This window comes from Rhodnius prolixus, unplaced genomic scaffold (genome assembly GCF_049639745.1).
Source record: "Rhodnius prolixus isolate KJV_2025 unplaced genomic scaffold, Rpr scaffold_41, whole genome shotgun sequence".
Lineage (NCBI taxonomy): Eukaryota > Metazoa > Arthropoda > Insecta > Hemiptera > Reduviidae > Rhodnius > Rhodnius prolixus.
Window position 1 is genome coordinate 272397 of NW_027411630.1, and position 72089 is coordinate 344485.

Sequence of the window (72089 nt, forward strand, 5' to 3'; positions counted from 1 at the left end):
GAATTTGTAAAGTGTTCTGAAGACTGGTGGCGTCCCCCACTTTTCCAGCCTTAATTTTAATTGCGTCTCTTTCCAACCCCCTTCCCTTTGAATATTTTTCATGGTGCCGAAACCCGGGAAACAGTCTTCAAAACACTATTCAACTGTTTTTTCTTTTTTCTTTTTACCTTGTAAGTAATCTCGTCTTTTCTTAAAATAATTGTTTATACCTTAGTTTTATTTCAGTTTGAATATTGACAGTTTTGATTTGACAACTGTCGGGTTTTTCCTTTTTTTGTTATGTTCAGTTGTGTTTAGTCTATATAACATTGTTTGCTGCTTTATTGTATTATTAGTAAACGTAGTTAAGCTAGCACACGTTGCTTATTAGCTACCAAGTTACTTAGTCTATGTTAGTTATTTTGTCTATTTTTTGTACTGTTATTATTCTTGTCTATTGTATTGTAACTTGTGTATAATTTTCGTATTGTAAGTCCCTCCAGCCGTGGTTAATTATGGGTAATTCATTTACTTCCGGCAACGACACTCCTCCCCCCTCCCCTGCAAGCCCAACCACTCCGTCAACGGAGGATACTCCCTCAATGTCCATGCTGTCAGGGGGTGATGCAGATCTTAAAGCCATCAAGTGCCGATACCTCATTGACAGGCTTGATCGATGGACACAGAATGCAAAAACCTTGGACACAGATGTTCCCGAAATTGTAACTACGTGCCAGCGGCTTTCCTCCGGGTTTTTGACGTTGTCCCAGACTGTGGACGGGGAAGTGTGGGAATGGCTCCGAGCACTGGTTCCGGAGGAACGAGGTCCGCTTGCCAGAGCCTTGACAAAAAGCTTTGCCCAAGCTGAGCTAGTCCATTTGTCAAGGATTGCACCTATTCTAGATTCGTCTATCTCGTTTTGCGCGTCTGCCCCTCCTGGCCCAGTTTCTCAAGTCTTGGTCTCGGACGAGTCGGTGGTCGAACTCGCGAGGAGACAATTACAGGAATTGGTGATTCCAAAGATCACCCCATTCGAAGGGGATGTTCTCGCTTACCAGGAGTTCAAGCGCACCTTCCAGTTTGAGATCAATAAATTGTCCCTGCCTCCTCATAGGCGTCTCCAAGCTCTTAATTCCTGCCTGAAAGGCCCCCCTCTGTCTATTATTCAGAATTCCACGCCTACAGAGGAAGGTTACAGCTCTGCCTGGGAGACCTTGGATGCTCGCTATGAAGGCAAGTTGCGTACCGCCAGTGCGTTGTTCGAAACCTTCCTTCAGGTCCCGGAAGGGAACCCCACCATTGATGAATGTATCGCTTGGATTTCAAGGAGGCAAATGCTACTAGATCAACACGATATTCCCCAGCCGTTGGACTTCCTTTTGTGTCATGTAATTCTGTCGGCCTTGTCTGCTAACCTCCAAGAGGAGTTTAGGAAGAAGTATTTAAGATCCTTTGATGAACTGCCCCAAAGTGCACAAGTGCTGGAATTCTTGAAAAATCAAGAAGACAAGTTCGCCCCTAAAATAACATTAAGGAAATCCACCTCTCCGCCCCAAGACGTGACAGTTCCCTCTAGTCGTCTCCCTGAAGGCCCCTCCTCCCAACAATCTGAAACCCCTTCCCTTCCTAGAACATTCTTTAAGCCTAGGGCTGTCTCCACCTTGAAGCCCTCCAAGACCCACACACCCAAATCAGCTAAGTCTCTGCCCCCTTCACCCAAGAAATCCTCTTCTCCTATTCCTGCCCGACGGACACCCCCCTCCACATCGAGAGCTCCTTCCCCTCCAGTCCACTCCTTACGCTGTTACTTTTGTGACGAGTGGCATCTGATATCTAATTGTAACGAATACCTGCGACTGCCAGTGAGCAATAGATGGAGTTTCATCACTGAGAACCACTTATGTGTTAACTGTTTCTCCAAATCCCACTCAGTGGCTCAATGCCCTCGAAGTGCTGGGTGTTTGGAGTGCGCTGGTGCTCATCACACCACCCTTCATCCTCCTCCCCCCTCTTCCAGTCTAAGTCAAAGGACTTTACCCGATGTTGTCATTCCCCCGTTAATGTCTTTAAGCCCTAAGCTGACTAAGAAACTTCCTGACCCTTCTCCCAGAAGGGCAGTTCCCCACCTTCGAGATAACGTTTCTTCTCCTTCGACTTCGTCTGGTAGCAGCACCCTTTCTTCACTCCCAACTATCTACTTTGGTAGTGATCCACCAAAAGCTACTTTTTAGGGATTCGGCCCGCGCGATACCTTTCCCCAGTCCTGCCATGTTTTGTCGAGTTTTCGCCGAAACTGTCACTTGTGTCACAGACCTAATCCACAAAGCAATTCTATTTTGAAGTCTTTCCCCTCCGATTTGTCGGTATCCCCTACTGCCCTGGTTTACCTCCTTGGAGGAGATGGCCAGTGGTATCGCGCACGTGCCCTGTTGGATTCAGGCAGTGAGATCAACTTAATGACTAAAGCTTTTGCCAAGGAAAGCAAATTGACCTATAAACCCATGTCAGGCGGTGTTCGTGGCATAGGGGGCAATATTGCCACCCAAGTCGTGGGTCAGGTATCGACCAACTTAAGACAAGCCCCCCCTTTTGCCCAACTCAAAATCCCTTTCCGCGTAGTTACCAAGACTGTCCCAGATGCACCATCCTCCTATTTTCCTGTCAAGGATTGGCCGCATCTAATAGACAAACCTTTAGCCGACCCAACCTTTAATGAACCCAGGCCAGTAGATGTGGTCTTCTCCGCCTCAGTCTTTGATGCCATCGATCTCAGTAAGATTATTCGTTCCCAAAATGGTTCCCCTAACGCAAGATTGACCACTCTTGGTTGGATCATGTCTGGTCCCTTGAGAAGCTTCCCCACGAGAAGGGTTCGGTTTGACTCCTTCGTCAAGGACAGCAGGTCCAATTCTAAATTATATCGGACCTATTATAAAATTCTATTCAAGCATAAGTATGGCCAATTGGCGCCCCCTAAGGTATCCTCTAACCAGTCTATCCCAGAAGATGAGCCTTCGATTGGTAACCCTCCTAGTAACTCTGAGTCTGAGCCAATTGTCCCTCGTGACAACTCTGAAGAGTCAGACCAGCCCAGCTTACCCAGTTTGTCAGCATCCTCCCCGCAAATCCTATCCTCTTCCTCACAGGAAGCAAATCTTCAAGAGCCTCCTCGTCCGATTGTAGCTAGTCAATTCCCCTCACCGAAACCACAACGTTTAATTAGAACGCGGCGTCCACTGCAAATTATAATAACTACCCCTGACCCTGCAACTCCTCCTACTACCATACCTACTGCGGAAGACATTCCCTCTGAAGGTTCAGCTCTACCTGTCAATCTCTCTCTAGTCAATCCTGTGTTGGCAACTTCGTTTAAACCAACAGTACTTCGCCTCAGCTCTGGAAAAGCTTCACCACCTATTCCGCACCCCCCTGACTTAGTCTTGTCCCGTCTTATGGAAAAAATGTTCGCCCTGGAGGAAGTATCTGAAGTCTCTCCCCTTACGCCAGAGGAGTTGAAGGCCGAAGAGTGCTTCTCTAAGTCTCACTCTCGACTCCCTGATGGTCGGTTTTCAGTAGCACTGCCATTAAAAACCAGTCCGTGTTGCCTCGGTGAATCTAGAAAGATTGCTTTAAAGCGTCTCGTACAAACTGAATCCCGTCATGCCAAGTCCCCACATCTCCGTGCTCCCTATGTGGAGTTTATGGAGGACTACTTAGATTCGAATCATATGGAACTGGCCCCTCCTCTCAAGTCAGGTCAAATTGCCTATTATATTCCCCATCATGCGGTACACCGTCCAGACGATCCCCCGGAAAAGATTCGTGTAGTATTTAACGCTTCCCAGAAGTCCTCTTCAGGCATCTCCCTCAATGAGCTCTTGCTTCCCGGACCCCGTTTACAGCTCGATATCTGGAAGGTGGTTACCAGATTTAGAGTGGACAAATGGGTCTTTACGGCCGACATTCGCCAAATGTTTAGACAGATACAACACCCCCCGGAAGATAGGGATTTATTACGCATACTGTGGCGATTTGATACGAGCCAACCAGTGCAGGAGTACCGTTTGTGCACGGTGACTTATGGAACCACGTCAGCTCCTTACTTAGCATGTCGCGTACTCCAAGAATTAGCTATTACTTCCCAAAAGTCGTTTCCTCTAGCTTCTGAGATACTACGTGAACGCACCTATGTTGATGACGTTTCTGGGGGAGGTTGCACTCCCACTGAGGCACTCCAATCTCGAGATCAATTAATTAAACTATTGGGTCAAGCTCAAATTGAACTTCGAAAATGGGCATCAAATCATCCACAGTTACTGGATCAGATACCCCCTGAACACCTACTCCCAGCCATGTCTTCGGTCTGCCTAGAAAATGACGAAGAGTCTCAACTAAAAATTCTGGGACTTTGTTGGAACCCTTCTCAAGATTACTTTCATTTTCTGATTCGTTCTGTTCCTAGTGTTCAAACCAAAAGACAATTAGCCAGTCAGATCGCAAAAGTTTTTGACCCATTGGGATGGCTGATCCCTATAACCATTTTTGCTCGTGCAATATTTAGAATAGTCTGTCAAGCCTCCTTTGATTGGGACGATCCCCTGCCCTCATCAATTGTCCAGGAATGGGCTCAGTTCGCTGTTTCCTTGCCTGACCTGTCCAAAATTCACATACCCAGATTTTTGTCTCTACCCACTTCTAAAATGTATTTGGTGGGATTCGCTGACGCGTCCGAGCGAGCCTATGCGGCGGTGGTATATCTCGTGTCTCAGTCTGAGGACACGGTTATTAACCTGGTCATGTCCAAGGCCAGAATGGCCCCAATGAAACCGGTTACGCTTCCCCGTCTGGAGCTTTGTGCTGCCCACCTACTTGCTCTTACTATTGATAAGGTCAGATCACTCTTCCCTCAGATAACCACTCAAAACGTCCTAGCCTTTTCTGATTCTACCATTGCCCTGGCTTGGATCACAGCAACACCACCTCCGCATTGGAAGGTGTTCGTGGGCAATAGAGTAGCAGCCATCTTAGAAAAGGTACCCGCCTCGCAATGGTTCCACATCTCCTCCTCACAAAACCCCGCTGACTGTGCCTCACGTGGATTACGACCTCAAGAATTAGTGAGTCATCAGCTATGGTGGGAAGGTCCCTCTTGGCTGAAGTCAAACCACGAGTCATGGCCCCTTGGGCAAGTTGGTGCCGATTTGTCTGACCCTGTCGTGGGAGCAGAAATTCGCTCCCAGGCCTTTAATGTGTCAAATGCAATGTCCTGCCCTGAGGAATTAGAGACTAAATTTTCCAGTCTGTATACTCTGCAGAACGTAGTGGCCTGGTGCCTGCGATTCGCCCACAATACTAGAAATCCAGTACGTCGTATGTCAGGTCCATTGAATGTAAAGGAACGTATCGAAGCCCTGCGAGTCCTAATAGTCCGAGCCCAACAGCACTCGCTTTCCGAGGAAATTGAGGATGCTCAGTCCCCCAGACCTAGATTACGCCTCGTCAAAACCTTAGGCCTATTTCTGCACACTGATGGAGTGCTGCGAGTTGGAGGGAGACTCAGACTGGCCGACGTCCCCGAATCTCAAAAGCACCCTGCCTTGTTGCCTTCGCAACACCCCTTCACCGCCTTGGTCATACAAGATGCCCACATATCCAACCTCCACGTAGGCCCCACTGCCACTCATGCGTTTTTGAGAAGTCGATATTGGATTGTTAATGGTAAGAATGTTGTCCGCCGACAATTGGGTACCTGTAACAAGTGTTTCAGTGTCAAGCCAACACCCTTTAACCCCCTCATGGGTCAACTGCCAGAAGGAAGAGCCAGCGCTTCATCACCCTTCACCACCACTGGCATAGACTACGCAGGCCCCTTCAACGTGAAAATTGCTTCATTGCGTTCAGCCAAGGTCCTCCAGTCTTATCTCGCCATTTTCGTCTGTTTTTCCACCAAGGCCGTACACCTGGAACTAGTCACGGACCTCACAACACAAGCATTCTTAGCTGCCCTAAACCGTTTCGTTGCCAGGAGGGGTGTGCCGAGTCACATTTGGTCGGATAACGGCACTAACTTCGTCGGAGCCAAAAGAAGACTCAAGGAGGTATCTGCACTACTAAATGACGCCAAGTCTCAGGAGGCCATTCTGAGAGAATCCAATAAAAGAAGCATCGAGTGGCATTTCATCCCCCCTCGAGCACCACATTTTGGAGGTCTCTGGGAAGCTGCCGTTAAATCTACTAAAAGATTACTGAAGGTCACGTTAGGCACTCAAGAGCCCACCATGGAGTGTTTCCTCACAATCATTTGTCAAATTGAAGCCATATTAAATTCCAGACCTCTTACCGCTGTCTCGTCCTCGCCAGATGACCTGCAAGTCCTGACGCCAGGTCACTTTCTGATTATGCGGCCTATGACTGCACTACCTCCCGATGGCTCCTTAACTCCTCGCACTGCACTCAAATCGAAATGGGCAATGGCACAGCTCACTGTTGGACAGTTTTGGAAAAGATGGCACAAGGAGTACCTCCTCGAGCAGCAAGCCATGCTAAAATGGCATTCGCCTTCCTTCCCCGCGGCAGTGGGACAAATAGTCATGATCATGGACGACAACCTTCCTCCACTGCAGTGGTCCATGGGCCGAATAGTCAAGCTTCATCATGGCCGGGACAATGTGGCCAGGGTGGCCGAGGTCAAGACAACTTCAGGACTGATCAGCCGGCCTGTCCGGAAGCTTTGCCCCCTGCCAACTCAGTAAGTGGATCTCTGCGAGTCCACTGCGGGGGAGGATGTTTGGTTCCCCAAGAGTGGCGGCCCCCCAGACTTGTTTTTTCCCTGAGTCAGTTGGCGGAATTGGGTCAGCACAAGGAGAGAGGGGAGGCGCTGGTAGGATGTCAAGTCAAGCGTCACTGTGAGGAGTAATGTCGGCCATGTTAGCTTCAGCTTTTTCATGTTGTGATTATTAACTAAAAACTTTGGTTTGTGTTTACCAGGTTATAATAAAAAACTGTGTCTTAGTTTATGATTTAATGAGCTCAAACTTTTGGACCTTAAGGATAGAGACTCACATAAGTACAATAATCATTACATTAATTTCCCCACTGATATACGTATATTGTCTTGGACAAATAACTATTCTAATTAATTCCCCCGTTATATTGTGCTTTGTACAAACAATTAGTCTAAGTAATTCCCTGTTATATTGTGCCCTGTACATTAATTATTGCAATTAAGTCTTCCCTGTTATATTGTGCCCTGTACAACAATTATTGCAATTGAGCCTTCCCTGTTATATTGTGCCCTGTACAATAATTATTGCAATTGAGCCTTCCCTGTTATATTGTGCCCTGTACAATAATTATTGCGATTAAGTCCTCCCTGTTATCTTGTGCCCTGCACAGTAATTACTACGATTAAGCCTTCCCTGATATATTGTCGTGTACAATTAATCAGTCTTATTAACTTTCCCGTTGTATATTGCAATAATTATTACGATCACGTCTCCTCTGATATATATTGTGTTGTACCAATACTTATTCATTAAGAGTAGTGCGTACTCCGCACCAAAGTGTTACTAGAGCCATATTACTGGTGGCGTTCAGATTTATTATTATTTCACCTGTTGTAAATATATATATTTGTCTGTATCTCCTCGGAGACTTGTTAATTGTGAATAAAGTTTATGGTGAATTTGTAAAGTGTTCTGAAGACTGGTGGCGTCCCCCACTTTTCCAGCCTTAATTTTAATTGCGTCTCTTTCCAACCCCCTTCCCTTTGAATATTTTTCAACACTTATTATAACTTGGAAATATTTTTAATCACATTTTAATGTTATTTTTAAATTTAAGACTTGATTAGGGTTGTGATTTAACATGAGAATATTTTTATCATTAGGAGGATAATCTTGACACTTTTAGCACAATAAACACTTGAAATATGTTCGTAATATTTTTTTTTTTTTTTTTTTTTTTTTTTTTTTTTTTTAATAACAATAACGAGTGATTTTAGTGTAAGGTTATGGATTACCTAATGTAACCTCCCCCCCCATTAGAATGTGTTTTTGGTGCTTTTAATGTCACCTAAAATAGCATCTTAAAGGTTATAATAATATATAGAAGTTATGGATAACCTAATGTAACCTCGCCCATTATAATATGTGTGTTTTTGGCGCTTTTAATGTCACCTAAAATAGCATCTTAAAGGTTATAATAATACATAGAAGTTATGGATAACCTAATGTAACCTCCCCCATTATAATATGTGTGTTTGGTGCTTTTAATGTCACCCAATAGCATCCTAAAGTTTATAATAATACATAGAATTGGGAATATACATCTTACCATATATTAGGAATAATATGTACGACATGTTTAGGGTTGTGATTCAACACACACGCCTACAGAGGAAGGTTACAGCTCTGCCTGGGAGACCTTGGATGCTCGCTATGAAGGCAAGTTGCGTACCGCCAGTGCGTTGTTCGAAACCTTCCTTCAGGTCCCGGAAGGGAACCCCACCATTGATGAATGTATCGCTTGGATTTCAAGGAGGCAAATGCTACTAGATCAACACGATATTCCCCAGCCGTTGGACTTCCTTTTGTGTCATGTAATTCTGTCGGCCTTGTCTGCTAACCTCCAAGAGGAGTTTAGGAAGAAGTATTTAAGATCCTTTGATGAACTGCCCCAAAGTGCACAAGTGCTGGAATTCTTGAAAAATCAAGAAGACAAGTTCGCCCCTAAAATAACATTAAGGAAATCCACCTCTCCGCCACAAGACGTGACAGTTCCCTCTAGTCGTCTCCCTGAAGGCCCCTCCTCCCAACAATCTGAAACCCCTTCCCTTCCTAGAACATTCTTTAAGCCTAGGGCTGTCTCCACCTTGAAGCCCTCCAAGACCCACACACCCAAATCAGCTAAGTCTCTGCCCCCTTCACCCAAGAAATCCTCTTCTCCTATTCCTGCCCGACGGACACCCCCCTCCACATCGAGAGCTCCTTCCCCTCCAGTCCACTCCTTACGCTGTTACTTTTGTGACGAGTGGCATCTGATATCTAATTGTAACGAATACCTGCGACTGCCAGTGAGCAATAGATGGAGTTTCATCACTGAGAACCACTTATGTGTTAACTGTTTCTCCAAATCTCACTCAGTGGCTCAATGCCCTCGAAGTGCTGGGTGTTTGGAGTGCGCTGGTGCTCATCACACCACCCTTCATCCTCCTCCCCCCTCTTCCAGTCTAAGTCAAAGGACTTTACCCGATTTTGTCATTCCCCCGTTAATGTCTTTAAGCCCTAAGCTGACTAAGAAACTTCCTGACCCTTCTCCCAGAAGGGCAGTTCCCCACCTTCGAGATAACGTTTCTTCTCCTTCGACTTCGTCTGGTAGCAGCACCCTTTCTTCACTCCCAACTATCTACTTTGGTAGTGATCCACCAAAAGCTACTTTTTAGGGATTCGGCCCGCGCGATACCTTTCCCCAGTCCTGCCATGTTTTGTCGAGTGTTCGCCGAAACTGTCACTTGTGTCACAGACCTAATCCACAAAGCAATTCTATTTTGAAGTCTTTCCCCTCCGATTTGTCGGTATCCCCTACTGCCCTGGTTTACCTCCTTGGAGGAGATGGCCAGTGGTATCGCGCACGTGCCCTGTTGGATTCAGGCAGTGAGATCAACTTAATGACTAAAGCTTTTGCCAAGGAAAGCAAATTGACCTATAAACCCATGTCAGGCGGTGTTCGTGGCATAGGGGGCAATATTGCCACCCAAGTCGTGGGTCAGGTATCGACCAACTTAAGACAAGCCCCCCCTTTTGCCCAACTCAAAATCCCTTTCCGCGTAGTTACCAAGACTGTCCCAGATGCACCATCCTCCTATTTTCCTGTCAAGGATTGGCCGCATCTAATAGACAAACCTTTAGCCGACCCAACCTTTAATGAACCCAGGCCAGTAGATGTGGTCTTCTCCGCCTCAGTCTTTGATGCCATCGATCTCAGTAAGATTATTCGTTCCCAAAATGGTTCCCCTAACGCAAGATTGACCACTCTTGGTTGGATCATGTCTGGTCCCTTGAGAAGCTTCCCCACGAGAAGGGTTCGGTTTGACTCCTTCGTCAAGGACAGCAGGTCCAATTCTAAATTATATCGGACCTATTATAAAATTCTATTCAAGCATAAGTATGGCCAATTGGCGCCCCCTAAGGTATCCTCTAACCAGTCTATCCCAGAAGATGAGCCTTCGATTGGTAACCCTCCTAGTAACTCTGAGTCTGAGCCAATTGTCCCTCGTGACAACTCTGAAGAGTCAGACCAGCCCAGCTTACCCAGTTTGTCAGCATCCTCCCCGCAAATCCTATCCTCTTCCTCACAGGAAGCAAATCTTCAAGAGCCTCCTCGTCCGATTGTAGCTAGTCAATTCCCCTCACCGAAACCACAACGTTTAATTAGAACGCGGCGTCCACTGCAAATTATAATAACTACCCCTGACCCTGCAACTCCTCCTACTACCATACCTACTGCGGAAGACATTCCCTCTGAAGGTTCAGCTCTACCTGTCAATCTCTCTCTAGTCAATCCTGTGTTGGCAACTTCGTTTAAACCAACAGTACTTCGCCTCAGCTCTGGAAAAGCTTCACCACCTATTCCGCACCCCCCTGACTTAGTCTTGTCCCGTCTTATGGAAAAAATGTTCGCCCTGGAGGAAGTATCTGAAGTCTCTCCCCTTACGCCAGAGGAGTTGAAGGCCGAAGAGTGCTTCTCTAAGTCTCACTCTCGACTCCCTGATGGTCGGTTTTCAGTAGCACTGCCATTAAAAACCAGTCCGTGTTGCCTCGGTGAATCTAGAAAGATTGCTTTAAAGCGTCTCGTACAAACTGAATCCCGTCATGCCAAGTCCCCACATCTCCGTGCTCCCTATGTGGAGTTTATGGAGGACTACTTAGATTCGAATCATATGGAACTGGCCCCTCCTCTCAAGTCAGGTCAAATTGCCTATTATATTCCCCATCATGCGGTACACCGTCCAGACGATCCCCCGGAAAAGATTCGTGTAGTATTTAACGCTTCCCAGAAGTCCTCTTCAGGCATCTCCCTCAATGAGCTCTTGCTTCCCGGACCCCGTTTACAGCTCGATATCTGGAAGGTGGTTACCAGATTTAGAGTGGACAAATGGGTCTTTACGGCCGACATTCGCCAAATGTTTAGACAGATACAACACCCCCCGGAAGATAGGGATTTATTACGCATACTGTGGCGATTTGATACGAGCCAACCAGTGCAGGAGTACCGTTTGTGCACGGTGACTTATGGAACCACGTCAGCTCCTTACTTAGCATGTCGCGTACTCCAAGAATTAGCTATTACTTCCCAAAAGTCGTTTCCTCTAGCTTCTGAGATACTACGTGAACGCACCTATGTTGATGACGTTTCTGGGGGAGGTTGCACTCCCACTGAGGCACTCCAATCTCGAGATCAATTAATTAAACTATTGGGTCAAGCTCAAATTGAACTTCGAAAATGGGCATCAAATCATCCACAGTTACTGGATCAGATACCCCCTGAACACCTACTCCCAGCCATGTCTTCGGTCTGCCTAGAAAATGACGAAGAGTCTCAACTAAAAATTCTGGGACTTTGTTGGAACCCTTCTCAAGATTACTTTCATTTTCTGATTCGTTCTGTTCCTAGTGTTCAAACCAAAAGACAATTAGCCAGTCAGATCGCAAAAGTTTTTGACCCATTGGGATGGCTGATCCCTATAACCATTTTTGCTCGTGCAATATTTAGAATAGTCTGTCAAGCCTCCTTTGATTGGGACGATCCCCTGCCCTCATCAATTGTCCAGGAATGGGCTCAGTTCGCTGTTTCCTTGCCTGACCTGTCCAAAATTCACATACCCAGATTTTTGTCTCTACCCACTTCTAAAATGTATTTGGTGGGATTCGCTGACGCGTCCGAGCGAGCCTATGCGGCGGTGGTATATCTCGTGTCTCAGTCTGAGGACACGGTTATTAACCTGGTCATGTCCAAGGCCAGAATGGCCCCAATGAAACCGGTTACGCTTCCCCGTCTGGAGCTTTGTGCTGCCCACCTACTTGCTCTTACTATTGATAAGGTCAGATCACTCTTCCCTCAGATAACCACTCAAAACGTCCTAGCCTTTTCTGATTCTACCATTGCCCTGGCTTGGATCACAGCAACACCACCTCCGCATTGGAAGGTGTTCGTGGGCAATAGAGTAGCAGCCATCTTAGAAAAGGTACCCGCCTCGCAATGGTTCCACATCTCCTCCTCACAAAACCCCGCTGACTGTGCCTCACGTGGATTACGACCTCAAGAATTAGTGAGTCATCAGCTATGGTGGGAAGGTCCCTCTTGGCTGAAGTCAAACCACGAGTCATGGCCCCTTGGGCAAGTTGGTGCCGATTTGTCTGACCCTGTCGTGGGAGCAGAAATTCGCTCCCAGGCCTTTAATGTGTCAAATGCAATGTCCTGCCCTGAGGAATTAGAGACTAAATTTTCCAGTCTGTATACTCTGCAGAACGTAGTGGCCTGGTGCCTGCGATTCGCCCACAATACTAGAAATCCAGTACGTCGTATGTCAGGTCCATTGAATGTAAAGGAACGTATCGAAGCCCTGCGAGTCCTAATAGTCCGAGCCCAACAGCACTCGCTTTCCGAGGAAATTGAGGATGCTCAGTCCCCCAGACCTAGATTACGCCTCGTCAAAACCTTAGGCCTATTTCTGCACACTGATGGAGTGCTGCGAGTTGGAGGGAGACTCAGACTGGCCGACGTCCCCGAATCTCAAAAGCACCCTGCCTTGTTGCCTTCGCAACACCCCTTCACCGCCTTGGTCATACAAGATGCCCACATATCCAACCTCCACGTAGGCCCCACTGCCACTCATGCGTTTTTGAGAAGTCGATATTGGATTGTTAATGGTAAGAATGTTGTCCGCCGACAATTGGGTACCTGTAACAAGTGTTTCAGTGTCAAGCCAACACCCTTTAACCCCCTCATGGGTCAACTGCCAGAAGGAAGAGCCAGCGCTTCATCACCCTTCACCACCACTGGCATAGACTACGCAGGCCCCTTCAACGTGAAAATTGCTTCATTGCGTTCAGCCAAGGTCCTCCAGTCTTATCTCGCCATTTTCGTCTGTTTTTCCACCAAGGCCATACACCTGGAACTAGTCACGGACCTCACAACACAAGCATTCTTAGCTGCCCTAAACCGTTTCGTTGCCAGGAGGGGTGTGCCGAGTCACATTTGGTCGGATAACGGCACTAACTTCGTCGGAGCCAAAAGAAGACTCAAGGAGGTATCTGCACTACTAAATGACGCCAAGTCTCAGGAGGCCATTCTGAGAGAATCCAATAAAAGAAGCATCGAGTGGCATTTCATCCCCCCTCGAGCACCACATTTTGGAGGTCTCTGGGAAGCTGCCGTTAAATCTACTAAAAGATTACTGAAGGTCACGTTAGGCACTCAAGAGCCCACCATGGAGTGTTTCCTCACAATCATTTGTCAAATTGAAGCCATATTAAATTCCAGACCTCTTACCGCTGTCTCGTCCTCGCCAGATGACCTGCAAGTCCTGACGCCAGGTCACTTTCTGATTATGCGGCCTATGACTGCACTACCTCCCGATGGCTCCTTAACTCCTCGCACTGCACTCAAATCGAAATGGGCAATGGCACAGCTCACTGTTGGACAGTTTTGGAAAAGATGGCACAAGGAGTACCTCCTCGAGCAGCAAGCCATGCTAAAATGGCATTCGCCTTCCTTCCCCGCGGCAGTGGGACAAATAGTCATGATCATGGACGACAACCTTCCTCCACTGCAGTGGTCCATGGGCCGAATAGTCAAGCTTCATCATGGCCGGGACAATGTGGCCAGGGTGGCCGAGGTCAAGACAACTTCAGGACTGATCAGCCGGCCTGTCCGGAAGCTTTGCCCCCTGCCAACTCAGTAAGCGGATCTCTGCGAGTCCACTGCGGGGGAGGATGTTTGGTTCCCCAAGAGTGGCGGCCCCCCAGACTTGTTTTTTCCCTGAGTCAGTTGGCGGAATTGGGTCAGCACAAGGAGAGAGGGGAGGCGCTGGTAGGATGTCAAGTCAAGCGTCACTGTGAGGAGTAATGTCGGCCATGTTAGCTTCAGCTTTTTCATGTTGTGATTATTAACTAAAAACTTTGGTTTGTGTTTACCAGGTTATAATAAAAAACTGTGTCTTAGTTTATGATTTAATGAGCTCAAACTTTTGGACCTTAAGGATAGAGACTCACATAAGTACAATAATCATTACATTAATTTCCCCACTGATATACGTATATTGTCTTGGACAAATAACTATTCTAATTAATTCCCCCGTTATATTGTGCTTTGTACAAACAATTAGTCTAAGTAATTCCCTGTTATATTGTGCCCTGTACATTAATTATTGCAATTAAGTCTTCCCTGTTATATTGTGCCCTGTACAACAATTATTGCAATTGAGCCTTCCCTGTTATATTGTGCCCTGTACAATAATTATTGCAATTGAGCCTTCCCTGTTATATTGTGCCCTGTACAATAATTATTGCGATTAAGTCCTCCCTGTTATCTTGTGCCCTGCACAGTAATTACTACGATTAAGCCTTCCCTGATATATTGTCGTGTACAATTAATCAGTCTTATTAACTTTCCCGTTGTATATTGCAATAATTATTACGATCACGTCTCCTCTGATATATATTGTGTTGTACCAATACTTATTCATTAAGAGTAGTGCGTACTCCGCACCAAAGTGTTACTAGAGCCATATTACTGGTGGCGTTCAGATTTATTATTATTTCACCTGTTGTAAATATATATATTTGTCTGTATCTCCTCGGAGACTTGTTAATTGTGAATAAAGTTTATGGTGAATTTGTAAAGTGTTCTGAAGACTGGTGGCGTCCCCCACTTTTCCAGCCTTAATTTTAATTGCGTCTCTTTCCAACCCCCTTCCCTTTGAATATTTTTCAACACTTATTATAACTTGGAAATATTTTTAATCACATTTTAATGTTATTTTTAAATTTAAGACTTGATTAGGGTTGTGATTTAACATGAGAATATTTTTATCATTAGGAGGATAATCTTGACACTTTTAGCACAATAAACACTTGAAATATGTTCGTAATATTTTTTTTTTTTTTTTTTTTTTTTTTTTTTTTTAATAACAATAACGAGTGATTTTAGTGTAAGGTTATGGATTACCTAATGTAACCTCCCCCCCCATTAGAATGTGTTTTTGGTGCTTTTAATGTCACCTAAAATAGCATCTTAAAGGTTATAATAATATATAGAAGTTATGGATAACCTAATGTAACCTCGCCCATTATAATATGTGTGTTTTTGGCGCTTTTAATGTCACCTAAAATAGCATCTTAAAGGTTATAATAATACATAGAAGTTATGGATAACCTAATGTAACCTCCCCCATTATAATATGTGTGTTTGGTGCTTTTAATGTCACCCAATAGCATCCTAAAGTTTATAATAATACATAGAATTGGGAATATACATCTTACCGTATATTAGGAATAATATGTACGACATGTTTAGGGTTGTGATTCAACATGAGAATATTTAATCATTAGGAGGATAATCTTGACACTTTTAGCACAATAAACACTTAGAATATGTTCGTAAAAAAAATTTTTATTTATTTATTTATTTTATTTTATTTATCTTTAATATACTTACCAATAACGAGTGATTTTAGTGTAAGGTTATGGATAACCTAATGTAACCTCCTCCAGTATAATTTTATACGTTTTTGGTGCTTTTGAGGTCACCCAATAGCATCTTAAACATTATGGAATTTGATTAAAGGAGTTTGATTAAATTTTAACCAAAAAATACGACATCTTATCACTGGTTATTGGATAACAAAGATTGAAATATGTTACTCTTATTAAGACTTGGAAATATTTTTTATCACACACATTTTAATGTTATTATTTCTTAGAAAAAATATGCTCATTAGAGGATAAATATTAACTTTGTAAGGGAAAAAATGGAAGCATCCTGAGGGATTAAAAACATACTTGTAGAGATAAGAATATGTTCGTAATAATATTTTTATTTTATTTATTAATTTATTTTTAATATACTTACCAATGACGAGTGACTGTAGTGTAAGGTTATGGATAACCTAATGTAACCTCCACCAGTATAATTACATATATGTTTTTGGTGCTTTTAAGGTCACCCAATAGCATTTTAAACATTATGGAATGCGATTAAAGGAGTTTGATTAAATTTTAACCAAAAATACGACATGTTATCACTGTTTATTGGATAACAAAGATTAAAATATATTACACTTATTAAGACTTGGAAAGATTTTGAGGATAAATATTAACTTTGTATGGGAAAAAATGGAAGCATCCGGAGGGATTAAAAACATACTCGTAGAGATAACAATATGTTGGTAATAATATTTTTATTTTATTTATTAATTTTTTTTTAATATACTTACCAATAACGAGCGATTTTAGTGTAAGGTTATGGATAAACTAATGTAACCTCCTCCAGTATAATTATATATATGTTTTTGGTGCTTTTAAGGTCACCCAATAGCATCTTAAACATTATGGAATGCGATTAAAGGAGTTTGATTAAATTTTAACAAAAAAAATACGACTTCTTATCACTGGTTATTGATAACAAGGATTATAATATATTACAATTATTAAGACTTGGAAATATTTTTTATCACACACATTTTAATGTTATTATTACTTAGGAAAAATATGCTCATTAGAGGATAAATATTAGCTTTGTATGGGAAAAAATGGAAGCATCCTGAGGGATTAAAAACATACTTGTAGAGATAAGAATATGTTCGTAATAATATTTTTATTTTATTTATTAATTTTTTTTTAATATACTTACCAATAACGAGCGATTTTAGTGTAAGGTTATGGATAACCTAATGTAACCTCCTCCAGTATAATTATAAATATGTTTTTGGTGCTTTTAAGGTCACCCAATAGCATCTTAAACATTATGGAATGCGATTAAAGGAGTTTGATTAAATTTTAACAAAAAAAATACGACTTCTTATCACTGGTTATTGATAACAAGGATTATAATATATTACAATTATTAAGACTTGGAAATATTTTTTATCACACACATTTTAATGTTATTATTACTTAGGAAAAATATGCTCATTAGAGGATAAATATTAGCTTTGTATGGGAAAAAATGGAAGCATCCTGAGGGATTAAAAACATACTTGTAGAGATAAGAATATGTTCGTAATAATATTTTTATTTTATTTATTAATTTTTTTTTTTAATATACTTACCAATAACGAGCGATTTTAGTGTAAGGTTATGGATAACCTAATGTAACCTCCTAATGTAATCTAATGTAACCTAATGTAACCTCCTAATGTAACCTCCTCCAGTATAATTATATACGTTTTTGGTGCTTTTAAGGTCACCCAATAGCATCTTAAACATTATGGAATGCGATTAAAGAAGTTTGATTAAAGAATATGTCCGTAATAATATTTTTATTTTATTTATTAATGTTTTTTTTTAACATACTTACCAATAACGAGTGATTTTAGTGTAAGGTTATTGATAACCTAATGTAACCTCCTCCAGTGTAATTATATATATGTTTTTGGTGCTTTTAAGGTCACCCAATAGCATCTTAAACATTATGGAATGCGATTAAAGGAGTTTGATTAAATTTTAACAAAAAAAATACGACTTCTTATCACTGGTTATTGATAACAAGGATTATAATATATTACAATTATTAAGACTTGGAAATATTTTTTATCACACACATTTTAATGTTATTATTACTTAGGAAAAATATGCTCATTAGAGGATAAATATTAGCTTTGTATGGGAAAAAATGGAAGCATCCTGAGGGATTAAAAACATACTTGTAGAGATAAGAATATGTTCGTAATAATATTTTTATTTTATTTATTAATTTTTTTTTTTAATATACTTACCAATAACGAGCGATTTTAGTGTAAGGTTATGGATAACCTAATGTAACCTCCTAATGTAATCTAATGTAACCTAATGTAACCTCCTAATGTAACCTCCTCCAGTATAATTATATACGTTTTTGGTGCTTTTAAGGTCACCCAATAGCATCTTAAACATTATGGAATGCGATTAAAGAAGTTTGATTAAAGAATATGTCCGTAATAATATTTTTATTTTATTTATTAATGTTTTTTTTTAACATACTTACCAATAACGAGTGATTTTAGTGTAAGGTTATTGATAACCTAATGTAACCTCCTCCAGTGTAATTATATATATGTTTTTGGTGCTTTTAAGGTCACCCAATAGCATCTTAAACATTATGGAATGCGATTAAAGGAGTTTGATTAAATTTTAACAAAAAAAATACGACTTCTTATCACTGGTTATTGATAACAAGGATTATAATATATTACAATTATTAAGACTTGGAAATATTTTTTATCACACACATTTTAATGTTATTATTACTTAGGAAAAATATGCTCATTAGAGGATAAATATTAGCTTTGTATGGGAAAAAATGGAAGCATCCTGAGGGATTAAAAACATACTTGTAGAGATAAGAATATGTTCGTAATAATATTTTTATTTTATTTATTAATTTTTTTTTTTAATATACTTACCAATAACGAGCGATTTTAGTGTAAGGTTATGGATAACCTAATGTAACCTCCTAATGTAATCTAATGTAACCTAATGTAACCTCCTAATGTAACCTCCTCCAGTATAATTATATACGTTTTTGGTGCTTTTAAGGTCACCCAATAGCATCTTAAACATTATGGAATGCGATTAAAGAAGTTTGATTAAAGAATATGTCCGTAATAATATTTTTATTTTATTTATTAATGTTTTTTTTTAACATACTTACCAATAACGAGTGATTTTAGTGTAAGGTTATTGATAACCTAATGTAACCTCCTCCAGTGTAATTATATATATGTTTTTGGTGCTTTTAAGGTCACCCAATAGCATCTTAAACATTATGGAATGCGATTAAAGGAGTTTGATTAAATTTTAACAAAAAAAATATGACATCTTATCACTGGTTATTGATAACAAGGATTATAATATATTACAATTATTAAGACTTGGAAATATTTTTTATTACACACATTTTAATGTTATTATTACTTAGGAAAAATATGCTCATTAGAGGATAATTATTAGCTTTGTATGGGAAAAAATGGAAGCAACCTGAGGGATTAAAAACATACTTATAGAGATAAGAATATGTTCGTAATAATATTTTTATTTTATTTATTAATTTTTTTTTTAATATACTTACCAATAACAAGTGATTTTAGTGTAAGGTTATGGATAACCTAATGTAACCTCCTCCAGTATAATTATATATACGTTTTTGGTGCTTTTAAGGTCACCCAATAGCATCTTAAACATGATGGAATGCGAATAAAGGAGTTTGATTAAATTTTAACCAAAAATACGAAATCTTATCACTGGTTATTGTACAACAAAGATTAAAATATATTACACTTATTAAGAATTGGAAATATTTAGATGATAAATATTAACTTTGTATGGGTAAAAATGGAAGCATCCTGAGGGATTAAAAACATACTTGTAGAGATAAGAATATGTTGGTATAATATTTTTATTTTATTTATTAATTTACACATAAATTCACACACACACACAAAACTCGAAACTTAAGACTTCATATACTAAACTTAAAAATATGTGTGTTTGTGTGTGTGTGTGTGTGTGTGTGTGTGTGTGTGTGTGTGTGTGTGTGTGTGTGTATGGAGTATTAAGTATGCTAGATGGGAACATGCTGGGTTAAAAAAAAAAAAAACATGGATTACATAAAGTTTTACAAGTATGTTTTTAACCCCTCCGTATGTTTCCATTTTCCCATACTTAATATAGTAAGTAATAATAATATACTTATTTACTTAATACTCAATACACAAGACTTACAATCTTTATGCATTTTTATGTTTTTATGTATTTCTACATGTATGTTTTTAACCCCTTAGGATGTTTTTATTTTCCCATACTTAATATAGTAAATAATAATAATATACTTATTTACTTAATACTGAATACACAAAACTTACTATCTTTATGTATTTTTATGTTTATACGTATTTCTACAAGTATGTTTTTAATCCCTCAGGATGCTTCCATTTTTTCCCATACAAAGCTAATATTTATCCTCTAATGAGCATATTTTTCCTAAGTAATAATAACATTAAAATGTGTGTGATAAAAAATATTCCCGTCTTAATAATTGTAATATATTATAATCCTTGTTATCAATAACAAGTGATAAGATGTCGTATTTTTTTGGTTAAAATTTAATCAAACTCCTTTAATCGCATTCCATAATGTTTAAGATGCTATTGGGTGACCTTAAAAACACCAAAAACATATATATAATTATACTGGAGGAGGTTACATTAGGTTATCCATAACCTTACACTAAAATCACTCGTTATTGGTAAGTGTTATCAATAACCAGTGATAAGATGTCGTATTTTTTGGTTAAAATTTAATCAAACTCCTTTAATCGAATTCCATAATGTTTAAGATGCTATTGGGTGACCTTAAAAGTACCAAAAACATATATAATTATAATGGAGGAAGTTACATTAGGTTATCCATAACCTTACACTAAAATCACTCATTATTGGTAAGTATATTAAAAAAAAAAAATTAATAAATAAAATAAAAATATTATTACGAACATATTCTTTAATCAATCTCCTTTAATCGCATTCTATAATGTTTAAGATGCTACTGGGTGACCTTAAAAGCACCAAAAACGTATATATTTATACTGGAGTAGGTTACATTAGGTTATCCATAACCTTACACTAAAATCGCTCGTTATTGGTAAGTATATTAAAAAAAAAAAATTAATAAATAAAATAAAAATATTATTACAAACATATTCTTATCTCTACAAGTATGTTTTTAATCTTTCAGGATGCTTCCATTTTTTCCCATACAAAGTTAATATTTTTCCTCTAAATATTTCCAAGTCTTAATAAGTGTATATATATTAATCTTTGTTATCCAATAACCAGTGATAAGATGTCGTATTTTTGGTTAAAATTTAATCAATCTCCTTTGATCGCATTCTATAATGTTTAAGATGCTACTGGGTGACCTTAAAAGCACCAAAAACGTATATATTTATACTGGAGTAGGTTACATTAGGTTATCCATAACCTTACACTAAAATCGCTCGTTATTGGTAAGTATATTAAAAATAAAATTAATAAATAAAATAAAAATATTATTACAAACATATTCTTATCTCTACAAGTATGTTTTTAATCCCTCAGGATGCTTCCATTTTTTCCCAAACAAAGTTAATATTTTTCCTCTAAATATTTCCAAGTCTTAATAAGTGTAATATATATTAATCTTTGTTATCCAAAAACCAGTGATAAGATGTCGTATTTTTGGTTAAAATTTAATCAAACTCCTTTAATCGCATTCCATAATGTATAAGATGCTATTGGGTGACCTTAAAAGCACCAAAAACATATATATACGAGTGTCGTTTGAAAAGTCCGTGCAAAGTCAGAGAGATAGCACCACTGGCGCGTATCGAGGTTATGTTTAGTTAGTAGCATCTCTTGGAAGAACACACACCAAGTTTTAGCCAGATCGGTCTATTTCTTTGTGTTTGGCATTCGTTTGAATCGAGGAAGTCGAGTGATTTTCAAGAATGGACGAAAAAGAATTTCGTGTGTTGATTAAACACTACTTTATGAAAGGCAAAACGCCTGAGGAGACTAAAGAGAAGCTTGATAAACATTATGGTGACTCTGCACCTTCGATTAGGACAGTTTATAAGTGGTTTCAAAATTTTCGGAGTGGCCATATGGGCACAAGTGACTCTGAACGTTCTGGACGCCCTGTTGAGGTTACTACTCCAGAAATCATTGATAAAATCCATGATATGGTGATGGACGACAGAAGAGTGAAGGTGCGTGAGATTGCTAGTGCTGTGGGCATCTCGAATGAACGGGTACATAATGTTTTGCATCAACATTTGGACATGACAAAGCTATCCGCAAGATGGGTGCCGCGATTGCTCACGCTTGACCAAAAAGGAAATCGTGTAAGGACGGTTTGCAGCTGTTCCAGAAGAATCCGCAGGACTTTAAGCGTCATTTCGTCACTGTGGATGAAACATGGATACATCACTACACTCCTGAGACCACAGAACAATCTAAACAATGGGTTACCAAGGGGGAATCTGCGCCAAAAAAAGGCGAAGACCGTTCCTTCGGCCGGAAAGATTATGGCGACTGTCTTTTGGGATTCGCAAGGAATAATCCTCATCGACTATCTGGAAAAGGGAAAACTATTACAGGTGCATATTATTCATCGTTATTGGACCGTTTGAAAACCGAGCTGCATGAAAAACGCCCACGATTGGCCAACAAAAAAGTCCTTTTCCATCACGACAACGCACCAGCTCACACCTCAGCAGTTGAGGTCGCAAAATTAATAGAAATAGGGTTCCAACTCGTTTCACATCCCCCCTATTCTCCAGACTTGGCTCCCTCGGACTACTATTTGTTCCCCAATATGAAGGAAATGGCTGGGGAGAAAAAGATTTTATTCAAACGAGGAGGTGATTGCAGAAACGAATGGCTATTTTTCAGACGGACAAATTTTATTATTCGGAAGGGATCAACAAACTAGAGCAGCGTTGGACGAAGTGTATAAGCCTAAAAGGAGACTATGTTGAAAAATAAAAAAGGTTTACCCCAAAAATTAAGTAGTTTTTATTTTTGCACGGACTTGTCAAACGACCCTCGTATATTAAAAAAAAATAAAATAAAATAAATAAATAAAAATATTATTACGAACATATTATTATCTCTACAAGTATGTTTTTTAACCACTCAGGATGCTTTCATTTTTTCCCATACAAAGTTAATATTTTTCCTCTAATGAGCATATTTTCTAAGTAATAATAATAACATTAAAATGGGTGTGTTAAAAAATATTTCCAAGTCTTAATAAGTGTAACATATTATAATCTTTGTTATCCAATAACCAGTGATAAGATGTCGTATTTTTTGGTTAAAATTTAATCAAACTCCTTTAATCAAATTCCATAATTTTTAAGATGCTATTGGGTGACCTTAAAACACCAAAAACGTATATAATTATACTGGAGGTGGTTACATTAGGTTATCCATAACCTTACACTAAAATCACTCGTTATTGGTAAGTACGAGGGTCGTTTGAAAAGTCCGTGCAAAGTCAGAGAGATAGCACCACTGGCGCGTATCGAGGTTATGTTTAGTTAGTAGCATCTCTTGGAAGAACGCACACCATGTTTTAGCCAGATCGGTCTATTTCTTTGTGTTTGGCATTCGTTTGAATCGAGGAAGTCGAGTGATTTTCAAAAAATGGACGAAAAAGAATTTCGTGTGTTGATTAAACACTACTTTATGAAAGGCAAAACGCCTGAGGAGACTAAAGAGAAGCTTGATAAACATTATGGTGACTCTGCACCTTCGATTAGGACAGTTTATAAGTGGTTTCAAAATTTTCGGAGTGGCCATATGGGCACAAGTGACGCTGAAGATATTGTTAGATCGTTGCACCTTGTACGATGTCGATACAATATATCATCAGTCATTGAATCTTTGTGATTATCCCACAACATTTGTGCTCGGGCCGGGAAACATGTAGCCAGTACTATAGCAAATAGTAGACGAATTTGTGTTCCTGTGCAGTTTAATGCTGCTTCAGCAAGCATGCTGTCCCAATGATTGTCGTCTTCTAGCAAGCCTAGAGCAAGGCATGCATCTTTATGCGTAGGATACTGTTGTCCATCTACCTTCCGTATATCTTGAAATGACAATGGTCCGGTGACATTAACCAACAATAGTCGCAGATAAAAGCACTCAGTCTGCCTTGGATTGACGGTATATACACGACCCAAACTATTTGATTTGAATAAACCGGGGCACGCATCAACAGGTATCCCTTGCTTGCGGGGTATCCATTTTTTCGATTGAGCCCATGTAAAATACCGCGGAACTTCAGAATAGAGCAGTGTTTGTGCGAAGGCACCAAAAGCATCCGCACGATTGCACAATTCAAAAAATTCGGTGAGCGTAGTTTTCGGTGGATTTATAGCATGATCAAGCGCTGTGTCGTTCGTGAAATATACGCGCTGGCCGTTTTCAAGATGGACAGCTAAATGGATAACTGCTGGATCCCGTTCATGAATTGGGAAACCGAAAATACGCCAGACAGCTTCATTGGAACTGATATACCGGCCAATTTGGTAATTCGTGATTTCATCATTTTGATTCAACGGAGGAGAATGAACATTATTATTTTCAATCCGAAATACAGCCATATCACTTCCTTTATTCACATACTTGCAAATATATTTGATACTCTTCACCGAACTGCATGACTCAACATTTATATGAGCATTAAAGGTTTTGCTCAGCAGAGGAGAATATGGTACCACCCAACGATTGTCAATGTCGATGTCTCCGTTGTTGGTAGTTTTAATGAAAGATTGTCCGCCATTTTCGGTACTTCTTCGACGATATATTGGATATCCGTCAACATGTGTGACCGTATCGTTAGTGAAATCTTTAGGAAAACGCTTTGTACATTTTCCATCTACCATGCAAGGTGATGAACGATTCAGACGTCCGCATGGACCATGAATCATGTTTGTTGTAACAATATCAAACAGTAATTGATCAGTAGACGGATCTGGAATCTCTGCAGAAATCAAACTATCGATGTCTTCAGCACGTATTTTGTCGACGAACCAAATTAAAATGTGTGCATGAGGTAATCCACGCTTTTGCCACTCAACTGAATACATCCAACAACGTGTGGGGCCAAATACATGCAATTTGGTAATGAAGCTGATTAAAGACTTTAATTTTTGTTTAAACACACGTGCTGTAATGTCATGACGATGTATTGCGTTTTGTCCTGGCAATAGCAATGATATAATTTCCTGCCATTTTGGATTACATGTAAAAGTAATGAAAAGACACGGTCGTCCATATTCACGCACGAATGTCATAGCATCCTGAATGTATTCTTGCATGTGACGTGGACTACCTACGTACGATGATGGTAAGATAACAGAGTTACCGATTTCGGCAGTGTCAGCGTTGTTCGCAATAGCATCTCGCAAGAGAATATATTCTTCCGCACGCAGCTTCTGTTGATTATATCGCAAGTATCGTAGCCGTTCACTCTCTATCTTCGCATACATGTCGACCATAAATTGTTGGCAAAGCTCACGACATCGTAAAATGATGTTATCTCGACCACGTCTAATCATCAAACGATATGAATAAAAATCCTTCGAGCTAACGTTCTTATTTGTTTCAGCTCCTGTAATAATATATATTTAAATTAATTGAAAATTTATTCTTTAATAATAAAATAGGTGTGTTCTTAATAATGAAAGAATTACCTGTTACGGGATCTCGTTGTTTAATGTTTACGCAATATCCATCTTGTCCCTTCCAGAAAATTAGTGGATATTGGAGAGCGTCATATGAACGATGGGTATCACTGATGAACTGAAGATCATTATTTCTTCTTCGAATCACGATTTGTCGCGTAGCTGTACGGTCGCCAACCATGATTCCAGCAACGTCGTCAACAACAGGTGCGTTGAATCTACGTACATGCTCTCCAGCTGGTGTTCTATCAGGATTGATGACAATAGCGTGATTGTCACTTTGTAGCTTGGGCATGTGTGATTTGAAGAATTTTAATAATTCATTGTGCTCATTTAACAGAGCGTCCAGCTCGCTGACGATACGCCTGGCAAAAGGTGAATTAAGATTATGGTAGTCGCAACGTGCATCCACGCGATTAGCGAGTGCACGTTCGGAATCCTCGCCACCCATAAAGTATATTTGTAAAAATTTATGAGGTTCGTTTGGCATTGGCAGCAATGAGCCCACTTTGTGATAAACTTGGCCTTTGATTTTGAACGTGGAATTAAATTGTTGACCGTTTGCAGCAGTATTGTTAACTATTTCTGTTGCTCCAAATGATGTCATTTGGAAACATGAATTGAATGTGCGAATTGACTTCAGGAACAGGCTAGAATCTGGATCTGTACCGATAAGTAAACCGTGCAATGGTTCAGGTGGTGTTTCAATTTCGGTTAGTTGTATTTTTCCTGATGAGCAACACATCCCAACTGGCTCATTTTTAAATTTAAGTGCATGGCAACGCGGGCATTCCTTTTCCAAAGTACCAATAACCACTTTAGAATGATTATAATATTCAACATCCGGCTCGTACTGGAACGCTAGTCGAAGAAATAAATTTGACGTAAATGCTCGATGAACTTGTTGGCGTTGTTGGTCAATTCCTCTACGTCCATCGACTATGAATCTGCGAGTTTCTCTTCGTTCTAGTTGTCTTTGTTGATTTCGTTCATCTCGTGCCTCTTGTGATCGTAATTCACGTAACTGCGACATTCTCCTACTCGCATCGGCATTGACTTTTTGAATTTGTTCGCTTGATCTTTGTACTCTTTCATCTAGCCGGGCTCTAGAATTGATCGTTCGACGACTCAAATTAGCCCCTTTGCGTTTTTTTGGCATTGCTGACTGTACATAGAACATATAAATAAATGAAGTTAAAATACTTAAATGGCGGGGATAACTGATCGATTGTTAGGTGATCAGTAGTCGAACGGTGAGGGCGGGAGATCAAATTGAATTTAGGGTTGTATGTATTTTTGTATGATGTGTCATAAAATAATAAAAACAAAAAATTTTGCCTAAAAAATAAAAAAAAAATTTAGGGGTGGACTACCCTTAACATTTAGGGGGATGAAAAATAGATGTTGGCCGATTCTCCACCCTGGCCGACAATCACGCTAAGGATCACAAAAATCGATCGAGCCGTTTCGGAGGAGTTCAAGTTCGAACACCGTGACACGAGAATTTTATATATTATATTATAACCTTTAAGATGCTATTTTAGGTGACATTAAAAGCGCCAAAAACACATTCTAATGGGGATGGGTGAGGTTACATTTGGTAATCCATAACCTTACACTAAAATCACTCGTTATTGGTATTAAAAAAAAAAAAAAAAATATTACGAACATATTCCAAGTGTTTATTGTGCTAAAAGTGTCAAGATTATCCTCCTAATGATAAAAATATTCTCATGTTAAATCACAACCCTAATCAAGTCTTAAATTTAAAAATAACATTAAAATGTGATAAAAAATATTTCCAAGTCTTAATAAGTGTAATATATTTTAATCCTTGTTATCCATAACCTGTGATAAGATGTCGTATTTTGTGTTAAAATTTTTTTTTTTAATCAAATTCCTTTAATCGAGAAATATTCTTGTAGGAGGGTTGGAGGGGGAGGGGGAGGTTACATTAGGTTATCCATAACCTTACACTAAAATCACTCGTTATTGGTATTAAAAAAAATATATATAGGGTGAAGGGACCAGTAATTGACTGCTTAAGAAAAAATTCGAATTTAAGATAGAATAACTTCCGTTATTTTGGCTCCAGGTGTAGGTTGTAAAATTGTACCGCTCCAGTAGGATGTATTTTATTTTATTAATATTTTAAAAGCAGTAAATTCGATCTTTATGTCAACCAAAAATGATTTTATTTGTAAGTATGTCAATGACCCAGTAATTGACATACCGAATTTTCGGAGGAACCAGTGTTTGACATGGGGTGGGACCAGTAATTGACATACAAATATATTCATGAAACGACATAAGGTATGCATTCAAAATCACTTTTAAATCTAAATAAATCACTTAAATCACCTAAATCACTTTTTCAATTGGATTTATAACAAAAATCAGTCTTATTCATAATTAATTACAATCAGTTTTTAAATAGGCAAACCTAAATAATCTAATATTTTTTCAACGTTACTCTTTTTTATGCAGTTTTTGACGATCAACCCTTACACAACTGTCCTACCGGACAGTTTTAATTAAGTCCAATCCAAGACAGTTGTGTGTGAGCTTTCGTACAGTGAAGTAGTGTACAAAGTTCGTGTCTATTGCAACTACAATTTTGTATATATTTCTATATAACTACAGGGAGTACATTTATTTTTTATTATTTTCTATTTTCTAATTGAATTTTTCCTTTTTTTGTACATATTCTGCTTTCAGTTTTTCTTATTTTTCTCAATTTTTCTGTACATATTTTGTGCATCATTTTTTGTTCATTTAACGAGTATAATTTTATTTAAGTGGGCTTTGATTATTGGACCATTATGGGGGATTCCCAAGGGGATATGCGAAATGTTCCACCTGATAAGAATGATTTAGGACAATGTAGTACACAGGAAGAAAATATGAGCACTGAAGTTATGGAATTTACTCACTCAGGTGACCAAAATACGACAGATATAAACATGGAAGTAATAGGAAAATCAGATGTTACAGATGAAATCAAGGAAAAAGTATATCCTCAGTTTCAATATGAAACCATTGATAAAGGTCCGTATGTGGTTTTCATTGAGGGTACCGGAAATGGGAACGGTATAGGCCGGCTCCATCCCATGGCCCTGGGCAAACTGATATATAACAGTCATCCAGAAATTAAAAAATTTATCAGCAGTGTTAAAAAAATAGGGCGAAATAGGATAAAAGTAGAATTAATAAATAGAGAAAGTGCTAATTGTTTAATAGGTTCACAGCTATTAAAAGAAAAAAATTTGGTAACTTATGCCCCTACTTTCATATTACAAAGACAAGGTATTATTCGGGGAGTTTTCCATGAATTGTCGGATGAAGATATAGCTAAGGATGTTCAGTCGTCGTCTTATGAACCTGTCATGGTGATTAAAGCGAGACGTTTTTCTCGAAAAGTTGTTGAAGCGGGCCAAACTAAATTTGTTCCTACTCAGACTGTTTTGCTCACTTTTAGAGGCCAGACCTTGCCTGATTACGTCACTTTGCACTATGTCAGATGCCCGGTAGAGCCTTATATTCAAAAAATTAACCAATGTTTTAAATGTCTTCGCTATGGACATAAAAGTGAGAAATGTAACAGCTCAGTAAGATGTAGTAAGTGCGGGCAACAACATCTTAGTAAAGACTGCAGTGCCGACACTCCGGTAAAATGTGTACATTGCAATGGCGAACACTCAGCTCTGTCAAAAAGTAAATGTCCTGAATTCAGCAAACAACAATCAATTAGGTCGTTAATGACCGAAGAAAATCTGTCTTTCACTGAAGCTAGAGAAAAACTAAATAGCAATAGTTTTAGAGGAGCTTTAGTTAATCAGGTGCCAACGATTAATCATAAATCAGTTTTTCCTCTACTTCATACTACTAACAGGGTTCCTCCCAAAAGGTTACGCCCTAACTCTCCTCCTGACAAAGATAATACATCTGAAAAATATAAAAAAATCCTAGCCAGCTATAGTCCAGACTGGTATAAAAGTCAGCCCATCACTAAAAACCCCTACCCCCCGAATTACGAAAATATCCGAGGTAAACCCTCTCAAAAATTAACAGTCGATGTAAATAAGTTTTGTGAAGCTCTATTTGAAATTGTTACCAGCCTAAAAAATGTTGACTCTAGTAATAAAAATGATATATTAAAAGAGATAAAAGTAAGAGTAGAACATTTCGGTTTATTTGAATGAATTTCAATAAACCTCTGAAACTCTTACAATGGAATGCTAGATCGGCTGTCAGTAATAAAGGCAGCTTAGAAATATGTCTAGCCCAGAATAATATTAATATTGCTATTCTCTCAGAAACTTGGTTTCTCCCAAATAAATATATTCATTTTAAAGGTTATAATGTGATTCGAAAAGACAGAAGCGACGGTAAGGCAGGTGTGGCTATTCTTATTAGCAACAACATACCGTACAAAGTTCTCAATATCATTGAAATAGATAAAGTTATGTCTGTATGCATTACGATTCCCTTTGAAAACAAACAAATTTCTATTACCTCTATTTATAATAATCCTAAAAATAACATTTCTTCTCGTAACTGGGAGAAACTATTTAATAAAATACCAAAACCTTGTATAATTGCTGGCGATTTCAACTGTCACCACCAGTTCTTCGGGTGTTCTCAGACGAATTCCAAAGGTTCTTCCCTAGTAGATGCTATCGATAGGTGTGGGCTTATTTTATTAAATGACGGTTCACCTACTGTTGTTAATTCCACTAATCAAGTTAATTTATCAGCCATCGATTTAACTTTTGTGTGCCCAGAACTGTCTACTATATTCGATTGGAATATTACGAATGATACTCTTGGCTCAAATCACCTTCCGATAATTATAGAATCTAATGTTTCTTATAAAAATCAGGTTCAAGTTTTTTCTGGCCGGAAATGGAACATAAATAAAGCTAATTGGGAGAAATATGGTGAACTCATGAGTATCTATACAACCGAACAATTAGCCTCATCTTCTTCCCTTGATTACGATCTGTTTATAGAAAATATAAATAAGGCTAGTGATATTTCTATACCTAAAATTAAAACTATCAAAAATTCAAATTTCAACAAACATTGGTGGAATGACAAATGCAAAATAGCTGTTGAAAATAGGAATGCCGCTTATTTATTATATAAAAGAAATTCCAATTATTACAATTTCCTCTCTTATCAAAGAGCCGCAGCAATGGCAAAAAAGATAATTAAAGAAAGTAAAAGAGTTTGTTGGCGTCAGTATTGTGAGGGTATTAATAAAAATACAAATATAAAGGAGATGTGGCGCGCATTTAAATGTTTAAAAAATAGAAAGATTGCAAATAGACCCCCTATAAGCAATACCGAATGGACCGAAGATTTTATAAACAAGTTATGTCCTCCTTACGTATCTGATGAACCTCTTTCCATTGACCAGTCGAATAATACTCACTTTCTTTTGGAGCCCTTCACAATTACAGAACTTAACTCCGCAATAAAAACTAACAAGAATACAGCCCCCGGCTTAGACAATATTCATTACCCCATGATTGCTCACCTCCCTTGTGTTTCTAAAAACCTACTTCTTTCAATGATAAACAAATTCTGGTTAGACGGACAGTTTCCAGTCACATGGAGAAATTACTTAATAATCCCAATCTTAAAACCATCTAAACCAGTTAATGATTATAATTCATATCGCCCCATTTCGCTATCTTCTTGCTTGTTAAAAACTATGGAAAGAATGGTTAAAGCACGATTTGAATGGTATTTAGAAAGTAACTCCCTATTACCCGAATCACAGTTCGGCTTTAGAAAGGGAAGAACAATCTCGGATTGCCACTCTTTGTTACTATCCGATATAGACATTTCATTCACCACTAACAAATCAGTAGTAGCAGCCTTCTTGGACATTTCTGGAGCCTACGACAATGTGCATCTTGGTATATTAACACGTAAATTACTTGCCATGGGATTTCCTCAAAAATTTGTGTATAACATATTAAATATAATAAATAGGAGAAGTATATTTGTTAAAATTGTTGATCAACTTGTTGGACCTAGAGTTGCCCAGGTTGGTTTGCCTCAGGGGAGCATTTTGAGCTGCTTGCTGTACGCTGTGTATGCATCGGACCTTACTAGTATCTGCCATTCCGAGGTTAAACTTATTCAATATGCAGATGATATTTGTGTTTATAGCGCAAATCAGAACACTACTACTTGCGTAGAAAACTTAGATCTCGCTATGAAAAAATTCTTCGACTGGACTCTAAATAATGGCCTTAACCTTACTGTAACTAAATGTGTCGTTTGTCCATTTAGTAGAAAACGATCGATACCTATGGGGGACGAAGTTAGACTAGGAGACACTCTATTCCCCTGCAAAATGAAAGTGCGATTTTTGGGATTGTTACTAGACAGAAAACTGAAATGGACCGCACACATTAATGAACTAGTCGGTAAAACAGAAAAATATGTAAATATACTTCGGATGATTTGTTTTAATAACTGGGGAACCGATCCATCGACCTGCCTTTTATTCTATAGATCTACGGTAAGAGCTATTTTTGACTTCGGTTGTATATTTTATAGTAGGGCCTGTAAAACCAAACTTCAGTGCTTAGACAGAATTCAATACAAATGCATAAGATTATGCATGGGATACCTCAATAGTACTCCTGTCAACGTCATGTTATCGGAAGCAAATGAACCACCTCTGCATTTGAGAAGAAGGATGCTAACAGACCGTTATATCTTAAGAACCATGTCTTTCTCTCCAACTGTTTCAAGTAGAATCAATTCCTTATCAGTAACGGTTTTAACCTTTGCCTACTGGAAAAACAAAGTTACCCCACTAATTGTAGATAGTTTTCTGGAACTAACTGAGTTCCAGTCTGCAATAATTCGTTCTGATAAGATACCAGTATTTCTCTGTGATTATAATTTCTTGACGAAGAATGTATCCGTTGCATACATGCCTGACTATAAAGAAAGAATTCATCTTCAGACTATTAATACATTTCGTGAGGACGTTTCGCACTTTTTACCAAATACTCAGATTATATACACTGATGGCTCCAAAGTGGGGAACAATGTAGGAGCTGCTTTCTACGATCCCTCAAATAATGTCAAAAAAATGTTTAAGTTACCACATTTCGCCTCCATTTTTTCTGCCGAGACAATAGCCTTCATTGAAGCGCTGAAATATATAGAAAAGCTAAACACTAAGAAAGTGGCTATCATGTCTGACTGTAGAAGTCTATTAGATTCTCTGTCCAACATCCATTACAAGTCACACACTTCACATTTTACAATAGAAATAATTAAGTTAATTCACAACATTAAAGTTCAAAATAAACTACTCAAACTAGTCTGGATTAGAGGGCATGCCCACATCACCGGAAATGAGGTAGCCGATAGCCTGGCCAAACGGGCTGGTACTCTGGGAGACATTGTAAATTATAAACTCCCCTTTACGGATATTAGACCAATCGTTAGGATTAGGATGTTAGATAAATGGCAGAGAGAATATGATTTGATTGATAAAGGAGTTTTCTATAAGAAAAGTAATCCCCTAGTAGGTGTTAAACCTTGGTTTCTTGACCTCAATTTAAATAGAAGAAGCATCAGGATAATTAATAGAATCAGATCCAATCATGGACTCTGTGGTGCATACTTAAATAGAATAGGAAGAGCTAATACTAATGTATGTACAGAATGCGGTACACTTGACGATTTGGAGCACATTCTGATGGAATGTAAAAAATATAGTAGCTATAGAGTCAAACTGTTCAGCTCTCTTCAAAAAAAGATAAAAAGTCCATTTAATTATATTAACATTATACAGGAAGTTAGATCCACAAGCGAAGAATTAACAGAATTTATTAATGAGGGATGTATTAAAGTGTAAGCTTAAATGATTTAATAGTGGAAATGAAATGATAGTTAAATTCAAATATTGAACATACTGTTCTTGAATCGTTGGCTAATGGCCACAGGCATAGGCCCAAAAAAAAAAAAAAAAAAAAAAAAAAGACAGGTAATTTGAAAAACAGCCCTTTCTTTCAATAGTACCAAGGAGATATAGCTAACATACTTGTTAGATCGTACACAATGTCTGTCGGCTCGCTTTTATCTCTTTCTCTCAACCCTTCCGCTCTCTTATCCTTTCAAGTTTCCGCTAAATATTTTGTTACTTAAACCTTTTTTTTTGGGAACTTTTTTGGTTCTCACTTTACCAAACTCTACTTCCGTTTAGATTATGTGGTCACATCCTTGTTTTATTCAATCCGCCTATAACGCTGCTACCGATCGCAACTACGCGACTTTGTGTTCGAGTTGTTGGTGCTTTCTAGTGAACCAAATTTCTCCTACGCTTCCCTTCTTTTGGAGCGCTTCGCTAATATTTTCCACAATCTGTGCTGCCAGTGTCATTTGCTTCGAAACCAAACTATCTGAATGTAATTCATTCTTACTTTCTGCATCTATTCAGTATTTTATTGTTTATTATTACTGAGTTACCTCTTGGGCACATGTATATTATACATTGTGTGCACGTTCATCGCGTCCCGCCACAGGTTGTAAGCATTCGCACTTATAACAGTAATAAATAAATGAAACGTCAATGAAAAAAAAACTAGATTAAAAAATATATATCTGTTATTGACTCTTTAACTTGGAAAGGATAGGTATTAAAATACACATACCTACAAATAAACCACTGATATTCACATAACTAGGTAACCAATTAACAAAAATATGTGTTACTAAAATAGGCACACCATAAAAGAAAAAATGAATGAAAAAACAAAATATTTTTTCGGAATACATAGGAAATGAACATCATAATATATCTTATGTAATTGATAATTAGCCACTTGAAATCACAAGCCATTTGAAAACCTCACAAATCAACGGTTTTATTAAATTGGTAACGTTCTCCATAAAGTAGTACAGGGCGATCCAACCTTCACGTCTTTGGGGATAAACAATGGTATTCATACCGATTTCATTTTTTTTTAATACAGTTTAGCCTATTTAGCCTATGGGATGCTATATATTCGTCTTCGGTCAACATGTCTGTCAATTGGTAAATACAATAGATCTTACAATCTTTTTTATGTTATTATTGTGTAACATCACAAAGTCACCAACTCTCCACGTGCTCGTATGTTTGATTTCGCACCTGGTACTTCTCTTGAGGGAGCTTCATTTTTCCTCTGGCCGTTTCCTTTGATGGAATTCTATGGTTTAGCCATTTCCTCGCTTTCTTCTTTGTCATGTGGCTAGAACCCAAAACTGAGGGAGAATGAGAGATTTTCCAACTCCGATAAGTGGGCGTCGTTTTTATTAGTCACGTAGGCCTCGTGAAGCTGTTCGGCGATCACGATTATTCCAGTTTGTTGTTCATACATTGTTGTTCTCTACAGAATAATCATTCTGCATGCCCTCTTGAAATAAGGCGTACATTTGCTAATTCATTAATTTAAACATATTTTGTTGGAAGTTTTACTATTTATTTTATGTTGCCGATTTTTATCAATGATTTTATTTTACAATGATTGAATTTTTAATTATAATAAAATTTATCAACCTATCTTACCATTTTCCCAGGAAGTCAATCACTGGTCTCAAACAAAAAAGCTGTAGGACTAGTAATTGACATGTATGTCAATTACTGGGCAGATTGCCGTTTCAAGGACCAGTGATTGACAGCCCCATTTTAATCCTCAATGCTTCTTATAATTAAAAAAAAAACTACATAAATGAAATCTACAAGTAATACTAATTATAACAGAACATTGATAACCACACGAATATATGAACTAATAAACGAAAAATAAGAAAAAAGGAAAATTATTTTCTTATCAATCCTCCTTAGCAACGGCTTGTTTTTTCCTTGATTTTGAACTTTTAACACAAATAACCTTCCACTGATACCAAGGAACCTTCCAATAATTAATATTTTTCTGGAACTGCTGCCCAAAGGCTTCTCAATAACGAAATTGAAAGAATCACCACTGAAAACGGTTCATATCCCTTATAATACCAGTTTATTTCTGGTATGTCAATTACTGGTCCCTTCACCCTATATTATTACGAACATATTCTTAGTGTTTATTGTGCTAAAAGTGTCAAGATTATCCTCCTAATGATAAAAATATTCTCATGTTAAATATTGCCGATCATAATTCGTTGTCTAATATGTGGTCCATGTAATTGTGGTAAATTAAATTTAAAAATAAGCACCAAAAACACACAATATTCTAATGGGGGTGAGGTTACATTAGGTTAATAATAATAATAATAAAGTGCCTTTATTCAAAATTTTACAGAATTACATATTTGTTTATTTAATTCGTAATATAGACAAATACTCATGGTTGAAGAACCGTCTGAGGGTTGTCCCTACTTATTTTCTACATGATGAAAGCACTATGAATGAACTGTTAAATAAATACAACAAAACAAAGAAAAACAGAAACAATAAAAGAAAAAAACAAAATAAAAAATAATCTCACCACAGACAGAAGTAAAAAATAGAATACAGAAAACAAAATATTCTTAAATACAGTATACGACGTTATATAATAAATAATAATCAAAATTAAGGCCACTTAATATTTCATTTATTTACGGAATAGGGATACAGACACATTTAGGTGATACAGGTACACATTAATAATAGATAAAACAGTTTAATAATTGAATTCCTTCACCAGTTCGTATCTATATGCGCATGCCGCTTTACAATAGTTTACCAAGCTTTTCCAACATTTGCCATTTAAATAGTCCATAAACTCCAGCTCATTTAAACAATCTTTCTTAAAATATATGGACCTAAACTCTCTTAAAATTGGGCATACCGCTATAAAGTGAAACACGTTTTCTTCTCTGTTTTGTAAATTACACAGAGAACATAACTTGATTTCCTTGTGGAATACGTATTTATTGAGGTATAGCGACTCTCCCCTAACTTTAATTATCCACCCAATGGAGCGAGCATCCAAGTTATTGCAATGTACTAAATTGGGTTGTGGGTCCAACGTTTTATAAAGTATGTGATGCTGACTTTTTATGGCTAAAAGCTTGTATTTATTAAGTAGGCCATTCTTAATATTTTCCATTACTGAATTGACACTTATGTTAAATTTGATGAACTCAGTGAACGAGATGTTATAGGTATCACAGAGTTTTACCCAATCCTTATACAGAAACAATTTTCTCGCAATGATCTCGTTCATCAGTATATTTGGGTATCGATGCGCCGGTAGGGTAAGACATCTTTTTACATATTTTATGTGCAATTTTACTGTATACAGGAATGTGGGCAGTACATCAGTCTCGAGATATAGCACAAAGTCAGGTATATTACGCGGTAGGCTAAACGTTTTTTTGACAAAGAACTTAAGAAGAATCTCCACTTGATTATACCATGTACAACCCCATATCTGGGCTCCATAGCAAATGATAGCTCTACTGACAGCATTATATACCTGTAACTTGGAGGAGAAGGGTATGCTTCTATTTAATATTAAGTTATTAAAGGAATTCAGGGCATATTTGGCTACCACAGTTCTCTCCCTGAAATGCTTATCCAAGGATAGCCCTGAGGAGAGGGTGACTCCCAAATACTTATACCAGTTCACAACTTCAATCTTTTCATTGTTATACCACCATTTGTCGTATTTGCCAAGTTTGCCACCATTTCTGAAAACAACGATTTTTGACTTATTTAAATTAATTTTCAAGTTCCACTTTAAACAATAGTTTTGAAGCGAGTTAATCATCTGTTGTAGGGCGACTCCGTCTGTAGCTAACAACACCACATCGTCCGTGTATGCCAATATTTTAAACAGACTATTATTAATTTGCACGCCCCCATTAACATAGTTTACTAAATCATTTATAAAAAAAAGAGAACAAGAGGGGGCTCAGCAAACACCCTTGCTTCACACCCATGGTTGTCTCGAAACTCTCGGTCAGACCATTATGACACCAGACTCTAGCATGTGTACCTGAATACAAATCTCTCAGTACATTGGTGACTGCTTGATACACCTATCTCTGACAACTTGTAGAACAGCGCATGGCGGTCAATATAATCAAAGGCTGCGGATAGGTCGATGAAGAAGGCAAACACTTTACCCCTCTTCCTACTCAGCCTAATCTTAACTATACTCATTAAATTCATAATATTATCAATGGTTGAGTAGCTCTTCCTAAATCCCGCCTGATATTCTCCAATTATACCATTTTCATCCGCCCAGCTGGTCAGCCTTGACAAAAGAAGCCCAGTAAACAGTTTTCCTATTGTATTTCCGAAAGAAATACCACGATAATTGCCCACTTCCTTAATACTTCCCTTCTTATGTAAAGGAAACACATTGGCGCTTTTAAATGTTTCAGGCAATTTCTCTTTTTCAAAAATTTTATTAAAGACTGAGAGGATTTTTTCTAAATAAAACTCAGGACTATTTTTAAAATACTCGTATGGTATTTGGTCTATACCGGGTGCCTTATTATTTTTAGCATTTTTGAGCACTTGCACTAACTCTTTCATACAGAAAGGCGCACCCAAAGCATGGTTTATTATATATGGTTCTGCATAACTAATTCTAATAGCATTCAAGGGAGGATTTAACATATTTTTAAAATGCTGAAACCATTCAAATGGCAATATACTTTTATCAAAATGAAAAGTTTTAAATTTAAATGAACGAACTAAACCCCAAAATTCCTTTGTGTCTTTGACACATTTAAATTTATTTATAGTGCCATCTAAAAACTCCTTTTTTTTTAAATTACATATTTTTTTATAATCTTGTTTACAGACTTTAAATATAGAAGCTTAATTGTAGAGGAATCTGTTTTTCTGAAAATATTTAATAAACCATACAGCCTAGAACGCATTACTGCACAATCTCTGTCAAACCATTCCTGTTTTCTGTTATAACTGTTATGTGTGTAGTTTAATAGCTCTTGTTTCTTAGCAAAATTTATAATTAAATTAATCAATTGTTTTAAATTATTATGGGGGTTATCGGGTATAAATGATACGTCTCCCAAAGTCCTTTGTAATTCTTCATGGTAGACGGCACGAATTTGGACTTTCCATTTCAGTTTAGGTAGCAGAGGGGTGACATCCGCAGAGACGGCACTAACTGCGCCACATTTAAGGACAATCGGCATATGGTCAGAGAAAGGTATTGATGCCACTTGAAAGTCTAGCACATAATCAAGTAAATCTGCTGATACTACACAAAGGTCTATAACAGATGAACCCTGGGAACTAATATATGTAAATTCACCTAAACTGTCTCCCTTAGTTCGGCCATTCAACAATAATAAATTAAAATCTTCCAGGAATGAAAGCAACATTTTACCATTTGCATTAATAACAACATCTTTAGAAAGTCGTGAATGAGCAAGTGAACTAGGCAACAAATCTTTGGGAATCACTTGTGAGTCGCCAACTCTACAATTAAAGTCCCCTATGAGAATAAATCTAGAATCAGGAGTACTATCAATAACCGTGTACAATTTCTCGAAATCACAACTCCAGTTATTGAAGTTTAAATACACAGGCACTATGTAGTAATTATTATTAACATCAAAAATTACTTCAACTACAGGAGTATGAATGAGAGTGCAAAATCTAACATTATTATTTTTTATCAACAACTTATTAATACCCATTATTAACCCTTCACTAGCTCGACCAAATTTTGATTTTTTAACAGCTGGGACCCACATTAGTGAGTAATCTTTAATACGTTCTTCAAATATTAAAAAATATTTCTCTTCATACACAAAAGTTTCAAACAGAAAGAAAACCTCATATTTACGCAGATAAACAAAAAAAATCTGTATTATATAATTTAATCTTTAAACCGCATACATTATAAGCAACAACACTAAAATAATTAACTGGATTCGTACCTGCGTTTTCCCTACTTCCTACTTGACTTTGTTGAAGAGCCGGAGTCACTGCGGGCACGAAAAAGCTCTTTAAGAGTGTTTGTAGAAACTGACTGGGCAGGCATGACAATTTCTTGCTGATTCTTCTTAATCCGCTTCCTTTTGTTCGATTTAGTCAGAGCATCAGAAACCCCTACTTCACTAGTATCACCTTCATCCTCTTCATCTCCTTCCTCACCCTTATCTACTACTGTTTCTGAGTTATCCTTCTTCACTAAATCTGAATAGTGATAGAATTGACCATCTATTACAAGCCCATTTCTTCTCATCCTACAATTCTTTCCCACTGCCTTTAGCTGTGTATAAACTTGAGACAATTCTTTCCGCTGCGACTGAGTCTCCTTATCTTGGTCTTCCGCTACGAAAATTCTACTTCCCTTAAGCTTGCTAACATTTTGAAACATCTCCCTTTTCTTCCAATTCGATACAAATGAAACAACTATAGGCCTAGGCTTATTGCCCACTTTTCCTATTCTACGAACATAGTTTAAATCAGCTTTACTAGTATGGACAGTCAAAACCTTATTGCATAGGTCTAAGACAGCATTTTCCAATAAATCAACATTTTATCCAACTGTCTCATCAATACCAAACAATACAACATTATTCTGCCTCCGGGTAGATTCAATTACTTTTTGTTGTTTTGCGATAATAACTTTAAGCTCCAAATTTTCCTTTTTTAAGGCTTTATACTTTTTTTCTTGCTCTTCGAACCTTACAGATACATTTAAATTAGCAATTTCCTTTTTTATTATTTCTTCTAGGTCGCCCTTAATATCTGCTTTAAAACTAGCAAAAAGATTAACCAGCTCGCTCTTATCCATATCTCCTCCCTCCTTTTCCTTCTTTTTTTTTATTATTATTAGTATTTACCAACCTCAAACAACTTTTATTTAATAAAAAAAGGCAATGCGAACTGCAACAAGCGTACACAAGTAATACCACAGTCAGTGGATCATCTATTATGCTGACCTTGAACGTTCTCCCACTATAGTATTACAAATAGACAAACTTACTAATTCTTATGTAGTAGTTAATCCATGTATTGTTATCACCGGTGACGTGGCATCCCCACCTGTACACACGGCAGAACTTGTTAGTCTTGTGTACGTTTTTATAACAATTAATTTCAATTAATTAATTGAAAACGGCTCGATAAAAAAACGTAAAAATTTTCACAATTACAGATGAAACTGTAGATTCAAAACACACAAATTTTCAGCGCAAAATTCTATAGAGAACCGGGTAAATTAGAAACTTTTATCACACACGATGTGTACTCTGTGACAGTCCTGAGACATTAGGTTATCCATAACCTTACACTAAAATCACTCGTTATTGGTATTAAAAAAAAATATATATATATTACTACGAACATATTCTTAGTGTTTATTGTGCTAAAAGTGTCAAGATTATCTTCCTAATGATAAAAATATTCTCATGTTAAATCACAAACCTAATCAGGTCTTAAATCGTACATATTTTTCTTTTTTTAAAAAAAGTTAATATTTATCCTCTAATGAACACACATTCTAAGTAATATATAAAAATAACATTAAAATTGTGATAAAAAAAATGTCTTAATAGGTGTAATATATTCTTATCCTTGTTATCACAATAACCACCGGATAAGATTTGTGTTAAAATGACGTAATGTGCGCGCGCAACCTCGGCCATAAGGAGTGCATAGGAGTGGGGCGACGCACGGACGCGCACAGCGCAATGCGAGTGTGGACGGGGGTGAGGAAGCGGGGTATCCCCCCTGCATTCCCTCGCCCTGTCACCCATAAGGCCGCGGCTCCAAAATTCAGGGCTCAATGCCCGAAACCCTACTACTAGTGCCTTCTGATCTCACACCTACTAAGGGGATGTATTGCAATCATGCCGTAATTGCAGTTTAAATTTTAGGGTGAAGAACTTTCATCGTAGATAGCTTTTCTTTCCCCTCTTTGGAAGAATTGCGATCAGAGCTGTTCTTCTCTTAAATCCCTCAGAGGAAGCAATGTAATCACAATTTATCTCACCGCTCTTACCGGAAGGTATTGTAATCACAATTTTCTTTCTATTATTATACCCCTTCATGGGATGTGTAATCATACATCATTTCATCCCATAACATTTCTCTCAATATCCATCTTCTTACCACCAACCACTTGTTACCACTCCCCCATAACTTGTAACATGTTTTTATTTTCATTCTACACCTTCCAACTAGTTGTTCACTAATCCTCCATAACTATTCTCAGTCTGCATTTTCTTCCTGCCAACTTGGCAACATTCCCCCCTAACTTTTCTCTAGTCTTTATCTTCTACTCACTGATTTGATAATGCTACAACTACCTTCCACTAACTTGGTATGAAGTATTAAAGTACAATGTATAAAACTATTGCCTATCCCAAATGTTGACAAAACCTGTAAACCAGAATAGCAACTTTACAGAATAGACTTTTAGTGGTTTGGAATATTTTGGAAAATGATATGGAGATAGTCAAGGAGGGGAGTTTGCCTCACCTAAGTTAAGCCACTCTAAAATTATCATTATTAACTCTGTAAATCTTAGCCCAAATTCGATAAAATTGGCGAGGGAACAGGGGTTAAATTACATTGAAGTGCCATCCTGATCTTACTCCACTAAGGGAAATTATTGAAATCGTTTCAAATTATCGATGGGTGATCTGATTTTCATGAATTAACAATTAAACACAAAAGAATGTTTAAAATTTAAAAAATAAACATACAACGACTTTATTTTTACAACAGGTTTGTTCAAAAATCTTTATTATTTATTATATATATTATACCAGTGTTTAAAAAAGCACAGAGACACACCGTATTATTTATTTTGCATTGTAACCTTCTGTGTCTCTAAACGTTGTTACCTGCTATCCAGATAAACTAGCGCGCCCCACTGTGAAAACTTCTAAAATTTTAAAAAGAACAACGATATGTCTATACTGATAATATATTTACAACTAATTCCTAACTTAATAAAATATATTTGACTATACTTTATTCTTTTGTCTGAAGTTGTGAAAAAAAAAATGTTTTACTTAATAAAGGTTATACCGGACAGTTTTAATAGTAGTGTGATTCCCCTCTCCTTTATGGTTTGTATACACTGTAAAATAGAAGTAAAGATATAACCTAATCTAAATCAAACGTCTTTTAACAGTTGTTGAAATAAGTGTTAGCAATTTTTGCGATTTTATTATTTATTAAGCAACTTTGTTGAAGACTTCATATTTATACATTCTTCTTAATTTTGTAGATATTTTGCTATTACTTAGTTTCATATAATTTACTTCAAAAAGTAGCTGAATATTCAAAGTTCGTTAGAGCTTGTTTTAGTAAGATTGAGTGCACCTTAATTGCTGATGTCTCGACAAAAACTAAGCCTAGTTCTGATTAATTGTTAAATTTCAGTTTCTATTTCGACAAGTTATTATTATTATATTGCTTAGATTGTTTTCGTTGCTTGATCAAAAGAATAAAGTAATTACTTGTTAGATGTAGTTTTTTGATACAAATCCTCTTATTTTATTTATTTTTCTGTCTTTTTCGGAATGGATGTTCCCTTTATTGATCAACTTGCAATATTTTTTGTCTGCTTCTGGTGTGGAAAATATTCCAATCGTGTCAAATTTTGACACAAAATAGTACAAGTCGATAATAAACTTTCAACCGAAAGTGTCAACCACTTTATAAAATAGTTTTTCACTTTCACGATTACTAGAGCCCAGTTTACACCTATTTCAATAAATAGGTTTTATTCGAAACATTTTTCGAAGTGCTTTCTTTATCAAATAGGATTACATGAGTCCTAAATTTCCATGTTTGAAGAAACTTCCACAGTCTTTTCTCAATTCTCTGTCATTGAAATTCATTCTTGTTTCAAGTTCAGGTTTTATATTTTCAATATTTTAATTTTCCTTTTGGGTTTTTATTTATTTTTGTAAGTTGCAATCTGCAACTTAATATTCCATAACACATATTCAGCTTGAATAACAAAAATTTTTTTCTTCCATTTCTGTTTGTAGTCAAGTATTGTTCTGGAGGTTCATATTTTTTTATTTTATTTTATTTTTTTTACTAAAATACTCCCAATTGGAGAAATTACTTTTTGAAGTTCTATTGCAACAAACCAAAATCACTTTCTTCTGCAAAGCTAAAAAATAATTTTAGAATCTAAGAAAAATATACGTTAAGTATTTACTTTCTGTATTAATTATTTACTTATATTTATATATTTAAAAAAATGCCTTCTGTATACCGAAAAAGAAAGCAAATAATTAAAAATTTAGTAACGGGTATTAGACAGACAATTGACAGCACTGCTGAGCTCGAGAACAACACTATTGTGACTACCGCTGCATCTAAGCAACAACGGTACTACGTTAAAAATCGCGAGGGAATAAAAGATAAACAGAGACAATATAATTTAAGACAAAAAGAAAAAATCCAAGAGAAACAGGAAGCGTACAATTTAGAACATAAAGAAAAAATCCAAGAGAAACAGAAAGAGTACAATATAGAAAATAAAGAACACATAAATGAGAAACAGAAAGAGTACAATATAGAACATAAAGAAAAAATCCAAGAGAAACAAAAAGAGTACAATATAGAACATAAAGAACACATAAAAGAGAAACAGAAAGAATACGATTTATTTCATAGAGAGGACAAAAAGAAAAAACAGAGAGAGTACGATTTATCTCATAAAGAGGAAATAAAGAAAAAACAGAGAATATGATACAGCTCATTCAGAACAAAAACGAAAGAAGCAAAGTGTATATAATGCTGCCCATAAATTTGGCATAGCAAGGAAGCTGAAACAAAAAGACAGAATAAACAGTGAAAAGAAAGCTGAAACCTAAAGAACGTACAATGAAAAGAAAAGAAACAAAGTCAGCAGTAGACAAAAACGTTATGATGGAAGAAATCGAGCTGTTATCAACTTAAAAAGAAACATTCGGTACTTTTTGACTCGGCAAAACGTAAATAAGCCCTCGGTGTCATTCGCAAATTTATTGAAAAAACGGATACAGACACGAAAAAAGCTAAATAGGTTTCAAGGTGAATGCGCGTTAATAAACAGATTGTGTGCAAATTTAAAGCTAAATAGTAAATTTAATAAACATTATATTGTCAAAAATAAAACTAAACGCACTGTGTTTTATTACCTGATAAAACATTCTAATCATTTAGTCGGAATCGCTCGATCATACTTAAGATTTCTAAACAATAAATTAAAAGCAGTTGTTGATGAGGCCGTTAATAAGTTCGAAATCAATAAAATTAAAACCCTAACTCCTAAAAATATCATGAAAGTATTCGGAGGTAAACAGAAACACACTGCCCATTCTGAACCTTATTTCTTCGAAAGCTCTTACAGCGCTATTCCTCTCGGTCATACATTACTTGTTAAAAGCCAGCACGTTTTCGTGATCGCACACAATTTAAAAAAGTACATTACTAAAGGTAATAATATTGTAGAATGGCCTTGCGGTATCACATGTAAATTTTCTAAACAAAGTATGAGCACTACTTTAAATAAATTAGTTGAATTTGTCCACGGCGATATAAATACTGTGTCAATCAAAAAGCTCGCAAACAAATGTCGGTACGGACATCACGAAAAAAAAGGTCACACCATACACTGCGCCTCACACAACAGCATTTTTAAATGCAGTACACTTCTACCACTTCTATCGGAATTATCGGTCCACTACACCGCGTTTAGGAACATAAAAAGACAGATTTACATCATTCGTAATCTATTTTTCAAAATTAATCGTGTAACATCGTGTAGAAAATAGAGCAAATAATGTCGAATCTATTTTACGGTCCGTTAATGATTTAAAAAAGTTTCTCGGAACACTTAAAATCGATATAAACAAATTTAAGAAATATGTACCTTCTACTAGTTGCGACACCAATGAAATAAATATTCTGCATAAATATAAAAAAAACTTATCTTCCTTAAAACGTACAGCCCTTTCCTTTCTGGAGACTTTTTGCGCGTGTTGCAATATGTTAACTTATGACGAGGATTTAAAAGATTTCATAAATTTTCAGAAAAACAATAACAAATCGTAGCAATCTATAATTCTTTATATTAATAAAAATTATGATAATATTCACCGTGACGGTCTTAAAATTTGTACATACTGTGCACGAAAATTGAATCAAAATTGTATTTCCGGACGCGCCGCGTATAACTGTTTAGAAGTAGATCCTGTGCCTACAGAAGTTGGTAAGTTGAATATTTTCGAAACAATGCTGACCCAATTAGTTAAATCGTTCCAATGTGTTATTCGTCTCCAGCCGAAAAAAGGGAAAATTGCGGTCAGCGAAAAACTTAAAGGGTTAAAGGGTCGCGTCACTTATTTACCCCTCCCTTTGCAGAAAAACGTGGACTTACTTCCGAACGAACTGCCCCAAAATCATGAAGTGGTTGTACTGGTTAATGGCGTACCTACACAAAACCGAGTCATATGACAAGATTTAGTGAGTGCGAATAAAATTTACAAAGCGATTGCCGCTTTAAAAGAAATTAACCCGTTGTACGCGGATGTAAATCTAAATGTAAAATTGTTACCGAATATCAACGAAAATATTGGTAATAAATGTACTTTTAAGGATATATCCGGGGCTTCCATAAAAAAAAGTAGATAGTACTACTTTTTACAAAATCGGATTTTATACTTTCCACTCCCTTCATCCGATAAATATGAATTCAGTGGAATCGAGTGAAATTGAATCGTATCAAATGCAGCAAATGAAGGGAGAGTACGTGTCGGTTTTTGATAAAAATTTAGATTACCTAACATTTCCTCATCTATTTCCTAAAGGCAGGTTCGGAAAATTTGTTGTAAATAGAAATATTCCTCTGTCGGACGCTGAGTATCGTAAAACGCGAATATTGAATAAAGACGGGCGGTTTCGGCGGGATCCTTGTTATTTATTTCACTTGTTAAACGATAGTGAATTTAAATACCTAGGCGGGGCGATTGCTCACTTGTTAAACGTTCGCGCTTACAAACCGTACACGGTGAATGATATTTTGACCAAAGTTTCCGTTAACGATGAATTATTAGAACAAAAATTAATCAATCTATTTAGTTCGTTGCGGGGCACAAAAGAGTATTGGCAACGTCGACGCCAAGAACTCAATGCCATGACACGCGATTTTGGCGCGCCAACTTTTTTTGTAACATTGTCGTGTGCAGAATATGATCATTCCGAATTATTGCAGTACCTTGTCAATATTAATAAAGATGTTCCTAACGAGGAGAAAATGTCCGCCGGAGAGTTATGTGCGTTAGATCCGACTAGTGTGTGTAGATATTATCACCGCCTCATCCGTAATATGTTCAAGTTTCTAATAAACGATAAAATGAATCCGGTATTAGGTTTCGTGGAACATTATTTTTGGCGCGTAGAATATCAAGAGAGGGGGGCGCCGCATTACCACATGTTATTGTGGATTCGGGATAGTCCGGAAATTAATAACGATTGCTTTAAAAAGGTTGCCGATTTTATTAACACATATATTTGTGCTCGGTTACCGGATCCTTTAGAGTCACCTGTCTTGCACTCGTTTGTCCGGAAATATCAATTGCATAAGTGTAACTCGTACTGTCAACGTAAATATCGCGTTAATCAAAAAATGTATACTAAATGTCGGTTTGGATTTCCGCGTAAAGTTACCGACGAATTGATAATTAATGACATAATTTCCACAATCGCGTCTAGAGTTGAAGGTTTCGGTCCGAAACGTGTTTATGACTTGCCCAGACAGAGAAGTGAGGTACGCATTAACGACTACAACCCTGTCCTTTTTAGCTTCCGGCGGGTTTAACGTTGACGTGCAATTTGTTAAAGACGGAGATTTGAGATTAGTTATTTACGTAACTAGTTATATATCGAAAAATGAAAAAACGGAATTAGAAGATTTGTGGGCTTATATATTGCTATGTCCGATGGCAATTAAAAAAAAAAATTCAAAACAACTCTTTATTACAATTTTTTATAATAACAATAATTCTACATATAATTATAATAATTATAATAGTTACTCAAACTTAGAACAATAGAACAAATCAAAAATTTACCTTAAAAAATTTAAAGTTATTCATCTCATTACTAGTACTAGCATCTAGTGATGGGCTATTAGAGCGGACTCGTTCCACTGGAACGAGTCCGATGGTGGAACGAGTTTATTCAAATCCCTATTTTAAAAAAAAGTGATTCCGCCCCGCCCCAAAAAATTGAGGCAAATTAAAATGAAAATAATTAATACTGTAGTCGTTTACACTAAAATAAAACTGACTTAAGGCTACTATGTAGAAGTTCACTGACACATTCCAACTTGTAAGAGGAATCCACACCAAAATACAAAACCTGGCGAGCTTAAATACTGATGCTTGAAGAATAAAATAAGTTCGAAGGTTTTTTTAGAATATCAATTCTAAAATAATATTCATTTTATTATTTTGTTAATTTCTAAACAAAAGTAGGGGGTCGATCTAAGACAGGGAGTCGAAGGAAAAATAATTTCGTACCCAATATAGCGAACCTTGCAAAGAAACACCAGGCACACCCATCTCATTAATTAAAAAGCAATGCTGTAGTTACTTTACTTATTATTTAATATTTTATTTTACATATAGAAAATACTGTGTGCCAAATCTTTAACTTAGCGGCTGGACGCTCTTTCTTTTATCTTCATTGGCGAAAGTTAAATCGTGTACATGTCACGACGACGATCAAAGTAATACTGAGCTAAAAAATAGTATTACCTAACTGGATTACTTACTGCTGTATCCCTCCCACTCTATCACCTACTTCACAAACATTCGTCGATTGGAAATGGGTTGTAGTTTAATATTCGTTTCATTTGAAAACAAAAAACATTATAACGCTTTCTCAAGATGTTTTTAATTTTTAAAAATTTGTTTTTGTCCATTACTCTTATAATATACGAAGAATTTCGAATAAAATATAATATACAAACACAGAATGATCTAGAGTGCAGGTGGAGTCAGTCGTCGTTGTCATGGTGATGGAACCGTTTAACGACTCCGGCCCAACACCAGCAATTTCATTGGTTAAATCCACTGGAATTGGTGGAGTCAAATCCGGAGTGATTTAAATCCTTTTGAAACCGGACTCGTTCCATTTTTTCGTTCACTGAATCTAGCCAATAGAAAATGCTGGAGCTGGAACCGGAGTCGTTAAACGGTTCCATCACCATGACAACGACGACTGACTCCACCTGCATTCTAGATCATTTGTGTTTGTACATTATATTTTATTTGAAATTCTTCGTATTTTACAAGAGTAATGGACAAAAACAAATTTTTAAAACTTAAAAACATCTTGAGAAAGCGTTATAATGTTTTTTGTTTTCAAATGAAACAAATATTTAACTAAAACCTACTTCCAATCGACGAATGTTTGTGAAATAGGTGATAGAGTGGGAGGGATACAGCAGTAAGTAAACCAGTTAGGTAATACTATTTTTTAGCTCAGTATTACTTTGATCGTCGTCATGACATGTACACGATTTAACTTTCGCCAGTGAAGATAAGAGAAAGAGCGTCCAGCCGCTAAGTTAAAGATTTGGCACACAGCTTTTTCTTTTTGTAAAATAATAAGCTATTTTAAAAGCTTGATATTAATTCATAGTAAATAAATATTTCTTTCTTTATGAGTAATTATCATTTTGTTTGAAGGGTTATAATTTTTTTTTATGGGAATAATTTCCTACCCATTTGCGTTTTTCTTCTTGAATCAAGTTAACTCCGGTGGTCAAGCTAGATAACGACAAAACTGCAGTTGCTTTAATTTTTATATTTGACTAGCCTATTTTTGTTAATATTTGGTTACGTTGTTAATTTTATATTTATCAGATCAATTGGGAATTAGGGAACTACTTAATGTGTGTTAAAGAAATATAGTTTTGTTATTAACTGGAAAAACTAACTTTTAATTATTTATTTAATTACAATGCGTGACATTTGTACTAATGCATAGGGTAAGTACAGACTGGAATCAGTGAACGAGTTGTTGGAATCGATTCCAACCCTGGAACTGATTCAAATCCAACGACTCCAAACGCGGACTCGTTCTGCCCATCACTACTAGCATCTCATTCCCTATCCACACACACAGCCCGACTGACCCCGCGTTACTCCGCTCACTCCCCACTCCTTGTTCTATTAGAACTTTGTCACTTCTTTACCGACGTCTCTACACATCAATTGCCCACCGATAAAAGAAGAAGTGACAAAAGTCTCAAACACCAACTCGTCATCCTGACATAGGATCATGAAATTTCTTGAGAGAAGAAATGTGAAACTTCCCTCTAACAGTATGATCTAGTCTGGCCACCGTATAAGCAGATGCGCTATGCTTCGTTTGTATGTAGAACGGCCCTTCCCAAAATGGCAGAAACTTGGATGCTTCATTCCTACCATTAGGAATGCGTAAGGAAGCCACTAGCACCAGATCTCCAACCTCCAACTCTTGAATTTGGTGGTTGGCATCAAACTTACTCCTTGCCTCTTCACCTTTTTTTATAATTCTATTATGGGTTGCATCCCACAGTGCCGCTATCTGCTCCTCGTCCAGCTGGCTGTTGGTGTTGACCACATACTGTCCAATTACATTTTCAAACAGGCATACAGTGTCTCTTCCACAATGAATCCTTATCGGATATCCGTCTACTCCCTGGTGGTAAGTATTGTTAATTAAAAATTCAATCAGAGGCAAATATTTGATCCAAAGTGTGTGCTTTTTCTCTTTTAACAATACTCGGAAGTATTCCCCTAGGTCACGATTTGTTCTCTCAGTTTTGTTTGACTGAGGGTGTCTTATAGATGCATAAGCTACCAAAATGCGTAATTTATTCATTTCTTGCTGCCAATTCTTGGACATGAACTGCGAACCGTGATCGCTCACGACTCTATATGGCCGACCTACTTCATCACAGAACTTCTTAACACATTTCACCGCATTATTGGTATTTGCGACTGTAACGGGGTACAATTTCGTGAATTTAGAAAAATTATCAACTATTACAAACAAATATGTGAAACTACCCTGCGCTCTAGGCAGAGGTCCCATGTAATCTACACTAACAGTTTCTAAAGGTTTTGAATTGGCCAAATAGGTATATTTGGCGTACATAGTATTATTGGTGATCTTATACATTTGACAAGTTTGACATTTCTTAATCACATACATTATTCTCTCTTTTAGATTAGGAAAATCAAAATATTTACTTATTAAATGAAACGTTTTATGAATACCTACGTGCCCATGACACTCATGAAATAACAAAATCGACTCTACAATACTCTTTTCAGGAACACAAATTTTGTTGTCCATACTTTCATTTTTCTTAACTAAAATTATTCTGAACGGACCATTGTCATTGTAGAAGTATTTAGGAAATTCATTGTTCAAGTTACTACCCTGCATAATATTAATTTTAACAGTACTCAGATTTTTATCAATACTGTAATAGTCATCAAATTTGGCAAACAAACCAGTCAATAGCTTCTCGTCCACTAACGATATTTGATTCACTTGTACGATATCCATTTTATTCTCCATCATCTCAGCTCTGCTATACCTCGATAAGAAATCTGCAACAACGTTCTTTTTACCTTCGATGTACTCTATTCTGTAGTCGAATTGCTGCATAAATAATGCCCACCGATGAAGGCGTGCAGGCAGGTTTTTACACTCATTCAGGTAGCTAAGAGCTTTGTGGTCGGTCTGAATGACGAAAGGTTTACCAAGAAGATACAATTGAAATTTCTTGACGGCCCAAACTATTGATAAGAGCTCCTTCTCAGTAATGCTGAATTTAACTTCTCTATCTTGAAGCATACAGCTGGCATACTGTATTACTTTAATCTCCCCATTAATCTCTTGGAATAACTGCGCTCCCAGAGCATAATCGCTTGCATCGGTCTGTAATATAAATGTTTCATTGAAATTTGGATGGTGTATAAGAATTTGGTCAGTAAAAACTTTCTTAATTTCTTCGAAATTGTTAGTATCCTTTTGACTCCATTCCCACTTCCTCTTCTCCTTCAACAGATGTCTCAACTTACTTACTTTTTCTGAATATGATGATGAAAACTTTTGATAATACCCACATAGACCCAAAAATGATTTTAAATGTTTCTTGTTTTTTGGTATGGGAAAACTATGAATTAAATCAATTTTCTCTGGTTGTGGCATCACTCCTTCGGGTGTTAAAACAAATCCGACATAGTTCAATTTTTGTTTAAAAAATTCTGATTTTCCAAAATTCACAGTAATATTATATTCTTTAAATTTTTGAAATAACTTCCTCAGAATAATCATATGCTCCTCCAAGGTTTCAGTTAAAACCAACATGTCGTCAACGTAAAGCTGAATATTCGGCTTTAAATCTTCTACTATAGGATTGAGTGCTCTACACAAACTTGAAGTCGATACTTTAAGTCCGAATGGGACGCGTGTATATTGATATGTTTTACCTTCAAATATGAAGGCAGTGAACTTTCTAGAATTTTCGTCTAACTCGACTTGATAGAATGATTTAGTTAAATCTATAGCGCTAAAGTAACGCATACTGTGGCACTGCGCAAGTATGCCATCTATTTGGGAAGTGCGTTCATGGTCACCTTTTAATCTTGAATTTAAGTGTCTGCCATCAGTGCACACACGTATTGAACCGTCCTTCTTAGTGACTGCAACTAATGGTGATATGTACTGGCTCGTACTCTGCTCAACCACTCCACTCTTGATTAGCTTGTTTATCTCTAACTTGACCAATTCTGTTTTGTGATATGGAATCGGGTAATTTTTAAAAAAGAAAGGAGTTGAATCCATTACATCAAGTTGATACTTGAAGTTCCTAATTAAACCTGGCGTCTTACTAAAGATGTCCTTATATTCTCTAATGATTTCGTTGAACGATTCGATGACAGACGGATATTTCTTCCTTATCTCGTCGCAACTTTCTTCTAGTTTCAATTTCAGAGCCTCCTTCTCATCAACGTTATCCATGTTTTGAATATCGGCGGTGTTAATTTGTATACTGCAGCTAGTTAGCAGCTGATTGAGATGTGCGAATGGAATAGAACAGCGGTTTCCGTTAACTTTAATTGATAAAGTCTGCTCTGCAATATTCACGAAAGCATTAAGTTGTTCCAGCAAGTCCATGCCGACAATAAAATTCTGAGTCAACTCTGGTACCAAGTAAGCGTGAATCGTGGTTTGTATCTTGTCACTAACATTCACAAGCAAGATTATCTGCTTTCTTATGGGCTTTGAACGTTTGTTAATTGCCGATGTAACGTACAGGTTTAGGACAGGTAAAGCATCTACTTTTACACCTTTTAATTTACTTATAAAGTTATAGAAATAGTCTTCATTCATACATGTAATCTGAGATCCGGTATCAATTAACGCCTTCACCAAAAATTGATCCAATTTGAAATTAATTTCTGGACAGCATACCATTTTCTCCTCTCTTATTGTATAATTCTCCTCTGTCAATAGATTCGTGAATTCTTTCACCAACGAATTAATAGATGTATCTCCTGGCTCTGCACTAATTCCGTCTCCTTCCATATTATTCATAAAAGTAATATCCTTTTTTCTATCCTGCTCAATAGTTTCTTCTGAAATTCTCTTCCTTTGAAATTGATTACTTTTTATTTGATTTTTAATAGTTTCATTTCTCATTAATTTACTCCTCCAAAATACACGGGTTTTATATACAATAAAATTTTGAAATTCGGGCGGACTGACCCGCCCTTTCATTCGTTTTTTGCGTCATCATTTTTTATCTCAATATGATTGTTTGAAGCATAAGTTCGTCTGTTATGGTTTCCTTGTGGGTGATTTCTTCCCATTTCCTGCTGACTTGGTTTAATCTCATTCTTAAACGAATTGCAACTCTCATTATTATTTCTAATGTTGTATCCTGTCCTGTTAAATTCTCTGTTCCTGCTAAAATTATTTCCTCCGAACGGCTTCCTGTCACATGTTCTCTCCGCTTCCTGTTTAAACTTCGTAGTTCTATTCTGACTTTCAACTTCACTTACTATCTTATCTTCTAGCCTATTCAACAACTGCATGAATCCTTCAACAGTCTGGATATTCTGTATTTTCACAGCGCATTCTACAGTTTCACCAAAATGACTACTCAGTCGCTCACATAAATACGCCTCACTGTACTCTCTACTACATTCAAACGCTCTGGATACAATTCTTGAGAGGTACTCGCTAGGACGCTTATCCAAATGATCCTTGTACTTTTTTCCATCCAACTCTCTTGCGATCACATCATCATACTTCCAACCATGGTATTCATTCTTAAATGCTTCTTTAAATTCTTGAAAACTTTCAACTTTAAATCTTTTGATCATGTACCAATCTCTTGCCTCCCCTGCCAAGTGGTTTAAGATAAATTGTTCCAAATCTAAATACATCCCCTGCACCTTGTATAATTTGGTTAAGCTTCTCAGAAACTGCAATGGTTGGTCTTCTCGATTATTTTCGAATTTAAATTTGTCATCCACCATCATCTTCCAGCAACCACCGGCGCAAATATTCGTGTGAGACAGTGACGAAGCTTCAGCGCCATTATCTTTGGTTTCGGCAAGTTCTTGAGGTTGGATTACCTGTTCATGTGCGACATTTTGATCTGACAATTTTTTGATCTCACTGTTCTGTTTATCTACCGTTCTGCTTAATTCCGCGATTTTCTCATTTTGCTTAGCCATTTCTCCACTCAACTCAACTAATCTCTGAAGAATTTCCTCCATATTCTTTGACCTTGTAATCATCTAATTAAATGAAATCTCTAAACACTTCTACAACTACTATAAACTATATTATCAAAGGATTTTTTTTTTTTTATAATAAACTAACAAAACACAGAAGAATAAAAAAGTGAAATGAAAGCTTTCAAACATCAAAGGCGGTATTCAATAAGACAAAATAATGTTCTTTAAACAAGAAACCAACCAACACACTATTGAATAAAATAATAATAAGAACCTTTATTCCACTCTAATTTAAAATTATTTTGTTTTATTATTTATTTAATAAAATTCAATGTCAATCCCGGAGCGTCCCCCAAAATTGCTATGTCCGATGGCAATTAAAAAAAAAAATTCAAAACAACTCTTTATTACAATTTTTTATAATAACAATAATTCTACATATAATTATAATAATTATAATAGTTACTCAAACTTAGAACAATAGAACAAATCAAAAATTTACCTTAAAAAATTTAAAGTTATTCATCTCATTACTAGTACTAGCATCTCATTCCCTATCCACACACACAGCCCGACTGACCACGCGTTACTCCGCTCACTCCCCACTCCTTGTTCTATTAGAACTTTGTCACTTCTTTACCGACGTCACTAAACATCAATATGTAAAGAATCGAATAAAAAAGCGTTATGGAGTTTAGGTTTAAAAAAATTAACGCATCGTCAGATCGGGTTATACGAAACAGTGGATCTGTTACTCGGGCATCATTTGTACGGTAAATCGGAAGATATGAGATATGTCAGCATCACGTTTCGCGAGAATAGAAAACGATGTTTAAAACCGTATAACCAACTACAAAACATGCCGGCTAATTCCACGGAAGTATATTTGAAGTCATGGCTAGACGACTACTATCCGAATCGACCCGACGCCGACGATCTAGAAAATTTAAACTTATACCACTTCTGTCGTTATTACGATCTTTCCCGCGATCAATTAGAAGCCGTAAACCGAATAAAATTAAAAAATATTGTTATTTTAAGAAAGCGTAAGGTTTTCGGACGTACCAAGAAGCGTTTGACCATTATTCCGCGGAATTAAAACAGGCCATGACTTATCACGATAAATTAATTATGATTGAAGAAGGAATCAAAGAACTTCAGAGTAAAATTGCGGAATTCAAAGAAGAGAATTTCACTAATTTAGAAGAGGATAATATTATCCGAGAAGTGCAGGATGCAGTCGTGGCGATGTTGGAAGTTTGCGCGGCGATGTATACCAGTACTGACGATCGCGATAATAAATTTAATTTAAACGAAGATCAAAGCCAGATTTTTAATAAAATAACTCAGACACTTATCGACCAAAGTCTCAAAAGACCAAATAAATGCAATAGTCAAATAAATTTTTTCGTTTCTGGTGTAGGCGGTACGGGTAAATCGTACCTCTTAAAAGCGTTAAAAGTTTGGATTAACAATACATTTCCGCCTAAGAAAGACACTGTTTCAGTGGCTATAACAGCTCCGACCGGCCTGGCTGCATATAATGTAAATGGTTTCACCATTTACCGGCTTTTGTTGCTCCCGGTTGAGCACCATCAAACCGCCGAATATAATAAATTAAACGTTGAAAGTTGTCGGGCGATTAGGCACGTACTTAAAGATATGAAATTATTGATAATCGATGAAATTAGTTTAGTTTCGAGTCTCGTTTTTGCTTACATTCATCTTCGGTTGACGGAAATTGCCAAAAATAATGAACCTTTCGGTAATTTTATTATCTTATTTTTCGGAGATTTGTTACAATTGCAGCCCGTTAAAGGTAATCAAGTTTTTAAAAAGTTAACGCGCATCGAATGTAAATCCAAACTCGGATCCATCGGTTCAGTTGATCTTTGGTCGATGTTCGAATATGACGAATTAAAAATTAACGTAAGACAAAAAAAATGATGAAAGCGGATTTATAAATACCTTGCTCAATATTCGGTCGGGTATTATCTGCGAAGAAGACATCTCACTATTAAACTCACGAGTTCTGCCAAATAACGATTTATATAATGTAATTCAAAGCTATAAAGAATTAGTCGATTCCGGTAAAAATCCGTTATGTCTTTTATGACTAAAGCTCAATGTATAACTTTTAATAAACTTTATTCTGATAAATTCGCGAAAGAAATAGTTACAATTAATAGTATCGATGAAATTGATTCTAATTCCAAACTGTCTAATACAAAAATTAAAGATTTTAACGTGTTAATTTCTAAAATTTCGGAAGACGTCTCCCGCACAGCTAATTTATCTAAAACTATAAATTTATTTGTGGGCGCTAAAATAATGATTAAAAGAAATATCGATATTGCTAACGGAATTGTAAACGGAACAATAGGTACAGTAGAACGGTTTGTTTATAAAGGAAAATTCGTTGATGCTTTAATTGTTGTCGTAAATAATAAACTCTTTTCTTTAGAAAGGGTACTAGCGCGATTTCAATTAATAAAAAATATTTACGTGCATAGGAAACAATTTCCGGTGACTCTTTCGTACGCGGTAACCATCCACAAATCTCAAGGCTTAACCTTGGATTGTTTGTTCACGAGTTTAGGAAAAGAAGTGTTTGCACTGGGCATGCACTATGTAGCTCTCTTGCGGGTCACTAATTTAAACGGTTTGTATTTAATTGATTTCGATCCGTCAAAAATAAAAGCAGATACGGACGCGATAAGTGAATACCATCGTTTAAATAAAATGATCCAATCACTATGTTTGCATACTGCGAATAATAATATTTGCGTTTCCCCCACCATCAAGTTAACAATAACAAAATTCCTTCCTCAATCATATGATAATCGCGAAATTTGTTCGAAAACAGAAATATTTGACTTAACCAATTCTGACGGCGTTTCATGTTACGCGAATGTTGTTGCACAGTGTTTGATTAATATAGATCTCGTTAAATTTAATCTAAAAAATAACCTGTCCAATAATATAAAAATAAGATTTCCGGATCCAAAAACTCGTGAGAACTACCAAACAGTGAGCGTAACTTGCGAATTATTAAATATTTTAACAACCGGAATAACTCTTGGTACTAACAAATCAAATACTAAACGACTCCGCGAATTAATTGCTCACGATAGCGACATAAACTTCAACGCTAATATTCAGCAAGACGCGCAAGAATTTCTATCTTCGTAATAAACGCTTTAGTTACAGAAAATAACATTCCGAGCAAGTTATTTGATTGTACAGTTAAATTCGTTCGAAAATGTTTCAATTGCAATAGTTATTGGGATGACGTTCCAACTAATCCTGAAGTAATGTACTTTCTAGAATTCGGGGTTGTCCAAAATAACGAGCCGGTTAATTTTCAAACGTTATTGGACTATAAATTATCGGATATCACGTGTTCAGAATGCGGTGAAAATAAAATTTATATTCGAAGTAAATTACATTCGGTATCGAATTATCTCATTGTAATATTAAAGCGTTATCAGGAAAATCGTGTTTTAAATGAAATCCGTTCTTTCGATGAAAATAATGTTAAAATTGACGGTTTTAATTTCTCACTGGCGTCCGTGATTTATCACTACGGTTCGGGCCTTAATTCCGGTCACTATGTTTGCGCGATAAAAAGTCAAAATAATTCATGGACTTTGCTAAATGACGAGATTATTAATTATAATTTTAAATTTAATCCGGGATTAAAAGACGCGTACATTTTAATGTTAAAAACAAAAACAATGTAAAAACAAAGACAAACCCTATATATTTTAAATTTAAAATATTTCATTTCGGTCGTTAGAGAGTCAGCAGGTAACGGACATTTGGAATGACTGCATGAGATTTTTATTTAAAGATATTATTAATCTGTTTGTGCATGTTTCTGTTAAAAAAATCATTGATATAAAATTTGTTTTTCGCAATGAGTCTTTTTTGTCCCGAAATATTTTTTTTCAACTTTGGGAATGAAAATACATTGTTATTTTGTTTTTTTGTAAGAAATGGTCCATCCTTTTCAAAGAAGAAATATATTTCATTGTAATTTACATTTATATTTGCGATTGAAACAAATTCTATGTCATATTCAACGATATTTATAAGTTAATTTCTTCATTTTATTAATTTGCATATTTTGAACAATATTAGTCTATATTTATAAATTTTTGAATTTCTACGTACCTATAGATGAATCTTTCACAGCTGATAACTATAAACATTAAATTAAAAACTTCTTGTTCAACTTCTTTACCGATTTTTTGAAATCTTACGCTCGTTTTTTGTTTTTTTTTTAATAATGCAGAAAAGTTTAAATTGCCCAACCAAAATTAATTTTCTGTTTGATGCAGTTGTCAGAAGGATTGCATACCTAATTCAGAGGAAGCTAAATACATATTGTTAAATAAATACTCGTCACTGTGAATGGTTTGTTCTATATTATTATTTTTTTACATCAATTGTACTTTTTTTTTTATGTGTGACTAAAACTAACTGACGGACTAAGTCCGCCGAAGCCGGTCCCAAGCCCAGGTTGTAAAAGGATGAGGGGTCCGTTTCATTATGTTGCAGATACAAAGGCAAACTGTAAGCTGAGAGATCATATTTAAAGATGTCTATGAAGTTAAATATTGTTCGTCATAGGACTATGAAACTTTAATTAAAACTATCCAAAAGGTACAAAAATCTCCTTAACAAAAACTTACAGTTTAAAAAGTCAAGTATAAGGGTTGATTAAACGACAAAAGGTACACAAATCAGCAAGTACCTATCATTTCAATCACACTTCACCTCATAATAATTTCAGCCATTTAGAACCGTTTTGGAAAAGCTTATTTTATTTAAATTGGTTTCGAATTTTTCGCCATTTTTATAAAAGATTTCTCTTACACACATATTCTTATCACATCCTGTTTCTATTTTTTAGCTCATCTTAAACCAGTTTTTGTGTATGTCATTTTAACACCTTTTTTTTTCTGTTAAAAGAATTTGAAATAATAAAAAAAATATTATTAAAAAATATTTAATCGTAGAAAGATTATTAGATCATTTTTTTTAAAGAAAAGATATTAATGCACTCATTATCGTCACTACTCTCTCTATCTCTATGTTAGCCACACAAGATCTCGTTATGTACTGACCTTGAGGTAATGAGCGGAATCACAAACCGCACTTGTATGGGTGAATCATACAAACTTGCACACAGTGTTACGTCACCCTCTACAAACACCTCTGGACAAGGCAATCTCAGTGGAGACGGGGAGGGTAAGGAGAAAAGGGAAGACAAGGAAGAGGAAATATGATGACTAATAATAATAAGGGAAAAGAAAAATAAAAACATAAATAAGTAAAATTAGAATTAAAAAAAAAAATAGTTTTCTAGTAACCGCTCCTCGGTTAGCGAACCTGCGTTGTGCGACTCTGTAGGCCGATACTCTAACTATGCGGCTATACTAATGTAGCAATAATTAATTAATGCCAGCTATACTTATGTGGTTGCACAACAAAAAAAAATAACAACTGGAATAAATAAAAAAAACTTTTGAATTAAGGTTGAACAAGGAGACGAAAAAGTTCCTTTACAAAAAAAAAACATTAAAAAAAACGAATCTACTAATACTAACTCAAAAGAAAATATATCCGCAGCTTGAACTAATAAAATTAATACAATAACCAAAATTATATTTAACACTCCTAAAAAGATAGTCCCGATTCAAAATTAAGTTCCACACTTACTTAGTATATTACCAGGCCTGGTCGTCGTTGTCCTTTCTCCAGTCTTCTTCTTAGATGACCATTACTTTCCTTCTGCCCTCCAAGAAACGAATAGTTCTTCACTAGGCAATTAATTCTATAGAGATTGCAGAGGGAAGAGCGAAATCCGCCTGACTAATTCCTTTTATTTCAATTCTTCTCTCCTTTCTCCAAGACAAGGTAGATCTTCTTTTTTTCCTTTTTTTTTCGAGATCGCGTCCGTCTCTCACCCCATATGTTGCTCGCGTCGCTTGTCTTTTTTCGCTGCCCTCTTCACACCACCATGTGCTCTTCAAGTATCATTTCATTAACACATTCTTTATTTCTCTTAAATTTCCTAGGCTTATTTTCTTACTTCCCGATTTTACCTGACTCTCACTAACTAAACCGGACAAAATACAGAAATAATTACAATCATACTGTAAAAATTATTTTCTCATGGAAAAGTGGTTACATTGTAACAACAGGAATGTTTGCCAGCCTGATTTTTTTTTAATACGATGCATGTCATGTGTCGCCACGCGCGTACGTGCATCTTATCATCTGTTATAACATCCTTTCTGTAATGTTTACATCATTTTAATGAGTTTGGTAGCTGCAGTGAACGTGAATAGATCGGCCTCTGTTGATCTTTAAATTTTATTGGTTTTTAGTGATCAGTTTGCAGTGAAATTTGTCATAGTTTTAGAACAAAAAGATTTGATTTTATTTGTGAAATTTCGTTGAAAATAGTACATTTTCTTCGGAGAAATTAAAGGAAATTGAATTTAATAATTGATGAGTTAATAGAGAGCGGTTGTTGTGACAGAGCGTACAGTTCGGAGATATAAGACAAAGTTCAAGAGTTTTTGTTATTGTTTCAATTTTTCATAATCATTTTAAAAGTAACTGAAATAATATTTTAATTTATCTTTAATAATCTATTGTCTCCTAAATTTTAAATAAATATTAGTAATGGCGTATTCAACTGATGACCTAATGAATGAAATAAAGAAAAATTTAATTATCTCTTTTGCACATAAATAAAAACAACAAACAACAACTTTGGAAAAAACTTTAACAATTATGGAAGATGTAATGAAGCAGTTTTCTGACGTGAAAATGAAATTTAGGGATTTAGAAGAAAAGAATTTTCGCCTCACTGAAGAAGTTGCAATGTTAAATAGACAGTTGCGGAAAAACAATTTAATTATCTATAACGTACCTATCGCTGAAAATGAAAACGTTGTAGGTACGGTAAAGGAAGTATGTACTGGATGCGAAATTATAATAATGATCAGGATATTAATAATTGCTTCAGAATAGGGAAAGGAGGTGAACCACTGCCTATTTTGGTTTCGTTGAACAGTTACTTACCAAAAAGGAAAATATTCATTAATAAACAACTTTTTCAGCACAGACATTTCCGGTTAAGCCACGATCGTACTAAAGAGGAAAGAGAAGAAGGAAGAAGGGTCTTCGCTTGCTTAAGCAAAATGAAGAATTTGGACATAAGGGCAAATTACAGTAGGAAAGTGTTCTTATTCAGAGGTAACCGTTACACTTTAAAGGAGGCTGAAGCTCTGTTTACTGAAGATCAGACCGGAAGTCAATCGGATACTCTTTCAGATGAATAAATCAAGAAAAGGAAGAAGGTTGATGAAATCAAAGAAAAAGTGAATATGTTTCAATTTCGCCCTAGATCGCCCTCAACTTCATCAGTCAGATCACTTCCTACCTGATGGCATCCATCTACAGTCGAACCTCGCTTAACGAGCATAATTCGTTCCAGAACCTTACTCGTTAAGCGAAATACTCGTTAAGCGAAACAATTTTTTTCATTTAAATTAAAATAAAAGGGGATAATTGGTTCCATGCAAAAAAAAATATTGATAAAATTTTTTTTTATAACATTTATTTCGAAAAAATTATATACATATGTACATATGATGTAATATAATATAAATTACATATATTATTACATAAATTACATTTGTGTTAGTAATTCGCATAACGAGTAAAACAAATTGATTCTTATAGCGAGCGATGTTTCGCATAACGATAGTTTTCTAATGACATTTCGCTGACTGCGCAGTTTTCGCTGACTCATCGAAAACTGCGCATTCTTCGATTAGTCATTCCTGTTTACGCATATGCGTTTCATATTCTCCACGTATCTAATGCACTGATACAGTCGAAACCGAACTTCCCTTCCCCTCCCACCCCCTCACCCTCACTCACTCTAGGAGTGGGAGTAGGAGGGGATGAGGATGGCTTAGGACCTGCCCCATGTGACGTAGGAGATGCGTTCCTTTGACGTCACACATGCGCATCTCCTACCACACAAGGAACGCAAGTCCTACGTCACAAGGCATACCTCTCACACCGGCCAAATGGGTGAGAGGGGTTAGAGGGCAGAGAGTACGTCACATGGTCGTCCAGTCCCACGACCATACTAATCTCCTACGTCACAAGAGGAACGCAAGTCCTACGTCACAAGGCATAACCCTCAAGCCGTCCAAATGGATGAAAGGGTTACAGTGGTGGGGGGCATATGCCGGGTACATTGCACATCTCTTATGACACACACACACACACACACACACACACATCCTATTAGCGCATTTTAATAATTAATTAAGAATATTAGTATTATTTATGTGATTATTATGATGGCCATGTAGCGTTTTCCCATGTCCTATGACTCACACTCACACACACACACCTCTCTTAACATGTTCTTATCACATCCTGTTTCTATTTTTTAGCACATCCTATCCAGTGTTTGTACATAATTTTAACACCTTTTTTTTTCAATCGTAGAAAGATTATTAAATAATTTAAAAAAGAAAAAGATGGTAAAGCACTCATTATCTACACTACTCTATCTCAATGTTAACCACACAAGATCTCGTTGTGTACTGAACTTGAGGTAATGAGCGGAATCACAAACTGCACATGTATGGGTGAATCATACAAACTTGCATACATAGGAATGTTTATCTGGTTTTTTTAATTACTATACACGTCATGCGTCGCCACGCGCGTATGTGCACCTTATCATGTGTTATCACACCCTTTCTGTATTGTTTACATCATTTTAATGTTATTTAGACTTGGAGTATTTTTAATTGGGAATATTATTAACACTTAATAACTATATTTATTATTAAGAAAGAGTGTGATACAACGAGAGTTTATTATGGAAAAAGTGATTTATGTTATGATACTAGTCAAGGTATACAACTGAACTTATGGTGTGATTATTCAAGGCTATTTATGGGTGGGCGGTGGTCCTCACTAAATAGTTGGGGTTGTAATACTATTAAAATAGTTTGTCCTATATAATATAAATCTTTTATGTGACATAGTCAGTTTGTAGTTATATCTTAAGATGGCATGTGGTACAGGAATGCAGCTTACCACCAGCTTTCCGTTGAACACCAAACGCTCAAAACAAGTGCTAACAGGTCTGTCTGACGACGGGACACCGCTTATCGCATTAAAAACAAAAAAAGCAGTTATCTACTTAAATGAGGAAGATTGGACAACTCTACAGGATTACAAGCAAATATGTGATGATTTCTTTGGTAAAAACAAAAACGGATCCGTACCGGTGGAAGTACAACTACAGCATGCAACAGTTTTCTTTGAGATGTTTACCCATAAAACCATGGTTATACGAGGAAAACCATCATGGCTAGAAGATCTCCTCAAATATCAACGTCCGAAGATCAATTTATTAAGAAATGAATATTTTAAATTAATGAGTTTAACAGATGATGTTAATAAACAAGTCACTTATTTGTGGAAAATAATGAACTGTTTTAATACCGATGATGATGTAAAAACTATTGAATAATTTTTTTTATAACCATTTCTTATTATTTTCCTTAACGATGTGGAAGGTTAATAATACACAATTTAATTATAAAAACTTTATTATTCTACTAAATCATTTTTATTTATCCAAGAAGGTTTCTTAAAACCTAACCACTTTACATACAGCTTTTCATTTTTACGTCTTTAATTTTAAATAATTCAGTGCTCCAATTGGGTGTGTAACCTCTGCTAAATATAGTTCTCTTTTTCGAAACACGTACATAGTCTCCTTCTTCAAAGCGTTGTTTATCTTTCCTTTTTGCTTTAGAAAAGTAGACATTAGCTAGTAAGAATGCTTCATTGCTAGAATTTACTTCCGTTGGTGCCATACCAACAGTACGATGTACTTTGTTGTTGTAGGTATTTATGAGATCAGGTAAATGCTTTGTATAATTGTAGTTTCCTCTGAGACTAAATAAGCGATACAACATAGATTTAAAGGTTCTATTAAATCTTTCTACAATTGAACTTTTAACTTGGCTGTAAGTACTATAGTGATTAATGTTGTGCTTCTTCATGAGTTTCGTGAAGGAAACATTGTAGAATTCCTTCCCACTATCAGTCTGAATATTTTTCGGTACTCTTCCACTTGAAATAAAAATATCATTTATAGCTTGAGTGACATCTTTAGCGCTTTTGGATTTAACAGGCTCCACCCAGGCGTACTTTGAAAAACAATCAATCACTGCTAATATATATTTGAAACCGCTATTTTGACGAGCATATGGTATCATTTCCATTAAATCAGCTTGCCATAAATCATCAATACCTTTGAGCACTGTACGCCTTCGAGGGTAGCGTGAACGTACTGGTCTATGAAGTTCAACAACTACAGCCTCTTTGCTAGACATGTCTTTATGGTTCAAAAAATGTTTTAAGCGTAGCTGCAGTTATAGGAACATTTGGGTTCAATAAACTTAATCGATTCCTAAAAACAGTGAATAAACCGCGCACAAAATTATCTGTAACTTTTTTTCGGGCTTCGTCATACGTTTCTAAAAGATAACGTTTACTAACAAAGTGTTCTTGTAAATATGTATTTGTTACTAAATCTAACTCTTTTATGTACTTTTCCAATTCTTCAGTTATAAAGTGTTCAAGGTAAATCTAATTAACAGCATCTGTACTATCAACAGGACTATTGATTCCAAGTAATCGTTTATTTTCAAAGTCGATATATTCTCCATCTTCGTCATCGCTAACATGAAATAGTGTTTTAAAGTGATGCAAAGCTCTGCCAAACTTATCTACAGACATATCGAAAACCAAAAAACAACTGATGATTTATTCCACAAGTAATTCCTAATAAATAATATCCGCCTCTCTCAACTCTTCGATTATAGAATGAATTTCATTTCCATGTCCAGTGTGACCAGCACTTGTTGATGCATATAAGAGCCGAAGTCGATCCACTAATTCATTTGGATCATCCCAGTATTCATAAATACATTGCCACACATCCATACCTTTACCAGTAGTAGTAGTGCCCGTATATCTTAGACCGTATCTTCTTTGAATAGGCTTTGTTGCAATTGTAGTCCGAGGTGTCCTAGTAACTTGATTCGCAGTTGATGGCGGCGTGAAATAGGGTTGAGCCATCTGTTCACCCATAGAAGGATAAAATAAAGGAGCTATTATATTTTTGTATTTGAATCCTTTGCTGGCGCTAAGAGGTTTTTCATCGCTAAATTGTTGTTTATGTGCGTTACTAACTTCTAAAATATCCTTATAATTTTCCAAATCTTCTACAGTGAATTTGTTAGGCTTTTTTAAAAATAATAATTGTAATAACCCAGGAGTACCTTTATACCAGTTTCCATTTACATTGATATCATTATCCTCAATGTCTACCTGTGCATTTCCTATTGTCATGACTCCAGTAGGTAACACTCTGATGCCGTATCTATCATCAAGATCGCTAGTATCTGAAGTCATATGTTTCAATAAATATGGTTTTATTAAAGATCCTATCTCATCTACTTCTTCTAAGCTTTACTCCAATTCCTCTTTACTATGTATTTGTTTAATTTGCTCTAGAGGAGAATCAGCGTCTTCAAACGTCTCTTCTTCCATTTTAATATCTAAAATATCCTTTCGTGGTATAGGAGTTGAAGCTTTAAGCGGTAATTTGATATCTTCTTCTTTGAGCGGTAATTTAACATATTCTTCTTCTTTGAGCGGCACTTTAGCATCTTCTTCTTCAAGCGATGTCGCAGAAGTCGAAGCGTCTGATCTTTTAGAAAGCTTTTTACTCTGTTCAACTAACTCTTGTAGCGGTTCTGAAATGGGCTTTAAACTTCTTTCCAGATCTTGCTGCGATAATTGAAGACCTCTCTTTAAACTTTTAAACTTTTCTCGCAGAGTTTTAGAAGTTTTGATAAGATGTTGTGTAACTTTAGGATCCATTATGAATAATGATAGACCGATCGAAAACATTGCTCTATATATAGATGTATGTATCTAAACCTTTTCGAAATCTCCCATTGTGTAAGTCTCTTGTTTTATCTATTGTTAGAAAACTGTATGGTGCATCCCAGCAGACCTTACACATTTCTTTAAAATTATTAAATGACACACTTGGTGAACTTACATGATCGTTATAAATATGCCTTAAATTTAAATCATCTTGCGTAAAAATAACAATAAAATTGGCATTATTACGTATAAGATGTTTAGGAATCCTTGCATAGCTTTGTGTCAAATAGAAACAATCGATTCCTCTATGCCTTCCCATACTGAAATACTGTCTGATTATGTCCTGTTGATCCATTGCAATATCATCAAATACTATGATAGAATTCTTTTCAGCATTGTCTGGTGTGATTACCTGCTGCGTTTCATTGATTTTGTGAAAACCTATTTCTGGAACTAATTTGAATACGGTTTCTAAATATAAATATTTTTCTTGTTGGAGAGATCGGCTACATAAGTACACATTTCCAAATTTTAACCCATTCGGTTGTAAAAGCAAACAAGCTAAGAGATTGGTTTTACCAGACCCCGAACTACCACAAATAAGTGCACGTATATTATCAGGCAACAATTGGCCATGACGACCTTCATTTGCTTCCTGTTCTTCACCTGAAGGAATCACGTTATAAACAGGTAGTCGTTCACTTTGTTTCTCCAAACGCATACTGATGTTGATGGCTCTAATTCTCAACCTATATAAGCAGATTCAGAGCTAAGAATAGTCATCATAATGAGAAGGAAAACAACGGGTAGAGGTCTGATAAATTCAGTGATTAACAAGCTTCCATTTGAAGCGCATATTCCAGGTTATAGATTTTGTGGTCCCGGAACTAAATTACAGGAAAGATTAGCGCGTGGTGATAAAGGTATTAATCCTTTAGACGAGGCCTGCAGGGAGCACGACATTGCATATTTTAAAAACAAAGATTTAAAATCAAGGCATGAAGCTGATCGCATCTTAGCAGAAAAAGCTTGGCAAAGAACAAAGTCAAGTGACTCATTTTTTGGTGAAAAATCGGCTGCTTGGGCTGTTACTAACGCTATGAAAATGAAAGTAAAATTGGGAGGAGGTGATGGTATCAAGAAGAAAAAAACTTACAAAGATGTAATAAGTGCTGCTCGCGTCAAATCACCTACATCAATTAGTGGAGCCTCCAAAACAGCGCTGAAAAAAGCTAAACAGTTTTTATCCAAATCAAAACTAGACAGATTACCAAGAATATTACCAGTTCCAAGAACTGGAGGTATTCTCCCTTTTCTGGTGCCATTATTTGCAGGTTTATCTGCTCTAGGAAGTCTAGCGGGTGGAGCAGCAGCGGTTGCTAAGGCAGTTAAAGATACGAGAGATGCTAGAGACCGTCTAGAGGAAATGAGGCGTCACAATCAGAAGATGGAAGAACAGAAAATTGGCCAAGGTTTCTACCTTAAACCTTATAAAAAAGGATATGGTCTTTATATTAAGCAAGATTGACTACTACTACCTAACAGAGCTCTCACAAATATAGAGTTGATGAAATTTGCCAAGAACATACCCCATTTTAGAGGTGTTTATATGCGTGATTCTTTGCCAAGCACTCCTAAAACTCATGAATGTGGTATTGTGAATCTAGATTCAGTGAAAAACATCGGTACTCATTGGGTCGCCTATATTAAGAAAAATAATAAAGTAATTTATTTCGATCCTTATGGAAATCTAAGACCACCATTGGAACTCCTACATTATTTCAGAAACTGTGATATTACATACAATCGTAGAAGATATCAAGATTGGAATACTCCATATTGTGGACATTTATGTTTGAAATTTCTATATAATAACGCCAAATAAGCATTTACGGAATTCAGTCATGTCGTACACCTTTACCTTAACAGGAGCTTCGAGCATTCTTAGTGCCGAGTTTTTTCCGCCAATTAATTTATTAGACGTTGGTGATGATTATAGCATTGGTTTATTAAGTTTTCAGTCATATGATATTCCATACCGATTATCATTGAAGGAGTTAACAATCTTTTCCATTATGGAGACAATGTTATTAGTTTACCTACAGGAACTTATGAAGTGGAAGCTATAGCACGTTATCTAAAATCGCATATAAATTCTGCAGATTCGTTGAAATTGAAAGGTAATACCAACACATTGAAGGTGGAATTAACATGTACACAACCTGTTTATTTCAATAAAGAACATTCGATCGGCAATTTACTGGGCTTCACTAAACATGAGGTGTTGGAAAAAATGATCACTCATAAATCAGACGAAATTGTACAGATTCATAGTGTCAATACAGTTGCAATTAACTGTAATATAGCATCCGGTTCATATAGAAACGGGAAACCAGGACATACTATATATGAATTTTCACCAAAAGTTCCTCCAGGATTTAAGATCGTACAAGAACCTTCTCCAGTCATTTACTTTCCAGTTATCGGCGAAGTAATCAACAATATAACACTTGTTATAACGGATCAAAACCAGAACTTAGTGGATTTTAGCGGAGAGACAATTACCATCAGATTACATCTAAAGAAAAATGGGTATTGATTTTCGAAAGTATAAAATGGATTACGCTGAAGTGAAATCAACTAGTATTCAACGGTCACCTTACCGAGTGTTAACGCCATCAAATAGTTACTTCCTACAAAGTATAGGACTTTTGATTAAACCAAAATGGAAGAATTACTAAATGTGGATAAAAAAGTGAGTTTTGAAGAGAGAATAACGGACTTTGAGTTTCACTCTCATCAGCCTTACAATCAATGATTGGACAATTCTGACGAAATTATAATTGCCGTACAACAGCAAGACATCTACACTGTTCCATCCAAGAGTTTTCTCTACATTCAAGGACAACTGGTCCAAGAAGGAGTAGCATCTATAGATCCAAGTGTATTGAGTTTAGTAAGAAATGGATTTTTGTTTTTGTTTGACGAAATCAAGTATCAGTTGAATGGTGTATTAATTGACCATGTTCGGAATCCTGGAACTGTTAGTACATTAAAAAGTTATGCATCTCTTAGCCCAGACCAGGCATTAGGATTGGAAATGAGTGGTTGGATGATGCCTGGTGAATATGTGAAATTAGTAGATGAAAAAGGCAATTTTGATGCTTGCATCCCCCTAGACATTGTAATGGGTTTCTTCGAAGATTACAATCAAATAATTCTACTAGGAAAACACGAATTAATTCTACATCGCAGCAGATCAGATAATGATTGTATAAGAGTTTTAGGGGATCATACCATTGTTAAGGCATCCATTAAAATGAAGTCTATACAGTGGAAAATGCCTTACGTTAATGTTTCTGACGAACAAAGGTTAACATTTTTAAATTTGGTCGACAAAGGAAAAACGGTTCACATGGCATTCCGTTCATGGGATTTAGTAGAATATCCTTCTCTACCTGTAACAAAGAAGCATACTTGGGTATTGAAAACTACAACAAATTTGGAAAAACCCCGATATGTCATAATTGCATTTCAAACAAACAAAAAGAATAATGTACAAAGTGATATGTCTCAGTTCAATCATTGTAATATATCAAATGTTAAATTGCATCTAAATTCTGAGGTTTATCCTTATGATGATCTTAACATAGACTTCTCAAAGAATCACTTTTCAATTCTTTACTATATGTATCAAAATTTTCAAAAGAGTTATTATGCGAAGGAAAATCAACCAATTTTAAGCAAAGAACAATTCAGGGATGAAGCTCCTGTTATTATAATAGACTGTTCTCGTCAGTCTGAGGCAATTAGATCATCTTCAGTTGACATTAGAATAGAATTGGAAGCATCAGAAACGTTTGAAGCTGATACAACAGCCTACGCTTTAATTCTACATGATGCTCTAGTTGAATATAATCCATTGACTGGTTTAGTTAGAAGAATTTAATTGGTGGGAGTGGGGGAAAGAATCACATAGTGCTATACAGTTCACCAATATGCATGCCTTCAATGTTATCAATGTTAACAATACGGCAAGCCTACTTTCATCGTATTGATTCTAATGTTTGGGGAGAGAAATCTTTCAGATCAGCTGTAAGTCCGGAATGACTTGCCTTTAACAAGTCTTCATCAAGAAGATAAGAGAGGATTGTGTATTTATTAGGGACAAGAGAGAGATTTTAAAAGATGTAATTGTCCTGTAAATTACATAGCAATCATGCTCAAAATTGTATATTGCTTATGGTATTAAATAAATGTTTTTTTTTTTAATAAAAATGAATGGTATTTTTTTTTTCTATCCTTAGATACAGTTCTTTTTTCTCCAATTTTTCAATCATTAACTGGTAAAAACTCTGCTGCATCTTCATCACATGCGCATACTAATCCACAGTGGTGGTGGGGGGATTTAATATATTTAGTAACAGATACTAGATAATATTTTTAGTTCACAACCACACATTGTGCGTGTAACTCCTCAATCATGTATCCGCTAATTATTGATTTACAAGGTTATCAAAAAAGGAAAAATTATAATAATGACGATACGTTTATTGTTCGTGAAATGGCCATGGCTGACACAAACCTCAACATCATTGGATGTTGGATGTTTAAATTACCCGACAATGACGACGACAGCTTGTGTAGTGCTCCAAACAGGTGGTTAATGAATAACCATCATGGGATTTCACAACAAAATGGCGACCTACATTATGAGGAATTTGGCGCCATTTTAAAGAGGTCAACACTAGGGTGTAGTTATTTGTTCACAAAAGGTATGGAAAAATGTAGATTTTTAGAAAAGATATTGAACATACCTGTATATGATTTACACGATTTTGGTTGTCCACCCATTAAATCATTACCTAATATTAATAATTATAAATGTTCGTTTCATTGTAATACTACTTTCATTTGTTCCTTACAATATGTGAATAGATTAGCCTCTTGGGTAAACATTAACAAATTTAAAATGGATTTTTTCAATTATAACGCTAGATTGATTATTTTCCTTCATCGTAATGTTGATGATTGTATGAGTAAAAAAAAGGTGCTAGCTTTTAATGGATTCATTTATGTAAGGAAAAATTGTATAAAATGCGTATATTGTAATCTTGTTTTAGATTTAAATACGCTAACAGATTGTCCATGTAGTAAACACAAAAAGGAAAGCCCCTTTTGTTCTTACCACTTTTAGATAAACTTATATGATTTTTGTAACTAAAATAAATAAATAAAAAATTCAATTTTTATTTTATTTTCCTCACCCCCTCATACTTAATTAACGTAATAGTATGTATATATATATATATAGTTACTTAATTAGTAACGTAATATGATATGGGTGCATGCTAAAAAAAAAAAAAAGTGTTAATATTATTCCCTTTATTGAAAATATTCCAAGTATTAATACTCTTAAAAAATATTCCCAATTAAATAATATTCCTAATCACATTAAAATGCACTATTAGAAACAGGATGTGATAAGAAAATGTTAAGAGAGGTGTGTGTGAGTCTTAGGACATGGGAAAACGCTACATGGCCATCATAATAACCACATAAATAATACTAATATTCTTAATTATTTATTAAAATGCGCTAATAGGATGTGTGTGTGTGTGTGTGTGTGTGTGTGTGTGTGTCATAAGAGATGTGCAATGTACCCGGCATATGCCCCCACTACTGTAACCCTTTCATCCATTTGGACGGCTTGAGGGTTATGCCTTGTGACGTAGGACTTGCGTTCCTCTTGTGACGTAGGAGATTAGTATGGTCGTGGGACTGGACGACCATGTGATGTACTCTCTGCCCTCTAACCCCTCTCACCCATTTGGCCG

At 36.2% G+C, this 72089-nt stretch overlaps 5 protein-coding genes across 5 annotated transcripts; 4 read left to right on the forward strand and 1 right to left on the reverse strand.

Moving 5' to 3' along the window:
• Window positions 1-2435: 2435 nt before the first annotated feature.
• Window positions 2436-6731, forward strand: LOC141459998 (uncharacterized). Its single transcript, XM_074139594.1, has one exon. The coding sequence runs from the start codon at window positions 2436-2438 to the stop codon at window positions 6729-6731; it is 4296 nt and encodes a 1431-aa protein (XP_073995695.1).
• Window positions 6732-9646: 2915 nt separating this feature from the next.
• LOC141459999 (uncharacterized) lies at window positions 9647-13942 on the forward strand. Its single transcript, XM_074139595.1, has one exon. It carries the CDS (start codon window positions 9647-9649, stop codon window positions 13940-13942), a length of 4296 nt encoding a protein of 1431 aa, XP_073995696.1.
• Window positions 13943-15722: 1780 nt separating this feature from the next.
• Window positions 15723-26728, reverse strand: LOC141460000 (uncharacterized). Its single transcript, XM_074139596.1, has 3 exons — window positions 25477-26728; window positions 23621-25394; window positions 15723-15798 (listed from the first exon to the last, which is right to left on the reverse strand). The coding sequence occupies exons 1-3, from the start codon at window positions 26645-26647 to the stop codon at window positions 15723-15725; spliced, it is 3021 nt and encodes a 1006-aa protein (XP_073995697.1). The 5' UTR covers window positions 26648-26728.
• Window positions 26729-27750: 1022 nt separating this feature from the next.
• LOC141460005 (uncharacterized) lies at window positions 27751-30165 on the forward strand. Its single transcript, XM_074139602.1, has one exon. The coding sequence runs from the start codon at window positions 28290-28292 to the stop codon at window positions 29667-29669; it is 1380 nt and encodes a 459-aa protein (XP_073995703.1). The 5' UTR covers window positions 27751-28289; the 3' UTR covers window positions 29670-30165.
• Window positions 30166-69352: 39187 nt separating this feature from the next.
• Window positions 69353-70201, forward strand: LOC141460001 (uncharacterized). The gene has a single exon (XM_074139597.1). The coding sequence runs from the start codon at window positions 69353-69355 to the stop codon at window positions 70199-70201; it is 849 nt and encodes a 282-aa protein (XP_073995698.1).
• The last annotated feature ends 1888 nt before the right edge of the window (window positions 70202-72089 follow it).

Coding starts and splice junctions, on each gene's coding strand:
- LOC141459998 (XM_074139594.1), top strand. CDS start 2,436: ATGACTAAAGCTTTTGCCAAGGAAAGCAAATTGACCTATAAACCCATG.
- LOC141460000 (XM_074139596.1), bottom strand. CDS start 26,647: ATGTTCTATGTACAGTCAGCAATGCCAAAAAAACGCAAAGGGGCTAAT. Junction 25,395..25,476: donor ACAACGAGATCCCGTAACAG/GTAATTCTTTCA, acceptor ATATTATTACAG/GAGCTGAAACAAATAAGAAC. Junction 15,799..23,620: donor TTGTATCGACATCGTACAAG/GTGCAACGATCT, acceptor ATAATGTTTAAG/ATGCTATTGGGTGACCTCAA.
- LOC141459999 (XM_074139595.1), top strand. CDS start 9,647: ATGACTAAAGCTTTTGCCAAGGAAAGCAAATTGACCTATAAACCCATG.
- LOC141460005 (XM_074139602.1), top strand. CDS start 28,290: ATGGGGGATTCCCAAGGGGATATGCGAAATGTTCCACCTGATAAGAAT.
- LOC141460001 (XM_074139597.1), top strand. CDS start 69,353: ATGAGTGGTTGGATGATGCCTGGTGAATATGTGAAATTAGTAGATGAA.